The sequence below is a fragment of the Miniopterus natalensis genome, chromosome 17, assembly GCF_054644295.1.
Source record: "Miniopterus natalensis isolate mMinNat1 chromosome 17, mMinNat1.hap1, whole genome shotgun sequence".
NCBI lineage: Eukaryota > Metazoa > Chordata > Mammalia > Chiroptera > Miniopteridae > Miniopterus > Miniopterus natalensis.
Genome location: NC_142097.1, coordinates 13,296,257 through 13,367,688, shown reverse-complemented (window position 1 = coordinate 13,367,688; position 71,432 = coordinate 13,296,257). Strand labels below are relative to the sequence as shown.

At 44.3% G+C, this 71,432-nt stretch overlaps 6 protein-coding genes across 6 annotated transcripts; 3 read left to right on the top strand and 3 right to left on the bottom strand.

Annotated features, from left to right (window-relative positions):
* Positions 1-6,931: 6,931 nt before the first annotated feature.
* Positions 6,932-8,337, top strand: OR1G1 (olfactory receptor family 1 subfamily G member 1). Its single transcript, XM_016222747.2, has 2 exons — positions 6,932-6,952; positions 7,402-8,337. Exons 1-2 carry the CDS (start codon positions 6,932-6,934, stop codon positions 8,335-8,337), a joined length of 957 nt encoding a protein of 318 aa, XP_016078233.2.
* A 10,220-nt stretch (positions 8,338-18,557) lies between these two features.
* Positions 18,558-19,494, top strand: LOC107544820 (olfactory receptor 1D2-like). Its single transcript, XM_087826546.1, is given in 2 exon segments — positions 18,558-19,012; positions 19,014-19,494. Coding segments are annotated over 2 exon segments (936 nt in total).
* A 17,327-nt stretch (positions 19,495-36,821) lies between these two features.
* On the bottom strand, positions 36,822-37,769 carry LOC107544821 (olfactory receptor 3A2). Its single transcript, XM_016222752.2, has one exon. The coding sequence runs from the start codon at positions 37,767-37,769 to the stop codon at positions 36,822-36,824; it is 948 nt and encodes a 315-aa protein (XP_016078238.2).
* Positions 37,770-45,972: 8,203 nt separating this feature from the next.
* Positions 45,973-46,920, bottom strand: LOC107527970 (olfactory receptor 3A1). Its single transcript, XM_087826544.1, has one exon. It carries the CDS (start codon positions 46,918-46,920, stop codon positions 45,973-45,975), a length of 948 nt encoding a protein of 315 aa, XP_087682670.1.
* Positions 46,921-55,836: 8,916 nt separating this feature from the next.
* Positions 55,837-56,790, bottom strand: LOC107527994 (olfactory receptor 3A1-like). Its single transcript, XM_087826543.1, has one exon. The coding sequence runs from the start codon at positions 56,782-56,784 to the stop codon at positions 55,837-55,839; it is 948 nt and encodes a 315-aa protein (XP_087682669.1). The 5' UTR covers positions 56,785-56,790.
* Positions 56,791-67,715: 10,925 nt separating this feature from the next.
* Positions 67,716-68,663, top strand: LOC107527971 (putative olfactory receptor 3A4). Its single transcript, XM_016200876.2, has one exon. It carries the CDS (start codon positions 67,716-67,718, stop codon positions 68,661-68,663), a length of 948 nt encoding a protein of 315 aa, XP_016056362.1.
* Positions 68,664-71,432: the final 2,769 nt, after the last annotated feature.

The following is a 71,432-nucleotide window of genomic DNA, read 5'->3' as shown; positions in this document are numbered from 1 at the left end:
TTCCCGAGGGATCTGAGTACTCAATAGTACTTCTCCCTTTTTTTTGGTGTGGGGGGAATACTGTAGTTGCTGTTAACCTCTGTCAGCCTGGGGAGGGGGGGAGGATGTGTTGGGGGTCAAGGTGGGGAAGGGGCACATCTGTAATACTTTCAGCCATAAAGATAAATTTTATTTTAAAAAAGAAGAATTTAAAAAAGGCATCCCAGACATAGTTTCGGACGGGGTCCTCCTTGGCCCCCTTCATTGTGTATCAGCAGCACAATGCCCTCGGTAACTGGGTCAGTCCCTCCAGCCAGTAGAGAAATCTCTCTTTTTCTGAATGACCCACAGAGACGTGTTACAATTTGACTGAATATCAGCAACATCATAGTAATATTTTAAAATGTAAATACCAAAAGATTATTATTGATACCCTTTTATAAGGTTATAAACAGCTAAACGAAAATTTCTAGGAATAGATATAAAAGAAAAAATGCTTTAAAAACAAAGGCAAGGCAAGATGAACATAGGATTCAGAACAAAGAAATTCAAGAGGGGAGAGTTAGGAGAACGCAACTGAGGCCACAATGCAGTTAGCTGTAAGTTATTACCAAAGACCTAGCTTTCAGGTTGCATGGTGGGTCTAGGGGTGCTATCATTCAGATAGATAAATAGAGAGGTAGACAGGTGATAGAGAGCTAGGTTGACACATACATACATATATGATGATAAAAGCTCTGCAGGAAGCACTGATGAGAGTTTGCCTTGAAGTAAGATTGGATAGAGCGAGGAAAGTAAGGGAGCAGGAAGGGGTGGTGAGGTCAGGAGCTTAACTAGGCAGCTCTAAAGAACGTAAAGAGCTCTGAAGAATTTAGAGTAATGTAAACAAGCAGTGAACATTTACATAAAGGATCTAGAAGCCAAGGTAATGCGGAAAGAGAAACAACAGAATGTGGCAGTTTGTCTGAAAGTAGCAAGAGGGTGTCCTCTAGGTTTTGAGGTTGAGCCTTTAATGAAAATAGTGAACAAGAGAGTCATTTAAGAAAAATTTGTTCCTTTTGGCTATGTTTTCAAGAGATATCCAAATAAATAATAGAATGAGAGATATAACAGAGCATGGATCAGAGTGGAGTTGATAAGGGAAGTTATGGAAATAGATGATACCATCTAGGGGTATGAGACTCAAGCCTGAGACTCTCATAGGATGACTAAATTTTGACATAGAATGAGGATTCTAGTGGGGAGAGAATGACACTTGCACAATCTAGAATTGTGCAAGTTATATGTTTGTCTCCTTTTTGTATCAGCCAAAGAGCACAGCAGAGTGTATTGTTACAGTAATTTGGAGTGGGTATGCAATTGACCTATAAGATATGAATTATACAATATAAAACGTGTGTTAAAATATAATATATGCATATGCAATACAAAAATATAAATAAGAAGGAGCTTTATTGTATCTTTCTATTTTTTAAAAATTTATCTTTATTGTTGAAAGTATTACAGATGTCCCCTTTTTCCACCCACATTGATCCCCTGCGCCCCACACCCACCCCACACCCGGGCCTTCCCCATATCTTTCTATTTTTATATGTTTGAAATATTGTATAATAATAATTTTTTTAAATATTAAAATTAAGGGGAAAAATGATGGTATTCCATAGTAACCAATAAAATTACTTTTGGACTTTAGGTATCACCCTTGACACTAAAGCAGTAGATTTTATATATACATAAAAAAATTGTGGATACAAACATCATCTGTTTTCTAGAAAAAAAAGTAAAGATAACTTAATATGCCAAAATTACTAGGTGTCTAGTTTTGCTTTATAAAAAATGCCCTCAGGTTTAAATGTAATTCCCATGTAGCAATAAAGTACACATCTCTGGATTATCTATTACTTGCATTACGGATGCCAAGAAACCATTTTCACTGCCTAGAATAGTGACTCTTGCCTTAACAGTGCATTCGTGAAAGGTTTGTTTTGATGCAAACCTTATAATTTAAAATTTAAATTTAAATTAAGCAGGTTAGCATTTTTAACACCACCGAAATACATTGACCCAATATAGGAAGCTGGATCAATGTTAGAAATAAAAGAGTCACAGCTTAGCTTTCCAAACTTGTCCTTAGCATTTCACATTTATGCACTTAGCTCTCTGTTGGTGTGCCTCACAGACGAATTCAAATTCAAGCATAGTTCCACTAGAGTGTTAATGTTAATTAGGCAGTTTCCCAAATCTGAGAACATCAGCGCTAATCTAGTTGGATTTGAGCTCTCTACGTTTTACCTCTCCAGATTGTAAGAAAAAAGGAAGTGGTATAGAAAAGGAATCAGCACAGATAATATTTCTAGTTCCAACACCTGCATTGCTCTCTTCCCAATTTCTGTCCCTTCAGCTGTGCCAGTTGCCATTCCACTTTGGTCAGTGAATTCTGAGTACCAAGTACCAATGTTCCAAGTCCTGGTACATGTTCTTCTTGTACGACCAGTTCACTCTTTTTGTTTTGCTCATGGTAGAAAAAAGATTAAACTAGATTTTTTAAAACATGGAATTATGTGGTTATTTTGTTTAATAAAATGGAATAATATATTTAAATCATTAGATTACTGGTTTAAGGGTCTATCATGGCAGCACTTCTAGAAGACACAAGAAATTGGCCACTGTCCCAAGGAGACTCAAGAATAACCCACATTCCCAAGTCACCCACATTCTGTGCTTTTTATTCTCTGCATGCTTGATTAGATGACCTTGGAGCAGAGGGGCAATTATGTGACCATTTCTCCAGGAGAAAGAAGAGATTTCATTTGCTGGTGTCATTTTGGCTTCCCCTTGCCCCATAGATCTGGTCATTAAACATCTGCAAGGATAGGATTCAGGTTGCTGGCACCTGCCATAATAAGGAATGCCCAATTTCACACCCCTGGTCTCCCCAGCCCAAAGACACACACACACACACACACACACACACACACACACACACACAGTACAAGTGGGGCTGTATGAACAAAGCTTCAACCTGGACTAAGCTGATTATGTTGAGAAGTAGACAAGATGGTAAGATACTCTCTGAGCCAACAGTGGCTCACCTCAGCTGGCCCTTTTCATGTGCTGAAGGCCTCTATCTATGTCTCCCTGAAAAGCCCCAGGTAACTATCACAAGGCTAAAAGAATTGACCAAAACAATTTAGATTTTTTTCTGGTGAATGGATTGCTAGGATCCCACGGGGACCACAGAGGTATCTTAGGTCCCTAATGCATTAGGCTCTCTTGGACTAGCTCACAGTAGGGACATCACACTGTGCTCTCAATCCTCTTGGGTTTTGGGTACTTCACAGAATTATTATCTTCAATTTAACAAGTCTTGAGATTGCCCCACCCTACAGCTAAGAATAGCAGAACCTTAATTCCCAGGGTGTGGATGGAATTACAGGAACGCACTTCTCATGGGTTCTATGAACAAGTGAAAGGGGCAGACATTGGCAGCAAGTCCTGAAATAAATAGGAAAGGACTGAGATGGGGGTGTTGTTAGGCTCTGGGTGGTGTTCTGTCAATGTAGCTTCCCAGATGACATAGACTCGGAGTAACATGGTCATAATATTAACTCAGAGCTCTTGTCTTTTTTTTCTCAGAATAGACACAAATAAGACGTCTTCTAATACTGTGGGGCAAACAGGTGAAGTGATGGCCGAATTATTATTCAACACATTCAGAGCATGACGCAAGCTTCCTTTGGGTGCCTTTAAATGGTGTTCCTGTCACCTTCTCCTGACCATCCACAGTGGGGGAGCTGCATGTGGAGCAGACAGAAGCCTTCCAGTAACACCCTCAGCGATTAGCAAGCACAACTAGGTAAGGACCAGGACAGAAGACACGCGACTCCACTTGGCTGCCTTTTTTCTCCCTCTCTTTCCTTTGCCAGTCCCACCCTGTGGTCAGTTGGGAGCCCATCTTTCACAAACAGTCCTGTACCAGCAGCGATGCCGCTGTGTTGCTGTAGTCACCCAAAGAGGCAAAGGCCCTTGTCCACAAAATCTTACAGGCCGTGAGAGTCATGTGCTATAAGAACAGAGCACGGGAATCAACAGTGATTTCTCTTCAAAAAGCTCCATGCTGATCCCTTTCACTCGGTCCCCAGAATTGCAGGAGACACACGGACTCTCGCACACTCACACACATGCATGAACAAGAGAACAGACACGCTCAGGCCCCCACACTGCAGGAAGAAGTTAAAAGGATGCGGCTCCAACCAGCCAAATTTCTCTGCTCTTTATGGACTCTCCAGAAAAGAGGGGTTGCACTGTTCTGCATTGTCTTTTGTTTTATGCATCCTATGAGCCCATGGCTTGTTTGGGGGGAATGGTTTCCTTAATTTATTTTTCAAGAAGTAGTACATTCACATGCTTAAACTTCTCCTCTATTGTACACCTAAAACTAATGTAACCAATATAAGATTGTATATCAACTTATTTAAAAAAAAAAAATCCACCAATGATAGAAAAAATATCTACAGAAAGGTATACATGAAAATCTTCCTCCCTCTCCTGTGTCTCATCCACCCAGTCCCCAGATTTCTAACAAGTAATCACTGCTACTGGCTTCCTCTTTATTCTTCCAGAGGTTTTTAATAAACACACTAGTCAACAAAATATACATTGTTTTGGGAGGCGGGATTAAAATGTTTATATTTGGAATGGTTATGGGAATAGAAGTTTGAGACATGCCCTGCTCACTCAGTCCCTCCTTCCCCACCTTATTCACTCTGTTTTTAACCTTATAACTTTTACTTCTTCCCTCTGGATGTTTCTCTCTTCATCGGTGGGAAACACAAGTTCTCTAAATTTCATTTCTATTTTCAAACTTGAACCTCAGTCCAGAAAGCATCCTAGTCAGGTTCATGGAAAATTATGATCAACCACAGGAAATTTGTGTGTTAAAACAGCACACAGCTAATGTAAAATGTAAGAACAAATTTGCTTTGAATTGTAGGAGTTATAGTTTATAACAGGCCTGGAAAATGCCCACTGACATATGAAAAGGGAGGACAATGCATTGAATGGGTTTTATGTTTCGATAAAGTAATTTTATTCATGAGGCAAGAGGTGGCCTAGTAGTTGGGACTAAAAGTTAGCAAATGGAGAAAGAAAAGAAGAAGTAAAGTCTCTGGTCTTTGACCGGGGAGCTAAGAGGAAAGTTGGTGGGGGAATAGGGCTGAGGTTTCTGTGTTTGCTGAGCCAGAAATAGTCAAGAGACAAGATTAAGGAGAGTAGAGATTCTGAGGCCTTTTGGTCTGCCTTAGTCAATAGGCTTTCTGTCCTGAGTGAGGGAGAGGTGAGGGGCAGCCCTGGGCAGTGGAAAAGGCAACAGCTATTGAGGCCAGGACACTACAGAAGTGATTATCTCCCAAGGGGCGTTGGGAGAGGTCAACCAATGCAGCCATATACTGAACCCCACTCACCCACCCACTGCATCTAGAGCTACATCTATGGGGTATGGAAAATGCAAAGTCTAGGAAACACAGGCCCCGAGCAGTGTGGAGACTCTTGGGAGAAAGTGGGGGAAACACCATAAGTTATAATCACATTTTGGCCAGTGGAGCACACACAGGCGATCCTGGGGATTTTAGCTGCTAGCAGATGAGGTATGGTGATTATGGAGACCAAGTGGAGGGTGGAGAGCACTGTTCTTGGAATTAAACGATTGAGACTAGATCCAGTTCCGCCCCTGCTAGAGGTGGCTTAAGGTTACTGATTATTTATTCATTTTTTTCTATTCTAGGGGATGTCCTTCACTTGTAAATTAAAATTATTAATTAATTACTCTTTTAAGAATATTCTTTCTATAATGTATGTTGACAACAGTTACTCACTTTTTTGCTTGCCTTTTACTCTGTGTATGATTTTTCCCTTTAAAAGGATAAAAGTCTAATTTAATTTGATGAAACCAATTTTTCCCCCTTATTGTTGTATCCATTTTTTTTTCTTAGTTAGAAAAGGCAACCTTGTCCTGAGATCAAATAACTATTGTGCTATATTTTCTTCTGGTTGCTGTGGAGTTATATCTGTAGATACAATGCTTTAGCCACCTGAGATTTATTCAGTAAACACTGTGAGGGATGAATCTAAATGAATTTCCCCCAGAGTTAACCAGCTCGTCCCAGCACCATTCTTCCAATCCCTCTTCCCTTTCCTACCAACGGGCGATGCCACCTTCAGGGGACCCAAACCTGCCGCATATTGTGCTCTTTCTCTGGGCTTCCTATTTCTGCCCTCGGTGGGTTTCTAACGAGAAGGGAGCGGCATGCACATGCCCTGGGGTATGGTGTGGAAGAGGAAGCGGGCGTGGTGAGAGATGCCCCTGGCCAGTGAGCCAGTGCGACTGTCTACGGGTAGTCATGTCAGTGGGTAGGACTAAGGCTGCCAGGCTCCTAGGCCGTGCTCTACTTTGGAGGGATGCAAACAGTATGGGGGAAACTGATCCTGTGGGTTAGTTCCTCAGCTGAAACACGGCTTCGATGCCAGCGTTTTACTTAGAGATGCTGCATGTGCTTCGTTGGCCTGTCATGCCTGTGGAACCAGGTTTTCTGCGTTTTTCTGTGGCCGGGACTCCCTGAACTGGACGCTATGTGTGACACCAGTAAGGGAAAGGCTCGGGCTGTTTCCCTGCCCGGGACTCCCTCCACCCAATTTTACATTCTATTCTTTCTGTTCTTGAGTCACATGCTTACTGAGTGTCCGTGTTGTACCAGGCTCCGGGCTCAGGCGACATTCCAACGATGCTCGAGATGGGCACTTTCTCGGCCGACTCTCAGCGGTGCTCACGCGGTGAGAGTGTGGATGACACGGACGAATGACACATGCTCTGATGGGCCAGGCACAGGGGCAGGAGGGGCATGAACCTGAGTGTGTTGTAAGAGGATAAGTCAGGGAAGGCTTCCTAGAAGAAGTGATGTCTACGCTGAGATATGAAGTTTAGCTGGAGAGGTGAGGGAGAGAGGGGAGACTGTTCCAGCCCAAGGAAATCAGATCAGCAAAGTTTTAGGATGGATTAATGTCAAAATGTCCACATGAATTCCACAAGAGTTATACCAACAAACACCTCCAGACTAGCCCCAAAATATAGGTATTGGATTAATGCTTATATAATAAAACAAACAAACAAACAGCCTCTCTCCCATTAGAAACAAATCTTTGGTTTCCCACGGCACCAAACACAGGCCTTTGCAAATATTTCGTTGAACTACGTGAAACTGCCATTTTTGTAGGTCCTAGCCAGTTAAATATTGGAAATTTCATATGATTCCACCTCACATTACAAGATCCACATTGGCATGTTGCATAATTTTCAGAGTTCACAATGCAGGACTTAACCTCATTCAGTTATCCCAACTCTTTGCTTACAGGCAAATGGGATGGGAGAACCTGACGAGCGTCTCCGAATTTTTCCTCCTGGGGCTGCCTTTACAGCCAGAACAACAGGAGGTCGTCTTGGGGCTGTTCCTGTCCATGTACCTGGTCACAGTGGCGGGCAACCTCCTCATCATCCTGGCCATCACCGCAGACGCTCAACTCCACACTCCTATGTACTTCTTCCTGGCCAACCTCTCCCTCACCGACGCCTGCTTTGCATCCACCACGGTCCCCAAGATGCTGGCAAACATGTGGATCCAGAATCAGGTCATCTCCTACGCAGGGTGTCTCTCACAACTATATTTTTTTATGCTGTTTGGGGTGCTCGAGGCGTTCCTCTTAGCAGCCATGGCCTATGACCGCTACGTGGCCATATGCCACCCACTCCATTACATCATGGTCATGAGCCCTGGGCTCTGTGTCTTCCTCGTGTCTGCCTCCTGGGTCACGACCGCCCTCAGCTCCCTCCTGCACACACTCTTGATGAACAGCCTGTCCTTCTGCGGGGACCATGAGATCCCACACTTCTTTTGTGACATCAACCCCCTTCTGAGTCTGTCCTGCACAGACCCCTTCATCAATGAGGTGGTGATCTTCACCGCCGGGGGTCTCACAGGCCTGGTTTGCATGCTTTGCCTGATGATCTCTTACACGTACATTTTCTCAACCATCCTGAAGATCCCCTCAGCTCAGGGGAAGCGGAAAGCCTTTTCTACCTGCAGCTCTCATCTCTCTGTAGTCTTTCTATTCTTTGGGACTTCCTTTTGTGTTTATTTCAGTCCCCCCTCAACCCGCTCGGCACAGAAGGGCGCAGTCGCTTCAGTGATGTACGCAGTGGTAACCCCGCTGCTGAATCCCTTTATCTACAGTCTGAGGAACAGAGACATCAAGTCTTCCCTGAGAAAGATAATTTGGGTTAGGAAAATTCATTCTCCTCGGGGATAGTGACTTCACATCCAATATGGTGATCTCCACCCAACTGCACTTTCCACAAGCTAGCAGTGAGGAGCAAGGGAGGGAGAGAAGGTGGAGACCTCACTTCTAGGATGTGTGATCTGAACCTGAAATACTCATGCCTAAGCTATAGAAGTGCATCAGAACAAACCCATTATCAGGTCAATATCTTTAGCTTAAGTTCTTAAAATCATGATGTCCTAAAATCATAGCCACCCAGGTTTGTAATATAATAAACAATGTGCTTGAATACTTTGAAACAACATGAGATGGCTCATGACCAAAATAAGGGAATATCTGGTTGCCCTGTTGTATGAGGCCAAGAATAAACTCGGGGAAAAATAACTTCCCCCACCATCACTGTGACCTTGATGACTTGGATCCCCACCAATAGTGTTTTTGACACTGGGACTCCCTGTGTCTGTGCAGCCCCCATGCTGAAAGAAGAGAAACCGGGACTGGGAAGGACTTGATGACATATTTAGGTAGACCTAGTGCAAAGCACCCAAGACCCCCACTCCTCTTAACATCTGAATTTTCATGTGAAAATTTCATTTTTATTTTTGGGAAAACTTTTCCAAGTTAATTTCATCTTTGCAGCCCCAGTGCTTACCACTTGGCATGAGGCCTGGCATCTTTGCTATACACCACGGGCATGATTGTAATAAAAAAGCTAGGGCCAGGAAAGAATGATTTTATGGACAATTTCTTACCTGAATGATTGACATCTCCTCCTATAAGTTTCCCAGTCCCCATTCCATCTATTGTGCACACCACAATCAGATTAATTTTCAAAGAATATCATTGGTTATATCACCATGACTCCCACCCTGCTAGAAGTCTCGAGTGGCTCTATACTGCTGGCGGAATAAAGTTCAAAGTATTGTTCCTAACATTCAGGTTTACTGTCACCAGTTCACAACTTATATGGTCTCCTGTTAACCAGCTCTGTCCTATATTTCTCCCAAGATCAGCTCAGGCCAGTACTTTTACAATACACTGATTATTGTTGGTTACCAAAAAGTGATGTCGGCAAAAGTTGTTGGAAAGATGAGTCAGTAAAAGTTGGGGAAAAGATATGTCGAGTAAGGTGCACCATACCCAGTTAGATTCTGTAATAAAATAAAAAGCTGCTACTGGGTGCTATTTTTCACTCTTGTCTGTTTCCCTTTCAGTATCTGGCTGCCTGCGGCAGTGACATAGGCTGTGATCATTGCAGGGAATATCTCTCCCGTGGAAGTCATTGCTGATAGCCAGCTCACCTGCCCCCTACTTGCCTTAATGTAAGCTCACAGGATACCTCCTGACAACAGCAGGTAGTGTAGCAAAGTGGGAGATAGAGTTAGACTGAAGCAAGTTCAGATCCTGGCTTTGCCACTTGTGAGCTACATGGCCCCAGGCACTTACTTAACCTTTCAAAGCAAGCATAGCCCACCTTATGGTGTCAGGAAGTTTGAGGAGTGTATGTAGAGCATTCTGGGTGATGAATTAGATATGTATGTAAGCACGGAAAGGGTTAATTACTAGTGGATAGTATATATTTAATCAATGTTATCTATTGCGGCGGTAGTCCTCGTTAAAATGAAAGCTCAGCAGCAGCAGCAGATAATGGGAATTCACTTGCAAAACTGCTCATAAGGAATTGCCTATAACCTGCACTGTGAAACTGGAAGGGATCCTGTGCTTAAATCAGTCTTTTGGAGAACTTTGCAGGGTTTAACGCAGGATGGTCCACTTACCAGGATTCATATGCTGGGAAGAGGTCCATCTGCCTTTGAAACCATGCTTACTGGGTACTTAAATTTAAAGTAAAAATGTACCTACTTCACTTAAAATACACAGGTTTGCGCCATCCCATATTTCCTCCTAATTAATTGACAGATGTGTATCTTTCACTGTTTAAATTAATACTCAGCAATATTTTTAGCTATACCTTTTAACTTAAATTATGTGTTACTCTCCTAAAAAATATTTATATTTTGTATATGAATGTCCTGTAACAACACAGTTTACACATTTGTCATAATTATACTTTTTGAGGTGTGCCAATACATCCTTACACCATAGTTTTGTGAAAGATTGCCCTATGTACTGCTTGAGGATTAATTCAGAATTTTTAATATTAAAAAATAACATTTTGACAAGCATTACTTTTGCATGTGATTTATTCTCCTAGTCTACATTTTAAAAATAAATACATTGCCCTGGCTGGTGTGGCTCAGTTGGTTGAGGGTCGTCCCATGCATCCAGAGGTCACTGGTTTGATTCTGGCCAAGGCCACATACCCAGGTTGCAGGCTCGATCCCCGGCCCTAACCAATCAGTGTGTCTCTCTCACATCAATGTTTTTCTCTCTCCCTTCCACTCTCTCTGACAAGCAATGGAAAAAACATCCTCAAGTGAGGATTAAAAAAAAATTATGTATACAGGGTGTCCCCCCCGAAATGTATACGCACTTTAACAGTTGATAGCTCAATTTTGAAAATTAAATGTATTTTAATAAACACTGCCTATATAATTATTCAAAGCATGTGATTACATTTTTGGGGAACACCATATATTTAAGGTGTAAACTGTGATAATTTAGATATTTATATATTCATAATAAAATCATTACACAGTCAAATTAATTAGCACATCAACTTTCTCACATAATTACATTTTTTTCTGGGGAGAGCACATGAAATCTAGCAAATTATCAGTATTCAACACAGCATTATTAACAGCAGCCGTTGTGCTGTATGTCAGCTCTCTATAACTTGTTTATCCTATATAATTGGAATTTTGAAACTTTTGAGCCACATCTCTCTATTTCCCTCACCTCCCTGCACTGGCACCCACCATTCCACTCCCTGCTTCTATGAGTTTAACTTTTTCAGATCCCACATATAAATAAGATCCTGCAGGCTGGCTTATTTTACTTAGCATAGTATCCTTAAGATTCATCCATATTGTCACAAGTGGCAGAATTTCCTTCTTTTTTAAGGCTGAAAATATTCTAATGTACATGTACACTACAGTTTCTCTATCCATTCGTGCCCTGAGAAACACAGGTTCTTTCCCCATCTTGGCTGTTGTGAGCAACGCTGCAATGAACATGGGAGTGCAGCCATGTCTTGAGGTGCTGATTTTATTTCCTTTGGATATATACCCAGAGAGGGATTGCTGGATCATATGGTAATCCTATTTTTAATTTTTTTAGAAACCCCCCATACTATTTTTCATAATGATTGTACCAGTTTACATACTGTTTTCCATAATGGCTATACCACCAACAGTAAATGAGGGTTTCTTTTCTTCCACATTCTTGCCAACATTTGTTATTTTTTGTTTTTTTGATAATAGCCATCCTAGTAGGTGTAAAGTGATATCTCATAGTGGTTTTTATTTGCATTTCCCTGATATTCGTGATTTGAGCACCTTCTATGTACCGAATGTCTGTTTGTATATTTTCTTTGGAAAAATGGCTGTTCAGGTCATTTACCTATTTTTAAATTGGGTTGTTTATTTCTTACTATTGATGAGGTTTTCCTGTGGTCCATGGACAGGCTGTCTGATGGAGCTTCCGATGCAGTTAGTAAGATCCGAATCCCTTCAATGCCCTCCAAGAGTCCTGCCTGCTGCTCTCCCAACCGCTTCCCAGCCCCAAGTCATGCAGTTCATGACTCAGTACTCTGGGGGGGGGGTGACAGAGAAATGGACCCGTGTGGCAGCCTCCCACAGAGCTGAGGAAGCCAGCCACTCATTCCTGCACTCTCCCCCCCCCCACTCCCTGACACCCCAGGAGAAATCAGGGGCCAAGAAGGTCTCTCTCATCACTGAGCTGTGCTGCTTTGAAGAAGGGTCGATGTGGCTGAAGTTAGACGGTTCCTGTTACCCTCTCCAATGCATCCAAAGACATATTTTTGTTCCAATGGTGTGCTAGAACTTTTCCACTGAAATCTGTGCTTCCAAAAATGATTTCTCCTCTATGGGTGACTGTCCAAGACAGTGTTCTCCAAGGGCACCTAGACCATGGCTGAGAGAGGCCACAGCTGAAAGGGGTTTATAGGCCGCTGCATGGTCCACAACCAAGACCAAGGCCTGTATGCCTATTACCTGGTGCAAGGACGGGCATTGGCCTGTGATGCTGGGTCCCACAGCTCCCACAAAGGTCTTTTGTTTGTGGATGGATGCCAAATCGTGTTGTTGAGGAGGGTATGAGCAAAGGATGTCCTTTTGGGCCATTTTGTTGAAGTCACCCGATCGAAAAATGGGGAAAATAGTTAAAGGTATATTACATAAGAGGATATACTTATGCAGAATAACTATCTGAAAAGATGGTTGGTTCATTGTCATCATGGAAATGACTAGTAAGACCACGATAAGATGTCCTATACACCCAATAAAGAGCTCAGATGAAAAGAATGAAAAAATTCCAAACCATGGTGAGCATGTGGAGCAACTGGAATTCTTATAAAATGCTAGAGGTTGGGCAAGTAAGTATCTCTTTTACAGAAATAATTAGGTATAATTCTTTATGCATATATGTGTGTGTGTATTATGAAAACATTGCTTAGTAGTATCTACTAAACCTAGACATAGACCTTCCCTGTCATCCAGAAGTTCCCCTCCTATAGACAGCTGCCCAATAGCAATGTGTAGCTACACTGTTCACAGCAGCCAAAGAATGGAAACTAAACATGACTTTCCGTGGTATACACACAACAGAGCCCTATGCAGCCATGACAGTGAACAGTCCACAACCACATACAACAATATAGCTGAACCTCGAATATAAGACAGTGAGTGAAAGATGCAGACCAAAGGGAGTGTGAAAGGTAAACCCTCATTTAATAAGGCACAAGGTGGGTAAAGCTAACTGATGCTATTAGGAGTCAGGGGAGCGATCGCCCTGCAGGAGCAGTGTCTAGAAGACAACACAGAGGATCTTTGCAGGGCTGGTGGTGCGTTTTTTATCGACTGCTGGTTACCCATGTTTGTTTAGTTTGTAGAAAGTCCTGCCAAAATTTTCTGGCTTGGCTCTATATCCAAAGACATCGTAAGCATCATTGGTTTTCTATCTGTGTCTGATTATTGCATCATCTGGAGTCCCTGTGTGCTTTCTTTAATCTGCTGTGTTTGCCTTTTCGATCCTATTTCCTGTGTGTCTGCTTCTTTGGGTTTGGGCTGAATATTGTATTTAAAAAACTACTAAGAGAAATAATTGGAGGTCTAAGATGACATTATTTCCCTCCAAATATGATTTTTTTTCAGTTGCTTTTACTTGGTTCTCAGGGCTACTTGCAATCTGGAATTATCCTAATCCAAATTCAGTGCTTGAGATTTCTCCAGCCCCCACACTCTCAAAGCCAGGAAGCAGCAGTTCTGTGAAGTCCGCATTATTTCTGGCTTACTCACTCCTCGGGCACCCGTTAGGACCGCTGGCTGATGTGGAACTGGTTGCCTCCTCAGAAGTGACTCATTTCCCAAGATTTGGCCTTCCGGTGCTAACAGTGGAGCAATTACCCAGGTTCATCTCAACAAGGCCCCCTGGGATTGCCTCCCTGAGGCCTCTCGAAAACACAAATAGGCTTGATGTGGCTCCAGCTCAGCCCCTTTCTTCATGAGCCTGGTATCAAGGGCTGGGCTCCCAGATTCCCGGGGATCCTCAGAGCGTCCGCAGCCTTCCCCTTCCCTGCAGGCACTGGAGATCCAGGCACGGATCCCTCCTTCCCAGCCTCAGCCACAGGCTGAGTCACCAGATCCCAGCCAGAAACAGTGCCTCGAAATCCTTTAGGTCCTGACAACTTTTCACCCTGTACAGGAGGAAAGGGGAGCAGCAGAACCAGGTAACTTTGAGACCAGCACAGGGCGGGTAAGTCAGACATTCTCCCCCCCTTCCCCTGCACTCCCTTCCCTCCCATGTCTCTCCCTCTCCCCGTTTCTTATCTTCTCTCAACTCCGTTTTCTCTGTCTCACAAAGATTCCTATTTTGAAAATCTTCATATCATCTCGCTGTAGTGTTGAAAGTAGCGTACAGTCCCTCCAGTCTTTCCATCTTCTGTAGTTCTCAGCCTGCTGTCAAACACGCCGTTGCGGGCAATTCTCAGGCTCGCAAGAAAGGCTTTATGGGGGAGTGAGGAGGCCCCAGGAGGCCCTGTGCCCTCCTCAAGGTCACGCACTGGGAGCACCACAGGAGGGACGAAAGGAAAGCTGCCTAATGCTGCGTGTGGAGCCCTTTTCCACCCCACCCAGCTGTCCCGGCTCAGCCTCGTTGCAGAGCTTTGTGTCTCTAGAGACAACTGATCACACGGATGCTCAGAGCCCTCTGACTCTTACAGGCTAGGAGCAGTGTTTCCCAAAGTGTACCGTCAGAATCCCCTGGTGATTAAAACAACAACAACAACAACAACAACCCACCCTTGCTTCTCAAAACTGAAGTAAGGGGACCAGAAAATACACTTTTTTATTTTAAAGCATCACAGGCAATTCTGATGTGCACCGGAGGGTGGGAGGTGCCTGGCTTGAGGACAAGAACACAGAGATGATTCCTCCAGACGTCCTCTGAGTTTTCTCAGACCCCTCACCTGCCTCCCACCTTCTCTCCTGTCAGGCAGGTGTCCCCCAGGGCCCTGCATCCAGGCTGTGGAAGGAAGTCATTTCTGTTGTGGCCCGAGGGGTGGAGATCTCTGTCTCCAAGGCAGAAGCAGAGGAGGGGCTGGCTGTGCTCAAGGGTGGGGTCACCCCGGGAGTCACATGGTGCTCTTTGCATCCTCAGGTCAACTTGGGGTTCTTGGAGTGGTCTCCGGAATGAGCCCATCAGTCCCCCTTTTTCACTGAAACTCTGCTTTTCTAAGAGACCGCTTTATCCCAGAGCCTCACTTAAGTACTGTGAGAAATCAATGAGCCCATTCGTGGTGTAGCCCAGGGGAAAATTACGTGAGTGACAAAACCAGAGTCGGGAAACTACGTACAAAAAGTCTCTAGAGCCTGTCCAAAGGGTTCCTTCCAATATTAACGCAAATGCCAAAGGACCACCACATGGTTACTCTGTCATTTGGAATCTTAATGTTAAAAGAAAATTAAGCAACACCTACCTCTCTAAATACTTGATTCAAGTCTGCAATCATCGCTCAGACTGCTATTTCATCCCGCCTGTTCTAATGCCCTCTGGATGGGGCACTCTCTTCCCCCGCCAGCCCTTCACTGGCACAGCACTTATGTCTTCGGGGAAGTACCGTGGCTCCTCTTTCTGTCTCTCCTGTATTTTCCAGCTCCTGCCCTGGCCAGTCCGTATCTCTCTGTGGGGAGCCTGCAACGATACACCCCTCAGTCTCCTCTCTCTCACAGACAGCACCAGGGCCCAGCCCCCCGCAGTGTCCTCCTCGCATCCTGCCCCATTCCCTGCACACAGGTGGGCTGAGGCTGCTTCTGTCTGAGTGGGAGGCAGAGCCAGGCCCGGGATGGAGCAAGACTGGGCCCCCTGACCCCTCTCTGTCCTCAAAGCAGGGTTTCCTACCTGAGGGGTATGGGAGATAGGAACTTGGAGAAATGATAAATCACAGGACTCCTTTGGCTCCCATCACAGCACCTCCCACCTACGCAGGTCAGTGGAGTTGCTCACACTGTTACGTCAAGAGTCAGTCTCTGATTCCACCATATTTTTTTATTTCATGATCTTATTTTTCACCCAAATGCAAAATTTCATGATAGTAGACCACTCTCTTTTCACAAACGTGATATCCTCCTGCCATGAATATCATGAGTTAATTTTTTAAGTTTTCCTCTTTTTCATAAAATCTTTTGCATAAAAGGGTTATTCATCTGAATATTAGGAATGAAACCCTTCTTTTAGATTGTTGAGTCTGTTCAAACACTATTTTAATCTGTTCATTTATCTTCAAAGAGGCAGGTTGAATTTACTACCAGTTTTTTAGGGGAGATGCAGTAGTCACCAAAATGAAATGCTAATTGATATCCAGTATAGTAATAGTAGAAATTCTAAGACATATAACAGAAATAAAGAGCGAAAGAAGATTCACCTAAAATGAGAGGAAGCATAATTTTATTTTACTTTATTTTGAGGAGGTATAATTTTTAGATTGGAAAAGACATTCTAAGTCAGATAAATCGATGAAAGAGAAACACTACTGAATAGACCTTGGTAAATTTTTGAATTTTAAAATTAAAGAAAAATTATTCAGGCAGAAATATAAGGTTATTCAAGAAGAAATAATGGGTAATAAATGACTATATTGACTTGGAGAATGTTCCCCATCACGTTGCTGGGTGAATGAAGATGACTGAAAGGAAAAATGGAATGAATGTTCAAAATGTTGACAGTGTTCGCATAATCTTCGGGAGATTTTAGAAAAGTCCTCCACAGGAGCCCAGGCTGGCTGCCTGTATGGATTAGCCTCTGAAAGAGGTTCAGGCCTGGCAGGTGAATTGCCTGGGGTGGAGTCTCAGAAAATCACCATAATGGGTACCGAGCAGTTTTAGCCAAGTGGATGGAGGCTCAGATTTGGTGCCGGCCTTTGCCTGCTGGCTGGGTAAGGGAAGAGCTCAACAAGGGAGCAATGGCACCTGCTAGCATTTCCGCCTGCATGTAGAGGCTGTGTTGGAAGAGGTTCAACAAAGAAACAATGGCTCCTGATGGCACCTTAGCCCCAGAGAGAGCTGCTCCTCAAGCCCTTCCCTGAAGCCAGACAATTCAGTTCCTCCCCCTATGTACCTGGTGCTTTTGAGCTCCTGTCCCTTTTCTGGAGTTTAAGGCGAGTGAGTCTGTGCTTGGGCTCCTGAAGAGGAGCCTAGGTTTTCAGTAGCAATTTGTCTCACCTGACTGAGCCCCTGCGGACTTTCACAGCCAGATATTTTGGGGACTTCTCCGCCCAGCACTGGTGCTCTGGGTTTGGGTAGCCCAGTGTGGGGCTGGCACCCTTTGCTCCTCAGAGGAAACCTCCACAGCCAAGATATCTATCCCAACTCTTAACCACCAAGCATGGATGTAGGACCAGCGTATGTCACGTCTCTGCCCCTCCTACCAGTCTCAGCATGGCTTCTTTTTTATATCATTATGTATATAAGTTCTGTTCAGCTAGCCTTCAGGTGGTTTTCAAGTGTGGTTGTTCTATAACTTAGTTGTAATTTTGATATGGTTGTGGGAGGACGCAAACACAGTGTTCACCTACTCCACCGTCTTGACCAGAAGTACTCATGCTTATTTTTAGATAAAATTTAGACGAGCTTTCCTTTAAAAAAGCAACAACAAACTCTGTTAGAATTTTCACTTTGAATAGGTTAAAATTTACATTTATTTGGTAGACCATGGACTTTTGCAATAGTTCATCTTCCTATCTGGAATCTTGGGATGTGTATCTATTTATTAAGATTTTACTTTATGCCTCTCTGAAGAATATCAAGACCCTACTTGATTCTTGTTAACATCTTAATGTATAGTTTTGTTTGTTGATAATGTGGAAGGAACTGCTGTGCATTGTGTTTTAATCTTATTATTGTTTATATATAATAATAATGATGATGAATATTTCTTGAATACTCACTGAAGGTTAGCTCCTTATGTTAAGCACTTTATATCTTAATTATATTTTCACCTTGACCCATTTTCATTTGAAGAAGTGGGGTCAAAGAGTTCATGCAACTTGCCTAAGGTTTCACAACTAGAAAATGTCAGAGCTCACACTTGATTTCAAGTGTTCTGAAATTTCTTTTTATTTCTAATGACATTTCAGCTGATTGTCTTAGGTTTCCCAGATAGATCATCCTATCAGCAAATAATGATAACTTTTCCATTTTCTTTTAAATATTTTTACTTTTTCCTTTTGTCCAATTCTATACCATCAATTTCTTATACTGCATACACCTGTTTTAAACATCACATAAGTGTATACAATAGCATAACAAACTAATCTTTAAGCACTTCTAAAATAATTGTAAGATGACATTATTTAAAATAATATCATTTATGTTATTCTTATTATATTGAGTATGCCAGATTACATGTGGCTGGAATTATAAAACTGCATAAAGATTTTTCATGTCCTGTTTTGTGTCTATTATTACATTGTTTCTTATGCTAAAAAGGTAAAATTTAGCCTAAGATACTTTTAATGCTGAAAAAACAGTTGGTTTTAATTATTTGAATGTCCTATTTTTTTGAGGGCATATCGTAAATGTCTGTTGATGCTGATATTGCAGAAAGTTGTGGAAATGAGTGGAGGCAACCAGAGTGGAACCTCTGAGTTCCTTCTCCTGGGGATCTCCCAGCGTCCAGAAGACCAGCAGGTCCTGTTTGGGATGTTCCTGTCCATGTACCTGGTCACGGTGGTGGGAAATTTGCTCATAATTCTGGCCATCGGCTCTGATTACCATCTGCACACTCCAATGTACTTCTTTCTGGCCAACCTCTCCTTCACTGATCTCTTCTTTGTCACCAACACAGTCCCCAAGACACTGGTGATCCTTCAATCCCAGAACAAAGCCATCTCCTATGCAGGATGCCTGACACAGTTCTACTTCTTGGTCTCCTTGGTGACCCTGGACAACTGCATCCTGGCCACAATGGCATATGACCGCTATGTGGCCATCTGCCGTCCACTTCACTATGTCACAGTCATGAGCCCTGGGCTCTGTATTTTGCTCCTCTCTTCCTGTTGGCTGATCTCTCCTCTATGGTCTCTTCCTCACCCTCCTCATGACCAGAGTAACCTGTGGCTCCCGAAAGATCCACCACATCTTCTGTGAGATGTATGTCTTGCTGAGGCTCGCGTGTTCCAACACCCAAGTCAATCACATGGTGCTGATTGCCACGGGATCTTTCATCTTCCTCACCCCCTTTGGGTTCATGATCTTGTCCTATGTCTGGATTTTCAGAGCCATCCTCCGAATACCCTCAGCCACTGGGAAGTACAAAGCCTTCTCCACCTGTGCCTCCCATTTGGCTGTGGTCTCCCTCTTCTATGGGACACTTTGTATGGTCTATCTGAAGCCCCTGGACACCTACTCCATAAAGGACTCAGCGGCCACAGTGATGTACGCTGTGGTCACCCCCATGATGAACCCTTTCATCTACAGCCTGAGGAACAAGGACATGCATGGGGCTCTAGGAAGACTCCTCCTAGGGAAAGCCTTCCAGAGGTTCACATGAGGGTAATTTTGGACAAGACATTACTGTGAAGACTGGGACTATCCTCTACCATGTGCAGGGCATATCCTATCAGGGTGACAGGAGTGATTAGGCATAGTTCCAGCTCAGAATGATCTCATATATGTGATGAAAGAAAAGACATGTATGTGTAACCCAAAGCCGCCCAGACCTCACCAGCATTGGTAATAAGTCAAGTCACACTAACACTAATACTAGAAGTCTGCAGGCTCAAATCCTTTAACTTGCCTGAGCACAGGACCACAGTCCCAGACTTATCCAGATATATCCAGTTAGAGCTAGGGAGGTCACTTGTGTCCTCTGACACCCATACGCTCATGTTCCTGAGCTCTGGCCTTTTCTAAGGAGTCTGCCACATAGAAGCCGTTTCTAGAAGACACTGTGTGCTACCCCTCTGCAGGCGTCCCGGGTGAGGCTGCCCCTTGCCTGCGGCGGGGCCAGGTCAGCTCCCTGCTTTAGGACTCACCCACAGGCCCTCTGGACACAGCCCCTGTATTCCAGGCAAATATAAGGGGTAAACCTGCCAGTATCCAGAGCATTTTCTCAATCCCTTGAGATTTTGCTTCCCAGCAATTGCCATCCGTTTGGCTTAAATAAACTCATGAAAGTTCACTACGGGTTTGAACATTTCTCATGTTGAAAGAGGTTTCCCAGTGGTGTGCCCAATGCCTTTTTCTCCTGTACACAATGCACAGGAATATTTTGCAGTTTTGGTACAATATCTGCAAATAATTCTAAGACAATTGAACCAACTTGTTTGCCTTGGATGTCCACGTCAAAGACGACTTGGGGGTTACTGGGGTTGGAGAGCTTGGTTTGGGGGAATGGGTGTAACATTTTAACTTGCAGATGAGTTTGGAAGTGGATTTGTTGCCAGAGAAATCAGTGGGTCCTATTTCCCCAAATTTAGTGGGAGTGGGTGGCTCTTGCAATACCTTTAGAAAAGGAATTTTCTAAAACTCGGAAGGGAGAGTGAATGGTTTTTATTGGCGTGGAATTCTATGTCTCGGGTTGCAAAGCCCCTTAACACAGTCCTGGAAAAGGTGCCGCTGGGGCTCCAGCAGAGCCAAAAGCAGGGCCAGTGTTCAAAGGGTCATTTCCACATTGGAGCTGGGGCCGATGGAGCATTAGGCTAGTTAAAGTCCGTTAGTCCACTGCGTGGAGTCCACGTGGCTGTGGGCCCTGTGGGCAGGTGCAGGGCCCCCCAAGTCAGGAGTCGGGGCGGGCAGCCAGAGAGGGAGATAGGGGCTCATTTGTTCAGCAGCTTAAATATCAAACCTCCCCACCCTTGCAGTGGCCTCGCCTCCCTGGCCACGGACTTGCTCCCAGGTACCACTGACAGGTGGCCCTGTCCGGGTCCCCCAGGCTCGCTGGGCGCGCCTCTACTGTCCAGGCCCTTCCCCCAGCTGCTTGCGGGGACCGGACCTGAGGGTGTTCACTGCAGCTCCCTGGCCGAGCTGGGGGCTGGCAGGCTACACCATTCCGTCTGCCCTCACCCCCTCCTGTTATTGAATAACCAGGTTATTATAATGGGACCGGGCTCAGGGCACCTCATGGCCACCCGGTGGCCCTCAATGTGCTTAAAGCCCAGCCCTCCCCAGCCCGCAGGGCCACCTTCCGGGACCGAGCCCAGCCCCTCCTCCCTGTACAAATGTCCCCTGGAAGCCCATCTCCCACCCCTGCCCTGGGGTCTACACCTCAGCCTCTCCAGCTTTCTTCAGCCTTCTCTGCACCAGAAACCACGGCCAGCAGACCCAGCATGAGAAGCCCACCGCGGGCAGGGCCCCCACAGGGCCCCGGGGCTCCCACTCCAGCTTCCGCAGCATCTGTGTCCTGCTCCAGGGCAGCTTCTCTTTGAAAGAACAACTGACTGACAAACAATGGTTATTTAGACTTCAGTACTTGCCGGAGATTTTCTCAGAACCGAATGAAGTCAGCCTATCCCTGTTAGGAAAACAACCAGCAGGATCTGCTGCCCATAACATTTGAGCTTTCAAGCAAAGAGGAAAATTTTGGAAGACTTGTGTCTGCCATGGTGAGCTCAGCAGCTTCCCAAAGGCAAGACAGACCAGTGAGCTTTAATGTCACAGGGGAGGAAAAGTTCACTGACGTGGCGTCAGATTGCACGTGGCTACTGACCTCTGAGAAACTGCCAGGTGCCCGGGTGCGATGCAGTGGCAAAGAGGAGCAGCCACAGTTACCCGCGAGACTGTCACAACCCCCCCTTTCCGGTCATGTTGGCACAAGGCCCTGTGTCCTCACGCCCTTCAACCAAAATCCGCCGTCGCCGCGGAACGCAGAGGCATCTTGGCGCCCCCGACCTGCTAGCAAACCAGACGCTTCATAGATTTGAAAACATGTTAAACAGTGCGGCTCTTCACACTGAGTTTTTGTTTTAAAATCTGTATTACTTTCCATTGAAATTTCCACCATGTTCACATGGGATGGGCACATCATTATTTTTTAAGTGAATAAATAAATAAATATCTAAATGTCCTTCTAATATGGCAATATTGATAGATACAACCCAGGTTAAAAATAAAGCTCTGTGGGTTTTGAGGTCCTCAAAATTTTTGACACTGTAAATGTACCCTGAGACTAAAAGTTTGAGAAGTGTCTCCTAAACTACAAACATGCTGAAAATGATTCACATCAAATTCAGGAAAGTGGTTTCTTTGAGAAAGAAGACTGAATGGGGGAAAGGAATTTGGAAAATGCTTTAGTAGTATTGACTCAATAAGGTAACAAGTCAATATCATTTAATTTTTTAGCGAGTACCTATATACTCCAAATTCCCATATTTTATTATATGTTTAAATTTATTCATTTTATTTTTATTTTAAATGATGTGAAAGTGTGAGTTGCCATTGGGTTTGACTTGTGAATGGGAGGAATGATCAGATCTGGGAAACACATTCCTTTCTCTTCAAATCACATAGAAAATCTGCATAATATACTTTTAATTTTAAAAATAATCAGGTTCAAAATCCTAGATGGAAAAATGACCAGATTCCAGAAGTGGAAAGGGAACCGTTAACAGTATGGAGGTGAATCAGTGGTCTCTGGGAGTGCTTTGGGGGTGGAATTTTAACTCCTATAGAGATAGGGGGATCTGGAGCTGGACTCCCTGTGTATTAAAAATAAAAGAGCTGAGGAAACTCTGTCCACTCATGAATAAATCCTGGAAAGTTTCCATCCTCTGACCCAGGATCATAGCTGGAAGTGAACAGCTTGCCCTCAAACAATTCATATTTCACACAACTTTATCCCCATGTGTCAAGCCTTAGGAAAGGTCATCACCTTGATCTGTCACTTCACTCTTTTTTATACTATCAGGAAGGCAAATGAAAAAAAATTCCCTTTCACAATTGCATCAAAAAAATAACAAATACCTACAAATAAATTTAACCAGGGAGGTAAATTATCTGTACTCAGAAAATCATAAGACACTGAAGAGAGAAACTGAAAAAGAGACAAAAATAAATAAAAATAAAATGGAAGCAGACACCATGTTCTTGGACAGGAAGAATTCACAATGTTAAATGTCCATACTACCCAACGCAGTCTCTAGATTCAATGCAGTTCCCATCAGAATACCAAGGGTGTATTTCACAAAACTAAAACAAATAATCCAAAATTTTATATGGATCAGCCAAAGACCCCAAATAGTCACAGCAACCTGGGAAAAGAGGAACAGAGCTGGAGGAAACACAGTAGCTGGTATGAACCGATATGACGAGGCCATAGCAGTCACAGCAGGGGACTGGCATAAAAAGGAATATAGATCCGGGGGACAGAACAGAGAGCCCAGAAACAACCCACTTAGATGGTCCATTAATACGGGACAGAGGAAGCAGGAGCCTCCAGTGGGGTGAAGGCTGTTACATCAGTGACGCTGGGAAATGGGACAGACAGGTACGAATGAGTGACAGCAGCCACCGTCCCGCACCACATAGGAGAAAAACTAGAAATGGGCCGAACAATTAAATGTAAGACTCGGTACCATAAAAATCCCAGAAGAAACACAGGCAATAAATTCTTGGGCATTTCTCTTAGTAATATTTTTTCTGCTATATCTTCTGGGGCACGGGAAACAAAGGAAAAAAATAAACAAATGGGACTACATCTAACTAAACAGTCTTTGCACAGCAAAGGAAACCACCAATGAAATGAAAGACAATCTGATGAATGGGAGAAGATATTCCCCAATGATACTCACATCTGATAAGGGGTTAACATCCAAATTATATAAAGAACTCACACAACTCAATAGCAAAAAAAGCAAACAATCCCATTTAAAAATGGGCAAAGGACCTAAAAGGGCACTTCTCTAAGAGGACATCCTGATGGCCAAGAGACCTAGGAAAAGATGCTCAATGTCACTAACTGCAGAGAGATGCAAATTAAATTGCCCCCTATCATGTTCCTGCATAAAGCATCTCAAGAACTTACTACTACAATTAGGAAAAAAATGAACACCAGCCTATGAGGTCTACTGTCTCGCTCCTGCATATTTGTACAGCTTCAACCAGCATTATTCTGTGTTTTCTGGCCCCAGAACTTCAGCCGGGCTGGCTTTCGTTCAGCTTGTTGAAGTCACAGAGCTCTTTCATCCCCAAGCCTCCCCGCCCCACCCCGGCCCCTGGAGTGAGTGTCTCTCAGTCTTCACGTCTCTACCTCACTGTGGGAATTGGAACAACCGCTGTGGAGAGACTTTGGCGATATTAGTGATCTGGGCCCAGGTTCCCTGGAAGCAGAGTGGCCTGTGGGAACTGGGAAAGCGGTTACTGAAGCAGAGGCCTCAGAAGACGATGGAGCTGAGCAGAGATGTGGACTCAGCTCATTACATCGAGCCTGGTCTTGAGAGGAGACCTGGGACCCGAACTGTACCCAGGGAATCACTCCCACTTGGAGGTAAGGAGCCAGCCTTGTCTACCCAGTGCCACTCAGTTATTGCCCACGGGCCGTGCCCCTACATCCCAGGGCAGGGAGGGGGAGCACCTAAGCCCTCTGGCCAGGGAAAGGGCGGCTATGAGCCTGAGCAGGCAACATTCAGAGCAGCTGGGATGTGGGGGTGGCTGAAGCAGCCACTGAAACAGCACCCACCAGGGGAGTTAGGGTGCAGGGCCTTCCTCCCAGAAAGGCACGCTCAGCAACACACTCTAGAGAACCTCCATTCCAGTGCCCAAAACGGAGGGCCCAAGAAAGTCCACTTGAGCATTGTTGATAATGGTGAAAACTAGAAATATCCTAAATGTCCTTCAACAGCAGAACCAACCAGTTATAGCAAAGACCTATTACAGCTGGGACACTAAGGGGCTGGAGTATGTGTAAGGACACGGACAAATCCCACAGCGTGATGTGAGTGAAAGAGCCAGTTTCAGAATACATCCTGGGTGATGCCATGGAAATAAAAATTTTCAATATGCAAAACAATGCTAAATATTTCTGTGGATGCACAACTTTTGTGTAAAATCATAAAAACATACATAAGAATGACAAACACAGAATAGATGATAGTCATTACCTAGGGGAGGGAAAAACCAGGAGGGAACCAGGAGTTCAACGGTCTCAACTGTCACTCTAATGTTCTCATTAACACACACCCATGCAAAGGCCACACTTTAAGATTTAGTACAAACACAGGTGATTATATTTTATTCTATATACTAGTCTGTGTAGTTGTAACATGCACTTTTTAGAAATTACCAAAGATATTCATGTGGCTTTATGTACACCTAGAGTGGAACTTCATTTTTGCTTTTCCTGTGTTACCGTTTTACTGACAAATGACAACAGAAGACAGTAAACAGAGAACTATTTTCTTATTTTAGGCTCCACCACAGCACTTGTGCAACATTTCATCTTGTCACATGAATATAATAGCTATTCTGTTAATATACGATACAACTAACATCACATGGGGATGTTCTTGTCAGTGGAAAAAGACTCATAAAAAGGGTAATGTCTTTGAGATGGAATTGACGTCAGGCCTTGTAACCCACTTATTCCAGTTGTTTCTTTAGTATCTATTCTAGCAAATATTTCCAGTGGTCCATTTCCACCCAGTGATGCTGACCTGAAGAGCTGGGTTCATGCTCCTAAACGCTTAGGTGCAAAGTTCACTTCAAGTTCAGAAAAGTGTTCTTTGGCCGGAGCCCTGGGGTGTGATGAGGCTGCCAGCACTGGAGGGGATGCCTCTGGGCTTGGGATACGGGGAAGTGTGGGGTGAACGTTTAGACAAGTCCTCTGCATACCCTTGTGTACAGACCTAAGCCATGGCTATCACTGCCTGTCACAGCCCCCAGCGCAAACCTCCCCGGTGCACCCTGGAGGTGGGCCTGTCAGCGACGACCATGGAGCAGCTCAGCCATGAGCTTGAAAAGGCAGAGACTGTGATGGTCACTGAGACTGGGTGAGGGTACAAGACTGACTGTGCTATGTCCACCTTCGGGGACATCAAGTCCCAGAGGAGCAGAGCCCTGACACCCTCCCCCACACTCCCCCCCAGTGCCCACTGCAGCCCTGACACGGAAAGGCGGAAACATGGAAACTCGGCATGGCAAGGAGTTCTTGCTAGAAGGAGTGAGTGTATCTTCTTTTGGTTCATATTTTTTAAAAGTACATATATATATATAACTATTGATTTCAGAGAGAGTAAGGGAGAGGGAGACAGAGCAATGGAAACATCAATGTAAGTCATCACTGATGGGCTGTCTCCGTGCAGGACTGACTGGGGACAACGCCTGCAACCCGGGCAGGTGCCACCCCCGGGAACCCAACTGCGACCTCCTGGATCCCAGGTCTGTGCTCAGCCACTGGGCCCCGTCCCGCCAGGCTGGTTCCTATTTAATCCTTACTGAACTAATAAACAATTTTTCTAAAGGCTTAAAAGCTAAATGTTTTATTACAAACTTCTGACTTTCCTGTCTCTATACTGCGCACAGCAGGAAAGCTGAAAGTCCGCCCGTCCAGGAGAAGGGAGATTTTACAGGCTCCTTGGAGGCCCCGGTGTCTCCGCACCATTTCCAGTCTCACGTCCTGATTCTCAGAGGGGCCCACCCCCCAAGTTAACGCAGGTATTTAATACGGGGGCTTCTTTGTTGCACATAACCTGTGCCTCTCAGGGATTTTCCCTCTTAATAAAAACTGTGTTTGTTGAAACCACATCACAACCAGTCTTCTCATCTCCTCCATTTCGTAGTCAGACACCAAAGGCCACACATGCCAGGATCACTCCCATGAAAATCCGTAATAGGTGAGTCCCAGGGGACACATGAACACCAGGGACCGTCAGGGACTGAGTGGGGAGGGTGGGCAGTAACGGGCGACCAGGCCTGGGGTTCTCTGGATGAAAATGCTCTGGAGCCAGAGGGTTCTTGTGAGGGGATGGGACGGCTAGGAAAATTGTGAATCCACTTAATGATGTTGGAATTTAGACTTTGAAAGATCATGGAGTTCAATCTTGTGAGAGTTAACTTAAATTTATTTCTTATAGTATCTTATTAAATATTATTTAAAAGACATTTTGTTTTACTCAATACTATAAGAAAAAAACACAGTAAAATTCTAAGTATATGTAAGATAAACACAAAAATTTTACAAAGTACAATTAGCAGGGAGGGGAAGCTCTTTCTGCCGTGGCCGCTGACACATGCTGTGGCCCAGGACCAGGGACCACAGGCCTCACAGGAGCTGAGGCTAGTAGCTCAGATGCTGCAGGTGGTTCTACATCTTGAAGTTCAGTGAAAGCTGAGCCTAGAGTCTGCTCTGTCTCTGGAGAGGGCCCTGGAGTTGGCGTTTCCTCTCTAGGTGTTCCTTCATCCTGCTCTGGAGCTGGTTCGGAAGGTCCAAGACGAGAACATGTTATCACGATGACTGCCTTTTATGTGCCTCCCACAGGAAGGAGACCTGTCATCTCCATCACTGAAGTCTCAGTTCCAGACCCCATCCCAGGAAGTCCTCCAGACTGCAGGCCATGGGACAGTGATGTGAGCGACTCTTGGATCCTGCCTAACCCCGGCTTCTGGAAGCTCTTCTCTGTGTGGCCCAGCCCCATGCCCTCCCAACTCACCCACACCACCCACCCTGAGTCCTCCCCATCCCCTGTGTCTGCCTCAGTGGGCTCCAGGTGCTCCAGGTGTGAATGGTGAAGCTGGGCCTGGTTTTCCATGTCCGAGCCTGGAAAGTGGAGCTCTAGGTAGGCCAACAGCGTCACCAGGCAGGGAAATTCTGGGGGCTGATGAAAATCAGGATGCCCAGGATGGAGGAGATGGGCAGCCGAGTCTGAAGCCTGGCCTTTCCTTCCACACTTCCCACTCCCCCACCCCCAAGAGCACCACTCAGAGAGCCTGGGGTCCTGTGCCTCCTGCTCCTGCCCATCCAGGAGCCAGAACTACTCTTTGTCCATCTTCAGTCTCAAATCTTGGAGCCCTGCATCTTCCCGGCAATCGTGATGGACATAAGGTCATTCTCCAGCTCCTGGAAGACCGCCAGCTTCTCTAAGGTCAGGGTGCACAGCCTGGGCACACAGGTGGGGCTGGAGAAGTCCACCTCCCGGGGACTGAGCTGCTGCAAGGGCACTGCTGTCTGGAGGGTGGTGGGCGCACTGGCCAGGCCCGTGGGTGGTGGTGAAGCTGCAGCTGCTTGCGCCTTCAGGGCTGATGCTTTCTCCTGTGGTGGGACAGAGGAGGGACATGCTGTCAGAGGCAGCTCGTGAACTGCCAGGCGGGTTGGGGACTGCAGCTCACACCCAACCCCAAACACTTAGTCATTGGTGGAGGAGGTGGGATAGACGTGATCTCAGGAGTGTGTGAACAAAAGGTCAAGGAAGGCCTGCATGGCGGCCTTGCAAACTCAGAGACCTAAAGTAACCACAAAGGATGGTCTGAACTGAAAACTTTTTAAGTAAAAGTAATTGATGATGAGTAGGCACATCTTATGCCAGCATCTTCCCTGACAAAGGTCAGTCTTTGCCTTCACTGAGCCTGTCTATAGTCCTTTTGCGCCATGAAAACATGCATTTGGACTATCTAAATAATTTTCCTTTTTCTAGACCCCTCAAAGCACAGGCGCTGCTCTGCAGAGACTACTAATCTCCTCGTTGGTATGGTTTCCCAGCTTTGCTTCCTCCCACCTCCCTAACCCATCAGCAGTGGATTTCATTGAACCCTCATACGTCTCCTCTTTTGATTGTAAACTATAAAATAAGCTGTAAAACTTCCATTTTCCAGAACATTATCTCAAAGCGTTGATATTTTGCCTCCCGGTAATTGTCGACACTTTGGCTCAAATAAACTCACAAAAATTCTTCACAGGTTTGAATGTTTCTTACGTTGACATTTACTTGGTGTAGTGCGGCAGGAATCCAAAGAAGTTCTCCCAGGACCACCCTGCTGACCAAGACCCAGTGCCTGGATCCAGCAAAGGGCCCATTAAGCCCACGGGTTCCCCACCCATCATGTGAACGTGGGTGAATTTTCCCTTGGATCCAGGACCTTCCCTTGCTTATGGTAGAGGGCCTGACTTTATTTGAGCTGTGATTTCAACCCTTAAGGTGGAACTAAGGTTAATGGTGAACAGAACCCAAGCTAAGGCAAGACAGGAGGAAAAATGGGTGACTGGTCTTTAACTGTATCTTTTCTATTGGAATTACGTTCTGAGGGTCTGAGCCAAAAACATTCACCCTATAAATGAGAGCTGAACTGCTTGAGCTCCGAAGATAAAGGGAAACATCCTCCCTGCAAAGCAAATATTGGGTGTTCATAGGCGACTGAGAATCTTAGTGGAGGTGTCAGAGGTGACTCCTCATGATGAACGAGGGGGCCCTTAGGGAAAGTCCAGCTCGACTCTAATTAAACTGACTGGCTCGTCCTGGGAGCACCCATATGGTGGGTCAGTCAACACCCGAGCCCTTCAGGCTGCTTTAGACAGTCTAGAGGGAAACCAAGGCACGTAGGAGGGTTGAATGGGACTCCAGGGGTGAGAGCTTTGTGGGGCTCCACCCATAAGCAGCACACTTTCACCCACTACATAACATCCCTAGAAAATTTGCTCAGACTCTGCACATATTTAAAACAGCCAACAAAAAATCCACACTTAAGTTAACATCGGAATTTGTGCCTCCAAGGCTGCTACCTTTTAGATCCCAGCCCTCATTAATAGTTCTGGTAAGAAACAGAAATGGGAAGATTTAACTAGAAACTATTAACATATAAATGGCCAAAGTGCAGCTGTGTTTGGGTGCCTAGGTAATTTTTTCTTGAAAATATTACAAAAGTGTTGGTTTAAAATTGGATGAATGATTGCAAAGCGTGTCTTGCATTGGAAATTAGAAGCTTTAAGGAGAAAGCATCCCTACTAATCACGATGATGTGTGAGACTGGGAGGTGTGGGAGGGTTGACAGGCCAACATGGACACTAGGGGACCAGCGTTAAAAGGGAAAGTCTGTAGAAAATACAAAAATACTCCTAACCGAGGCAAGCATGAAGTGAAATGGTACCAAAGGCTCTCTTCTGATATTCCTAAAACTTTGTGGACAGTGACTTTACATTTGGTCTGAAGGAGGCAGGACCATGGGAATGAGTGGGGCCGGAGGGGGGGGGGGGGGGGGACAAGGACCTAGATTCCTCTGGAAACTGAACTCTAGGAGGAATCTCAGGGGAGTAGCAGGGCGGCTTCTGGAACCTGGGCCCCTGTGACTGCAGGGGGTCCTGGAGTTTGGGTGAACTCGGCGCCTGCACTCACCCTGGGCCTGTGCTGCGCTCCTGTGGACGTGGGGGGCACCTGGGCCTCCTGCAGGGGGATGGAGCTGAGGTCGCATCTGTCAGCTCCTGTCGGCTGTCCTGTGTGGAGCTCTGAAGAGACAGTTCCCAGTCACCAGGCAGAAAGCCTCAGAGCCCTGTTTTTGCTGGTTCCAGACCCCTGTGACCCTCCACTCCCAAGACACACACACACACACACACACACACACACACACACACCGCGATCTGCTCAGACCTCCCCTGGAAAGGCAAAGGAGTGACAGCCTGAGGGCCCAAGATTCCCGCCGGCACAGATCAGAGGCCCTTGGGAAGCCCCTCCCACCTGCCTGCCCTGTCCTGGGGTGTGACCGTGACAGGCCCTCTGGGTTATCCAGCGCCCAGCAACCTGTCCCTGCCCCAGCGGGAATGTGGGCTGCACAGGGATGGCTCCCAGAGGCGGCCCGGCCTGGATCGGTCCCAGCCAGGCTGCCCTGTGTTACCTCCGGCGATCTTCTGGAAAACGGCAGCGACGTCGGGGCTGAGGGTGAACCAGCGTCGGCAGACACTAGAAGAACTGTCTCTGCGGGGTCTCCTGAGGCAGGAGCCCCGATCCCTGGGCAGACGGCAAGGGAACATCTCGCACTCTCAGGTGTCTCTCGCCAAGTGAGGGGGCGGTTGGGCTCTTGCTACAAATTGGGTGCCTGGTAACGGGGGTTCCAAGTTCTACTGGGAAGTGACCTCACTTCCTGGGGTCAACTTCCCTGGGTCCCCTCAGACAGTCCTGGGGCCGCCGACCGCTCAACCCCCTTCTGCACGGAAAACCATACTGTGCCCAGTGACACCAGCACACCCCTCCCCACAGCCCCCTGGGAGGTCTGGGTGCAGCCAGGGCCCCAGACTTGAGGAGGGAGCCCTGGTCTCAGACTCGGGCTCATTCCTCCCTCTTCTGGGTCCTGGGTCAGTCACTGGGCCCCCAGGGCCTGTCTGCCTCCCGCCTGCAGGGGATTGTTCAGCAGGTGCCCCCTAGGGCTCTCAGGGGTCTGCGGGGTGACTGCTCTAGAGCTGGGGGAGGCAGGCACGGGGAGGAGGTAAATGGGGGACCCGGTCTCTACTCAGGGGCAACCTGCCCTGGGCAATGCAAGGGCCAGAGAGGGAAGGGGAGCTGATGGGGAGGTGAGTCATCGGGTGGGGACAGTGTGAAGGGAGAGCAATCCTTTACAGGGGAGTCGGGGAGCCAGCCCTGACCTCGACTTCCACAGACACGGCTGAAATGACCTTGGGGTCCCTTCATTCCGTGGATGATGGGGACTGCCCGTCAGGGCCTGGAATTGGGTTCCGAACATGACCAGGAGCTCACAATGCGCGGGGGTGGAGGCCACGCTAACACCACGTCTGAAGGGTCATGGTCTGGACACAAAGCGGGAGAGCCTAGGCTGGCGTGTCGGTGATGGGGACTCGGGGAGGCTTCCTTAAGGTGCCAGCAGCTGCACAAAGATGAAGGAAGGCGAAGGGTCACCCAGGAAAGGGGGCAGGGAAGATAAGATGCTCCCGGGGAGGAGGCCTGGGGCGGAGGGGAGCGTTGCATTGGGGCAGGCAGCTCTCCCCATCCCTAGGGTGTCTGTGGAAGTCTCCCCACCATTTCTAAGCATCGTTTTCTCCTCCGTAAATTGAGAAAAAGCCCTTGACTTGGGGGTAGCTGTGAGGGCATTAAGAGAGGGAAGAGCCAAAGCCCTCGGCAGGGGCCGGGCGCATCCAGCGCAGTTGGCGCTCAGCCGGGGGAGCTGGGCACAGGCAGAGAGGAAACAGGCCGACGCGGGCGGGGACTGTCCCAGCTGAGTGTGACCGGTGAGCAAGCCCGGAAGCTGCAGGGGACACAGTGGGGCCACCAAGGCCTCGTTGGAGAGCTTGGAATATATTCTGTAGGTAATGAGAGACCACTGAGTGTTTACTATTGTTCACTTTTATTGTTTTCATTAAACAAACAATATACATTATTGTCGAAATATTAAAGTAAAAATAAGCCAAAATCGGTACTTAAATTTTACACTTCGATCTCTGCTGAGTATGTATTTTTCAGAATGAATTCAAATTGTTTTGAAACTTGTTTTCTTACATCATAATATCTATGTTAGTAAATATTCGCTATATTACTACCTAATGCCTATGCAGTATTTCAGTGTGCAAGTCAATAAATATATCAGAATTCACTTAACTCCCTTCCCATTACTCAATATTCAGTTGCGGACAGCTTTCCCCATCTTTGCAACACGGCCATGACTGTCTTCCCTTGTTCCCTTGCCTGGTTGTTTCCTTAGGCGAAATTGGTCAAGTGGACTTGCTGAGCCAAAAGTTTTCCTTGTTCAGAGCGTTGACACATTTTCCGAAAAGGTCCCCTAAAATCCACCCCTGCACTTCCACCAGGAGGGGACCCAGCTGTTGCTTTGTTTGGGTTTCTTTGCCTGTGAGGTTTCAGAAAGGAGAAGAAGCTTCAGGAACCCTTACGGGCACCAGGAAAAAGCGACATTGTGCTTCTTTAGCGACACTGTGCCAGTTAACATTCTACTAAAACCAGGGGGGCTTCTTTCTCTCTTTCAGACAATCACAGAAACAGCCACCTGGAAGTGAATTCTAAGTCCCCACCTGCCCTCAGAAAGCTGAGCAGCCCCTGTGAGCTGCCCCAGCTATCCACAGGCCGACCGCTCTGTCTCCTTCAGGCTCCGGCTGCTAGAATTTAATTCAGAACATCCAGAAGTTTTTTCCTGTCGCTAGTGTAAAGAATCTCATTACACTAACTGAAGGCACGTGTCCTCATAGAAAAACATCATCACTGTGGCCGGGCCAGTGAGCTGTGCCGATCCCCCCCCTCGGGAGCCCTGCCCCACGCTCCCCGCACCCCCCGGATGCCAGGCGGAGACTGGCAGCGGCTGGAAAGGGGGACAGAAGTCAGCGCAGTCAGGCCGTTGTCAGAGAGGAGGCCGACTCCTGCTCCCACTCGGACACATGGGGGCTCGGGGGCCGTTCCTCTCACCCTTAGAATCGGGAGAGATGAGCAGCCTGAAAAACAACAACCCTTCAGATCCATCAGGTCATTGAGGTCACACGAATATTAAATGGCTCTTTGCTGTGCCAAACCTCTGAGATTTTAGGGGCTTTGTTAGCACAATACAGCCGAGCCGAGCCTGCCCGATAGAGGTGGAAAAAATGTTTTATGCTCAAAGTGAGACACGAAACCAAAAACATGATAATAAAAGAGATTTGACCATATGGAAAGGTAACACAACTATTTGGCAAAACACACATGGAATTGAGACAAATGGGAAGCAAGAGAAAATATCTGCAAGTCACGTGACAAAAAGCTGCTATCAATAAGGATTAAGATTTCCTAACGAACAAACAATCCAATGGAAAAGAGGGCAAAGGCTCTCAAACTGCAATTCCAAACGAAGGAATTGGCCAACAAATATGTGAAAAGAGACCCAGCTGCAGTTTTAACTATAATTAAAAATTCATTTAAAATTATTTCCATTTGCCCACCTTCCGATTGTAAAAATTAAAAACATTTATTTATAACAATCCTTGATGGGTAAAGAGGCATCACAACCTGGTGGTTGTGCAAATTAGTGGGAAAGTGTTGGACAGTAGGAGGCCAGTATATGTGTGTGCATGTGCATCTCAAACTTTACATTTGCATTTTTTTAAATCTCAGTTATTCATAAGAACTAATCCTAATTAATAATTACAGAAATTTGGAAAGATTTCTCCATAAAGATACTCATCACAGCGCTGTTTGTACCTGCAAAACAGTGGGAAAGACCCACATCACTTCAACAGAAGGTGGATTAGGGGAACACGGTTTACGTGCACAGTGCTGTACCTGCAACCATTCAACAGAAAAAGGGAGACTTCAGTGCTGGTCATCAGAAAGATTATATTGCATAACGTGCAAGAAAAATAAAAAGCAGATCACAGCACAGGAATGGTTCTCAGGATGTGAAATATCCTGTCACATATGAGTAAAAACTCTGGAGCAAGAAACATAAAAGTCTTAAAGGAGTTAACTGTGAATAATGGTCTTTGTGGTGCAGTGACACTTGGATCCAGATGTCAAAGGACACTTGTATTTTTACTTCCTACTTGACCAAATAATATAGTCTGAATGTTTCCGCTGTCAGATGCAGCATTTCCAAATAATTTTTAACAAAAGGTATTTACATTTGTGGACACAAGGAAATCCCAAAGGAAAAACACCTCCCACTTGTTAGGGAACCTCTCTGGTCTTGGAGGGGAGGCAGAGTGTAGAAAACAATTTCCAAGGAAAACACCCTTAAGAGTTTCGAATGAACGTTCAGGAGGAAGCATGCCAAGGCCTGGGGGCCTAGATTCCCCTTTGGGGTAACAGAGGAGAGGAGTTGGGACAGTGCTAGATGCTCAGAGGCTACGTGGAGTGGTGACAATTGTGGAAATATTTTCTGGATTCAGCCGTAGGAAGTAATTCATCCAGACTATTATAACCAAAGGGAGTTAAGTGTGAAGAACCGTGGAGAGGTGACCTGGTCCCGGGTCCTTGGGGGACAGGTAGAAACCAGGCCAACCACAGGAGGGAGGTGTCTAAGGTCACAGAGCAGTGGTGACCGCCCGCATGCCTGGTTTTCCTTGACAAGAATTTTACCCTTTGAGAGAAGCTCATTCTCTTTAATCCCAAAGTGTCTGGAGAACCAAGAGTATCGCGACAGAGACATACGTCGCCTCTGCCCCTGAGACTGTATTGGCAGGCCCTGCCCGCGGAGCAGGAGCTGAGGGCTCTGGCGCCCGGGGGCTGTGGACTCCAGCCCTCAGCGCCGCATCTTCCCTCCCGCTGCCCACCCGTCTGTCCTACCCTGACCTCTGACACTGCCTGCTGGCCAGAGGAAGGCCGGAGGGGTTCCCGGAGGACTTTGCCTCACTCTGCCTTTGGCAACGGTGCGGCCTAACAGGAACAGCAGTGGTGCCATTTATTATGTGCCCGCCGCTGACGGGGGCCATTCCATAGCGGGCATCTTGTCATCTCCATCCCTGTTCATGCCGCATTTTCTGCACACCCGTCCTCGGCCTCAACATTCCCTAGTCATTTTGGTTAATTCTCCCCTTGCTCCCACCCTTTCTCACCCCCTATTCTCACGTCCTTCCCCTGCTTTCTGTTCTTTCCTGCCCCGCTGCTCACCGCCCCGCCCCGTCCCTCCCGCACCCTCACCCCTTCAGTCCTGCGCTCCCAGTGGCATCCTCCTGGCCGCTCTCATTTCTTCTTTCCCACCCTCATTTCAGCTCTTTCTTCCAGTTCCCTGGCTCTAAGGAGAGATCAGGGAGAAGCCAGGATCCAGGGGTAGCCAGGGGACAGTTTCGGGAGTGATCCAGCTGAGAGGCCGCAGAGCAGAGCTGCCAGGACAGGGTGAGCAGCCCCCGCAGGCTGGAGGGGAAGAGGCCAGGGGCGGCGGAGCTGAAGCCTGGACGACCCTCAAGGGGAGGGAATTCTCTGGGTGGAGCTGCACAGATGTACTAACAAAGCAAATTCACAGAGAAGCACCACTGCCAGGGACTGCATTACGGATATTTTCTGAACGAGGGGGTTTGGGAGAGAAAAGCAAGGCTTTGGAGGAGGGTATATTGGACATTCTAGGGTGAAAATTCTAAGGACCTGGTTGGAGTATAAGTGCTACTGCTCCAAAGGCTTCTCATGTAGGACAGAAAGTTGACTCAGTGAGACAGAAAGAAAGACATAGCAGAGGATGCAGATGAAACTGCCCATTTTGACCTGAAGATATATCATGTATGAGCTAATTCAGCTTCTGTTTAATGGGCTATTTCCCTCTCCTGTCCCCTAAGCATCCTATGGGATTTTGTGTTTGTAAAGAGAAGGAACTGATTTTCTTGGAGGTGAAAGGTGAACAGTAGAATAATCCTTGGCACTGGTTTAAAACAGCCTCCTGTACTCTAATCTACAAGGAATCGCAGACTTCCCATGAGAAGAAAACTTCACAGTGATAGTCTTGCTTATTAAGGCTGTCATTAAGCAAATAATCCTTCCTTGCTGCCCAGAACTACCTGGCTTGCAAAGCTTCAACTCAACCTGGAACGTGAGCATAGCCAGAAACAAGGGAACAACTTCCCAGGGGGACTAGCTGGGCACATCATAACCTCATAGCCCCTTTTCTACTGCTCTCCCTCTATAGCACATATCACTAGGTGGTCTATCATATGTGATGCTTATTTATTTCATTTACTTTCTAGTTTCATTAGAATGGGAGTTGCATGAGTGCAGAGACATTTGTCTATTTTGTTCACCAGGAGAGTACCCTAGGAGAGTGTTTGGATCATAGTAGCAATTCAATAAATATTTATTTTATTAATAAATGAGTAAATCATGTAGGGTTTCTTTGCAAGATGAACATATCACACAAAATTTTCCAACATCAGGACTTGTAAGTGAATGAATGGTTCATAATCATTTCTCTAGGTACCTGCCTTGTTGGAAATTTTTCCTCAAACCCCCCCCCAAAAAAAAGGGAGGAAAAGGGAGATCTTACCACCCCTCAGGTCAGTAAACGCCTCCCCACAAGGACCCGCCACAGGGCACCCTGCACATCAGGGTTTCTAAGGCTGTAGATAAGTGGGTTCAGCATGGGGTTGATAACTGTGTTGAAAACCCCAACTCCTTTATCTTTGTCTGAAGCCGCCTCTGAACCCAGACGCATGTAGTTGAAGATACCAGTTCCATAGAAGAGGCAAACCACAGTGAGATGGGAGCTGCATGTGAAAAAGGCTTTCTTCCTGCCCTCCGCTGAACGGATTTGTAGCACAGCAGCCGCCACGTAGATGTAGGAGGTGATGATGAGAACCGTGGGTGCCCCTGCCATCAGGAAACCCACAGCGAAGAGCAGCAGCTCATTGAGCTGGGTGCTGGAGCAAGAGAGCTGGAGGAGCTGTGGGAGGTCACAGTAGAAGTGATTGACCTCATTGGGACCACAGAAGTTGAGTGTAGTTAGGGCAATAACGTGGGTCAGTGCGTTGGTGAGGGCACAGGCCCAGGACGCAGCCACCAATATCCTCTGGACTGTGTGGCTCATGCGGATGCTGTAGGTGAGGGGCCGGCAGATGGCCAGGAATCGGTCATAGGCCATGGCTGTCAACAGGAAGCAGTCTGTCCCAAGCAGAAGGTAGAAGAGGAAGAGTTGGGAGACGCAGGCATTGTAGGAAATTGTACGCTTGTGGGACAGGATCCGACCCAACATTGCAGGAACAGTGACACTGACACATCCAACATCCAGAACTGATAAGTTCCCCAGAAAGAAGTACATGGGGGTGTGGAGTTTGGGCTCCACCAAGATAGCAGTCAGGATGCTGAGGTTGCCCCCGAATGTGGCCAGGTAGGCAAAGAGGAAAAGCACAAACACCACGGGCTGCAGCTGTTCTGTTTCAACCAGGCCCAGTAGAATGAACTCGGTCACAGCAGTCCCATTGGTCCCAGCTTCTGGATCCATGAGTCCTGTAAGGAAATGTCCCAGGTGTGGAAGCATTGGTCTACTTAATGTATTTATTCAACACAAATGTTTTAATGTTTTGAACCACCTATGTTCAAAACTCCCTGATGAGTTGCCAGCTTTCCAGGTGATGATTTCCCCATTCCCCACCACCTCACTCACTGACCTCCCACCACCTCAAAGCCTCTGCCCTCCTCTCAGCTGAGATGCCCCAAGCCACCATCACCTCGTCCCTCCCACACTCTCCTTATTGAAAGGGTCAGAATACTTGGGAAAATAAATTAAGATAAAAGCAGACTTCTTCTTTGAATTGAGTAAGATTCAGATGGAATTTCCCTGTTTTACTTTGAGGGATTAGCTCAAGCCAATAAGCAGATTTCAAAATAAAAAATTAATGATATTTCCAGAAAAACTAGATGGCATTTTAAAACATAACTGGGGTTTCAAGGCTCTTAGAAATATTGAAGCTGAAGCAAAGATATAGCAAGAATCAGGGAACCATCCCCATGACTGTGGACATCAGACACTCTAGCCAAAGTCCATTTCTCCAAGGTGAGGCACATACTCTGAAATATAAATTCAAAATCCCTCAGTCAATCAATTGCCAGTGTTCTTACTGTTAATTAGGCCCTTACACTAGACTTTGAATAACAGCTTCATTTAAAGTGATTTGTGCTCTTTATAGTATCTGCTATCTGGAATAAAAATTGCAACATGACCTACAGGGTGGTTGCCTCCACGGACAGTGAGTTTTCTGCGTTGTAAAGCCTCTAGACTTCCAGTTGCCCTTGACCTGGGCCTGATAGATTGACCAGTAGCTCTAACGGGAGGTCCTCAAATGAAGCGAGCACATCGTAGAGCCAGACTGAGCTAAGTTTCTCAGCTCTTATAATAAACTCCTGGCCAAAAACTATTCATGTGTCTTTAATGCCCATGGGATAAGCAGAGCTAGACCTCCCTTTGCACAGAATACACTAGGATCAGAGTATGGAGCCTGGTGACTGTAGCAAAAGGGGAAGGGTGATGAGGGCCTGAGCTCACAGGGATAAGAAGGTGGACGTGTGGTGACATCTAGAATAGCCTTAAAAGTCTGAGAGAACCTGATTGGTGAAGGGGAATCATTCTCAGGTGTGATCATTATTGATAAAACTAGTAACTGAGAAATGCTTTGCCAATTGACAGATCAGTGGATGGATAACAGCTCTTTACTTATACTTACATTAAAGAGCAATTAACCACTTTCTGTTTTTCCCTTTGGATTCATTTTAACACAAGCATTAGATTTGGACCCTGCCCACTTTTTACCTCTTTGCTCTTGCTGTGTTCTCTACCTGCAACGGCTTCCTTCCAACTCCACATGGCCAAGGGTATCAAGATTTGACTCAAATACTGGCTGCTGAGTGAATTCTTTGCAAAAACGTCCCCATCCCAAAGGAAGACTCTCTCTCCTCCACTAAACCTTATTTCAGGGAGCTTATTACTGTTTACCTTCTAGCCAAGTCACTTCTCTAAAAAGCACGTCTCCCCTGCTTCCCTGTAAGCCGGATTCAGTTTCCCAGTCGCAGTACTTACCATAATACTTCACACATAGTAGGTACTCAATATTTCTTAAATAAATGATGGTTCAAGTGTTAGAGGGTGTCAGAGGAGAGCTCTAGTATGAGCTGGAGTTGTCATGGAGGACCTTGTGGACATACTGACTTTGGGCGAGACTTTTATGAATCAGTAGGATGTAGGGGAGGGGGAGAGGCAAGTGCAGGGTGCAAGGCTGCTGCAGGGACGACTGCTTTCCTTGCCTGTGATGGGACAAGCAGGTAATGTAGCGATCCACACCCCAACATATTTCCTTTCATGTAAAGCACCCAAAGGAATAAGGCCCTTAGGAGGGGGATACCTTCCAGACAAGCAAGTTGTAACCAGGGAGAGAGGAGCAACCAAACAGCTGCTGCCAACCCTCAGATGGCCAGAGGTACAGCTTGGTTGAAATCAGAGGATTCTGTGATGACCTCAGATCATCCAGAGACATCTAGAGTGTCTGACAGGGTCACTATGAGCCCATCATGAGGAGCCCTCCCCTATGACCACTCTCGGGGCTTTGTAATGAGCCCCAGGTTCTCCTCATTGAGCTAAGACAGTTTCCTACTTTACTCTGGACCTGCACCCACTTCCTCCCTGCTCCCAGTGATGCAAAGGCTCAACAAGGCCTGTGACTGGAAAGAAAGTTCTAGGCGGCCTGATGAAGTCGGTCCTGGGCAGTGAACTAGACTTAGTGAATCCCTTCACACGCTCTCCTAAGAGTAACAGAGAGCAGGTGGCTTCATCCAGGAAAGGGGGCCATGGGCAAAGGGCCAGACAGGAACCAGGACCTCTGCGGTATCATCCTAGATCTTTCTCTAAAAGGCTTCCCTTTCTAGGGGCATCAGAGGCACCATGTGTCACGTTGGGTTCCAGCCGATGGCAACAGAAGAGCAGAGGAAGGAAGCCTGAGAGCACTCACCCTGGCGTGGGCATAGAGGCCGGTGAGTTCCTTCAGGGACCAAGGTGAGGAGCTGTGCAGACTCAGTTACCTCCTCAGAAGGTAGGGCGCTGCAGAAAAGAAAATGAGGAAAACCAGCTGATTCCTTCTCTATCCGAGGGCTATATTCACTGGGTGATATCCCCTGGGGGTCCAGAAATTAGCCCTCCCAGGAAAGAGGGCAGGTGGGGAGAGATACAAGCTGTTTTGAAAACAACTCAAGCCCTTCATAAGTATAGCAACAATGCCTTACACCTTCTGGCATTTAGACTTTCTTTTAAAAGGCCTCACCTCTGCCCTGGCTTTAGGGCAGGTCGTTAGGGCAGGTGATTTAAGCTCCACTTCATGGTGGGTTGCTGAGCCCAAGAGGACTTGTCCATCTCCTCCAAGTCACGCAGGAAGCTAGAGGTGTAATTGAGACTAGATGCGGGTTTCCTAAGGGAGGGGTTTTCTTTCTCAGAGGCCAGTCCCAAGCAGGGTGTTTGAGCAGAGACAAGCTAACTCCCAGGCTTGCCTTAGACCTGGGGATGGCGAGGAGGCCCCAGAAGAGAGGCAAGAGGGAGAAGCTTTCTCCAAACCAGTTTTCTAGTGAGATTTCAGAACTGTGGTGCTTTCCCCTCAGGGCCTTGTTAGTGGGGGCTACTGGGACTGTGTCTTGGGGTTCCTATAATAGTTTTGGGCATGGTGGTAAAGAGCTATACTGAGCTAAAGGGCCCCTGGGAAGCTGCTTACCAATATGATGGCCTAGGCCAGGCCCTTAGAAAAGGAAAGCCCTGGTGAAGGTCACAAATAAACAGAGATGTGGGAAGGTGGAGGAGTGTGATTTCCCGACTCCTATACCCACCAGTAATTACTCACCCAACACCCTGTCCCCCAAGAGAGAGTGCTCTGTCTTCTCCCACCAGAGAAGCCTGAGGAAAGTAAAGCACTGTAGATAGACCCGCTCCTCTGGTTATTAGTTGTTTTGACTTTGTACAAGCTGTTGCACCCTTCTGGGCCTCAGTTTCCTCATGTATGAAATCACTATATCTTCCATCACAGCATATTGCTGTGAAGATTATTAATAAGCTAAGATTAATTAAGCTGCTATTAGAGGTTTAATAATACATCAACATACCAATTGGTAAGACTTATGAGTGCTTGTTACAGACACAGGAATGTGCTAAGAACCTTACAAGCCTGGATCCCTATCTGTCCTCACAACAATTCTATGAATTGGATTTTAGCAGAGGAGCCCATTTTCTAATTCACATCTTTTTTTTTTAAATTAATTAACTTATTTTTTATTCTTAGAGTGATATCTTTTTTAAAAATTTATCTTTATGTTGAAAATATTACAGGTACCTTCTTTTTTCCCCCCATTTGTCCCCTCCACCCTGCTCTCACCCCTTCCCCAGGCCTTCACTGCACAATTGTCTGTGTCCATAGGTTATGCATATATGCATATATGTTCTTTGGTTAATCTCTTCCTGGCCACCTCGCTTCCCCAGCCATTCTTCTGATTTTGGTCGTGGCTGGGTTGGAGAGTTCCCTGCAGGCTTACCTGTGAAAGCGTGTCTTCCTCCAAGTCACTGGGTACCCATGCTTCAAAGGGTAGGAGCTGAGTTACTCCAAGATCTGCTGTTGGACTGAGGTCAGTGGGTCTACCTCTGGGGACACAGAAGAAGCATGTATCTTCTGACATGTCCCTGGACAAGCAGGATTATTCCTGGCCCATGACTGCAAGGTGCTGGAGCCAAGTTACAGGGCCATTTCAATGTCTACAGTTGTCCTGAGGTTGGAGGGCCTGTCTCAGGGGCATGGATGAGTGTGTCTTCTGCCTTGTCCCTGGGTGGGCAGGTCTGGTAGCTAGGAAGAGCTGGAGCTGGATCACAGCTACTTCAGCATGTACAACCAGGACCGTGGTTGGTTGGTAGACTTGCTAATGGGGCTGTAGCTAAGTCTACAGGAGGACAGGGCTGTTTTCACGTCTATGGCCAGGACTACTGTCAGCAAGTCTGCACCTGGGCACAGGCCTGCCTTCTCAACACTGCCCTTCTTGGTCTTGGGTTCCACCAAAGTCTCACAATCTTCTACCTAGATCCCAAAACCTGACAAAGGCACTTTGGTCTGAGTGTGGTTGCCAAGTATTGTTGCTGAGGGGACAATATGGGTGGAGACCTCCTTTTCTGCCATCTTATTGACTGATATTACATATATATATATATATATATATATATATATGCATATACATTACATATATGATCAAGTTTACATTTTATGGTGTTGGGTAATGTCAAGCTTACTATGGTGTTGGGCAATATCAACTGGGGAAAAGTTAAAACATACACAAAAATAATTTTTTTGTATTAAATATTAAATATTTGACTTAAAAAGAAATTTAAAAGTACTAGGAAAAAAATCACTGACAAATATTTATACAGCATTTAGATGGAAGTCATTTTTTCTAAACATGACACAAAACAAGATAAATCTGATAAAAATGTCAAACTTAATTTGGGCAAAAGACACCCTAAACCAAGTAAAAGACAGATGCGAAATTGAGTAATATATTTGCAACATGTATGGTAAAGAGATACTATCCTCAAACATGAAGTGTTTCTACCAATCACCAAGATAAAGTACCCCCAAAGTAGCAAAAATATAAAGAGGCAATTTTGAAAGAAGAAATACAAATAATAAATAAAAATATATAAACATCTATCCAACTACAATAAACAAAGAAATTAAAATTTAAAAATAATGCAATATTTAACCTAATTTTCAAAGTTTTATTTATAGCACTCAGTGTAGTCAGCAAGTGGAGTAACAAGCATTCTCTATCTGCCCTTACAAGTTGCCCTGGAAATTTCTCAAACTGCCGATCAAGACTTCAAATGGTGCACAATTTTTGGCAAATAGAAAGGCAGAATATTTACCAATTTTTAACTGCATTTCCTTAGAATGGGTGCTCTCCCCCCTACACACATAAATTACTTTTATGAATTTAACTAGTGAGGATAATTTCAAAAGTATGGAAAGATATATAAATAAGACTATTATTCCAGTATTATTAACAATTATAAGGCAAAGAAAAAGGGAAATAATTTGAATTACATCAATATAGGTTTGATTAAAAGGATATAGTTTATACATGAAATAGAATATTACGGATAAGATACATTTGTTGCTTGACATGTAAAGAATTATACTATGTAATGTGATCAGGGACAAAACCTACTACAAAATAGTGTGGTGTTTTGAATATACATTTGTGAGAGAGTGTGTGTGTGTTCATTTGTCTAAAAAGCTAAACACCAATATTACCAATAGCTACTTTTTTTTTTTTTTTTAATATATCTTTATTGATTTCAGAGAGAGGAAAGGAGAGGGAGAGAGAGAGATAGAAACATCAATGATGAGAGAGTCATTGATTGAGCCCACAGCCTGGGCATGTGCCCTGACCGGGAATCGAACTCTGATCGCCTGGATCCTAGGTCGATGCTCAACTGCTGAGCCACGCCCGGCAGGACCCAATAGCTACTTTTAATGACAGGATTATGGTGGGAATGGCATAAAACGACAATGATGACATTCTATACCATTTGAACTTTTACAACATGATATATTACATGCATGATTAAAGTTTTAAATAGCAAAGATTTCTAACTTGGAATTAAAAAGAAGAAACAAATTCCAAAAGAAAGAAGAGTCTCCAAATGGTTAAAGAAACCCTGTGACCCTGGAGGGTGGGCAGAGCGCTGGGAATCAGTGTCCTAGGTTATTCTCTATGATGCTGGTCCCATTGATTCATTCCACCCCGGTGGTGATGCCACACAAAATCCCCCCTTGAAGCTTTAGTAAGTGTTCATATGGCAGGAATACCAGAGGTATAGGGATCTCTGGAAGTAAACAAAAAACTCTTGTTTTGCAGCAGAGTTAAGTGCTGGTGGGCAGAAGTGAAGGAGCAGATATCGTAGCTCTTCAGTGTGAACAGAGTGAACTAGTCTTTCTGTTCGCTCAGACCAGCAGAATCGGAGAACATTAGAGATGGAAGAACCATGAGGATTACCTTGTTCCTCTGTCAACTACAGGCCCAGAGAAGGTAAAGAACTTACTCAAAGGCCAAGAGCATTGAGCATGAGAGGAAGTGAATAGGTGCCAACCATGTTGCAGGTCTTCCTCAACAGCTTCCTTGACCCTTGCAGGAAGCTTGCTTTTTGTATCCTTGAAGTTTGGCAACCAAAAGGGGATCAGGAAAGAGCCATCTTTCCCCCTGTGTTTTGAAAGTACTGGCATGCATGACCCAAAAGGCAGGGAGTAAATTCATAAGTTGAAAAGTTAGTCACAAACTTTGATGAGATTTTAGAGATGTAAGTGAATAAAATATCAGCATTCTTTTTCCATCTTTCCTCATCTGATAAACCTTCCCCCTGACATTCTAGGAGCACCTTCTGTTTAAAGAAACAGAAAACGAGTCCCCTACAGTACACTTTTTAGCACTTTGATAAAAACTTCAAATATTATTTTATTCTTGGTAGAGGAGATGGACTACAATGATGGCATTAGGGCTGCCAGAACCGGTTATTGCTGGACAGTGCAGAATACGAAGCTCCCATCTCCAGTCCCAGACCCACCGATTGTCTTACCCCACCTCCTTCCTCTGGTCTTTAAACAGTTTCAAGGCATCTTATCCAATCTCTCCATTCTTTCTCATCTCTCATTCTGTCTCTACCCTATTTGGACTACTCCAATACCTCTGCCCTTTCTACCAGACCCCTTTGCTTGCAATTCTGTCCTATTTTCCCCTGTTCCTCATCTTTCATTTCTATTTTTTCCACAAACTCCACATCTTCAATCCTGTCTTGCTTTCCTCTATCATGTCCTTTCTCTTCACCTCCAACTTACCTCACCCTTTCAATCCCTTTATCCCTGTAAAATATCACAGAGAAGCCAAGCCACAGGTGCAAGCCAAAGGGAAGTTATAGGGAAATTAATTGTGAAACATCAGTGGCACAGTAGAGATGCCAGGAATGGGTGCTTAGTCTCTCCTTTCCCCTCTCTCTAAAATCATTAAATATATCCTCAGGTGAAGATTTAAAAAAATTTGCACACAAAGATCACACTGTCCAGAGTTACTAGAGAATACATGACCATACAGCCCCCTTTTGTCTCCTCGGTATCCCAGGGCATCTTTGTGTGATAGGAAAGAGATGAGCTGCATTTTTAGACTTGAGAATCTTGATGAGAGAAATAAAATAATCCTGATGTCTAGGCTGATATTTCATGAACAGACCAATCATACCTGAACTTGAGGGAAGCACATGACCCCTTGGTGGGAAATTTCCTGGGATATTTTGGTGAATCCAGGCTATAACCAGCTGAAGAGTCATTCCCTGTGGGACATGAACCTGTAAGCATTCAGGGCTTCCTAAGTTCCACTTCTACCCAAAAAAGGGAGCACACAGTGACTGAAGTTGTAATTTGTCCAGGGAACTGACAAGGCATTCATTTACACACTCATTGCCTATAACTGGGAGGGCTTTTTTGGGAAAAAATAACGATTATCCCCTACCAAAAAAAAAAAAAAAAATCCTCATGATGAGAGAAATAGAAGCAGTTCCAAATCCTTTCTCCTAGCTACTGGCCCCAGAGGATTTCTCCTTTAGCCCAAAAAGAGAAAAGGAGGCAGTGACACTGGAGACCTTATCAAGCCGGTGACCGCTTCCCCGTGATCATCCTCCAGAGGGCACCCTGCACATCAGGGTTCCTGAGGCTGTAGATGATTGGATTCAACAAGGGGTTGATGACAGTGTTAAAAATTCCAACAGCTTTATCCTTACCTGAAAGCTTGGCTGAGCCTAGTCTCATGTAGTTGAAGATACCTGAACCATAGAAGATGCCAACCACAGTGAGGTGGGAGCCACACGTGGAGAAGGCCTTCTTCCTGCCCTCGGCGGAGCGGATTCGTAGAACTGCAGCTGCCACGTGGGCATAGGAGGTGACAATAAGAGCCATGGGTGCCCCTGCCATTATGAAACCCACAGCGAAGAGCAGCAGCTCATTGAGTTGGGTGCTGGAGCAAGAGAGCTGGAAGAGCTGCGGGAGGTCACAGTAGAAGTGATTGATCACATTGGGACCACAGAAGTTGAGCGTGGATATGGCCACAGTGTGGGTCAGTGCGTTGGTGAAGGCACAGGCCCAGGACGCAGCCACCAATATCCTCTGGACCATCTGGCTCATGCGGGTGCTGTAAGTGAGGGGCCGGCAGATGGCCAGGTAGCGGTCATAGGCCATGGCGGTCAACAGGAAGCAGTCCACCCCAACCAGGAGATGGAAGAAGAAAAGCTGTGTGAGGCAGGCCCCATAGGGAACGGCATGCCCGTGGGACAGGAGTCGGCCCAACATTGAGGGAACAGTGACAGTGACACATCCAACGTCCAGCACTGAGAGGTTCCCCAGGAAGAAGTACATGGGGGTGTGGAGTTTGGGCTCCACCAAGATGGCAGCCAGGATGCTGAGGTTGCCCCCGACTGTGACCAGGTAGGCAAAGAGGAAAAGCACAAAGACAAGTGGCCACAGCCCAGGTGTCTCCACCAGGCCCAGCAGGATGAACTCGGTAACGGCTGTTCCATTGGCCCCAGATTCTGACAGCATTAGTTCCTGCAGGGAAACATCCAAGGAGATAAAGAATCATTCGTCTCAATATATTTATTAACAAAAAGAAAGAAAGAATATAGACTCCTTTCTGTGTGCTGATCCCTTTACTAAGTTCCTCTCTCCAAGTAAGGACCTTCCTACTCCCGAGGACATACCACGCCTATTACCTCTCTCACTACATTTACCTCAATGGCTTTACTTCATTCTCAGGTGTATGGACAGGTGACATCACCACTCTGGACCTCCCTCTCTGTCTTAGCTGAAAGAATCTATTTGTAGAGATTATGAAGGACAAAATCTTTGGTAAAAATTAAGTAGAAAGTGTATTTCTGATTTAAACATAGTAGAGTAAATCTGGAACTTTCTCTTCTCAAATCTCATCTCTTCCCAACACAAACACAACAAAAATAAAAATGCAGATTCTATCTTCCAAGAAAAGAGTAAATATCTAAAATCCTAAAGCACAAACCAGATCAGAAAACTTTAAGGAGAGTGGAGATGAAACAGGAGAGTGGCCGAAAGAGAAAAATCCATGACCATAGAAAAAGCTAGACAACTCCAATTCTCCATGGAAAAGGCACACTCACTAGGGAATGTAACCAAAAGCCCTTCTTTGCAATCACGGGAGCAGGGTGCATAGTATGGCATCGTTACCTTCTGTGGCCCTGAGTTGGATTCGAGAAGCAGAGGAGAGCTAAATGAAGAATCTCACGGGCAAGCTGTATTTGCAGGCTGTAGACAAAGCACAAAGCTGGGGTGAGATATACAGAAAATACGCCATTAACAATTCTAGTTACCCATCTACATTAATTACAGACAAGGAAACGCTAAAATAACTCACCCCTAATAGTTACGCAAAGGATGCTCCAAATATGTGGTATCGAATCATACAGTGAAAAGTGCAGGATTTCAAGGGGAAATAGGCAGAAATAGGATAATAGCTCGTGGAATTTCATAAGAGGGTTAATTTGACAGAAAAGCAAAGCTATAAAAGACCTCAATATAATTAATTATTCAAGTGGTAGAACTGATATGTTCACCTTTTCCAAGTGCCCATGAAACATTCACACACACCCCAAAGAGTGTCTATAAACTGGAAATCCAGCAAACTCCAAGAGAATAAGTAATACAGAAAATAATATTTAATCGCATCCAATTTAAAGAAAAATTATTAAAAAAAATAAATCCCAATATTTTTTTAAATCTTTAAGAGACAGTTGGACCAAAGAAGGAATCCAAACTAAAACTAAATAATAGCTGGGGGAGAAGAGAAGGGAGATAATGACATCAGAGCACACTAGCACATAAGGATTATCATTAAATCAATGTTCAGAAGAAAATCCATAACCTTAAATAAATATATTAAAAACCAAAAAGGAAGAAAATTGATAAAATGATCAAATCAAGAAATTAGAAAAAAAAACTATAAGAAATGGGGAGAGGTTGGTAAAAGGGTGTCAACTTTTAGTTAAAAGAATAAAGTTTGAGGATCTAATGTATAACATGGTGGCTGTTAATAATACTGCATTGCATCATTGAAATTTGCTAAGAACTTAAGCATTCTCACCAAAAAAAGGTAACTATGTGAGGTGATGGATGTGTTAATTAACTCAGCTGCAGGAATCCTTTTACAGTGTAAATGTGTGTAATCGTCATGTTATACACTTCACACACATTACAATTTTATTTGTCAGTTATACTTTTAAAATGCTGAAAAAAATTAAAATAAAATAACATTTTACAAGCTTAAAACAATGACAAGTCCAGGAATAGACCTACGGTAGTATAGGAATTTAGTACATGATGTAAGTGGCATCTGAAATGAATGGAAAAGTATATTATTTGATGAACGCTATGTGTAGGGGCAATAACATAGCTATCTGGAAAAAAAGGAAGTTGAATACATACCTCATATATTTTGCAAAAATAAATTCTGAATAAACCAAATATTTAAATGCAAAAATTAAAATTATTGGGGGGAAATGGGGAATTTTAATAGGGTAAGGATGACTCAAAATATAGGAAAAAAACACTTTAAAATAACCAAAATTGATTAATCTATACAAATTTAAAAATTCCAGCAAATTAGCTAAGCTGGAACTACCTTTCCCAAATTCCATTCTCTGTATGGTCCCAGGTTAGGGTTGGCCTCAAAGGTACTTTGCATGGTAGTTGTAAGGTGGAATTGAAAAGGGAAAGGGGGGATTTGGCAACAGTTTTCAGAATTATGAATGTGCTTTTCCTTTTACCCAAAAATCCCACTTCTGGGAATTTAACCAACAGATATATGGTCACATGTAAAAAATGACATGTGTGAGGGTATTTGTTGCAGCACTGTTTGTAATAGCAAAGAATTGAAAATAACTTAAGTGTTTGTTCTTAGAAGACTGACTATGCAGTGGTAAAAACCATTCTGTCCATGCTAATTTGAAAGATATCCAAGTCATATTATTAAATGTAAAATACAACTTGCAGAATGAATATAGTAGGAAGAAAAGAACACACACATGCACACTAATATAGTATAAATATAATATAATATAATAATATTATAATATAAAATATACAACATAATGTGAATTTTTGTTTGTAAATATAGACCCAGAAGGATACTCAGGACACTGGAATTATTGGTCTTCTCTGGAGAATAGGATTCCATGAGTGGGAGACAGAGTGATAGAATGAATGAATAAATGCTATATTAAAGAAACAAAAGAAAAATAAACCCATTTAAATAATCCAATAGACTGACATCTGGGCAAGTGAAGTATAAGCAAGAAAGAAAAAGTGTAAATACAAATAATTACAAATTAGAAAGGATGACAGCCAGAGATACACAAGAAAAAAATAAATTTTAAGAGAATACTCCCTATAACTCTATATTGCTTAAATAAAAATTTAAGTAAAATAGGAAAGACCACAGGAAAATGTGAATTAAAAGATATTTTTAATAGTCTTAAAACCCAAATAAAACAAAGACAAAGAAGAAAATGGAAAAAAAAAATTGTCAAAGAAATAATTACCCTCGTAGCAATCTCTAGGCTCATAAAACTGTTGAAAGAGATTTTGTTTAAACTTTAATGCATAGAATATTCTCATGCTCTAAAAGCTTTCCTGCAACAGGAAAAAATTAAGCACCCCAATACTTTTTATGAAATTGGCATATATTTGACACTAAAGTCTAAAAGTTTTGGGAAGAAATATATCCAGTATCACTAGAAAGCAGCTTTAGTTATGACTTTAGAAAACAAATTCTAAATAAAACTACAAGGAATTAAAAAATCAAGACGCCCGTGCCGGATGAAATCACAAGAGCGATCAGTGCCAAGGAGCCCCTTCTAGGCCACCCGTGGGGCCCGGCAGCTCTGCCCTTCAGGCGTCCCACTGTGCGCGGCCGCTTCCTGCCCTGAGAGCCCAGTGGGTCCCTCATGCACCAGGCTTGGTCTCAGCCACCTGGTCAGGCTGCCCAGTGAGAACTGGGTTCTGAACGGGGAAGCTGAACACTGAATCCCATCCTGCTCTCCCCTAACAGAATTTAAAAACAACAAGCTTTCATCTAAAAGAGAGGAAATTGATAAAGATGCCTGGAGGAGGAACCCCAATCTCTGGGTCATAGTCCCAGCTCTTCCACTCACCTGGTATGTCATCTTGAGCAAGTCTCCTGTTTTTGCTTGTGAGGCCTTGGTTGTTCCATCTGTAAAACCGGGAGGTCTGACTACTCGGTAGCAACTAAAGTCCCTGTTACATGGGAGCAGAGCGAGGGCCATGAACGAACTCACCTTGTGTGGGCTCAGGGGCCAGTGAGGTTTCATGGAAAAGTCTGGAAAGGGAGTGAGAATCTGCCCAAGCTCGGTCAGCTACTCAGGAGGCAAGCAAGGACCATATATATAGAAGTGAAATAAAGAGGCTGAGAACATCTCTGACACTGACTTCTCCACCACAGTGTTATCCTCATGGGGCCTCAAAATTAGCCCAAGAAGGGGGAGGAGAGCATGGGAAGAGCTAAGGAGGTAGCTAATACGAGCCCTAACAAACACTACAGCGGTCAAGCACTGGGGCCTCATACGTCTGTGGTGATTTAGAATTTCTCCAAACATCATCTCTACTCCTCACATTAATCTGTGGGGATAAATAGGGCAGTTACAGTAATAACTCCATTAAACACCTAGGACATAGGGGAGTTGTTTATCACCCAGGGAACTAGAGGTGGAGCCAGGACTGAATCTGGGTCCCCAGGCTGAGGGTTTTGCTCTCCCAGATGTCCAGCCCAAAAAGGGCCCTGTCCTTTTGACAAACTAACTCCTAAACCCGAGGATGGGGGAAGAAACCCAAGAAAGAAGGCAAAAACTGGAGGAACCTTTTCAAATGTCAAATTCTTAATGAATCTTCAAGAATAAAGTACATTCTCACCAGGGGTGTTGTTAGTGAGGGCCACAGAGACCGTGCCAGGAGGGCCCCATGATGATTGTCAGGGGAGGCGGAAACACTGCTGCGCCAGGAGGGCCCAGGGGCCCTGGGAAGTAGTGCCCTATGCCAGGCTTCTGGGCCGGGGCCTTAGAAGATGCCAGTCTAGCGACAGAGATGGGGATGGGGAGATTGGAGCGGTTGGGTAGTGCAGCCCTTGGACTCTCACCTCCTCCTCAATTAATTGCTCCCACTGCCCATGTGCCAGCCTACGGTCTTCGGGAAGACTGCTGGACTTAGTAGCCGAATAGACCTGCTCTTCCTGTTAGTAGCAGCCACTGAACCCCCTTGGGCCCCAGTTTTCTTACCTGTGGAATAAAAGTGATGTCCCCTCTTCAGGTGGTTGGGAGGATTACAAGAAGTAATACACCAGATTCCTAGTAGGAGACCACCAATGTCCTTACTAACATAATAATCGATAATATTTATCGCGCGCTTGTTATGTATGTTATACCATACCATGAGCTTTATATACACTAAGTCCCAATCAACCCTTTCAACAATTCCATGAAGTAGACACCTTTATTATTCCCGTTTTACAGATAATGAAATTGAGGTTCAGAGTGATTCAGCGATTTGCCTAAGGCCACAGAGTTGGAACTCTGAGGAACTGGGGTGCAAACTTGTATTGGTCTGATTCCAAGGCACGTGATCTCAACAATTATGCGATGTGACTTACTCTCACCTCTTCCAATCAACCCCTCTCCCCCGAACAATGCACTGTTAGCTCCTGTTGTTTGCGACACTGTTTCAGATGTACCACAGACTGTGCTCTAGGGATGAGCCTAAAGCAGTCAATGCTCAGTAACAGCAGCCTCAGCTGCACCCCAGCAGCTCAGTCTGCAGCGCCGAGAGGGACGCCCAGCCGGTGTCCCCAGTGTAACTCCTGCTCTCCCGTTATGCCTGCTGCTGCTTCTCGCTGCGAAGAATTGAGGATTTGGTGGTCTTATTGGGAGTTGACCTCCAGTGTTAGGTTTGCATTGTTGGCTTAGGCGTGTAGCATATGAATGTGAAGGCTTTTCATCATTCAGTAACATTTTTCTAAACATAAAACTGTAACCAGGCTGGTGTTGCTCAGTGGTTGAGCATCAACCCCTGAACCTGGAAGTCCCGGTTCGACTCCCCATCAGGGCACATGCCCGGGTTGCGGGCTTGATCCCCGGCAGGAGGCAGCCGATTGATGATTCTCTCTCATCATTTGATGTTCCTATCTCTCTCTGAAATCAATTAAAACATATTTTTAAAAAACTATAAAAATTATGCATAAAAATTATAAATGATAGCAGGAACTTAAACATCAATAAAAATCCTCAAAGAAATTAAATATACTTTTAAAAATAATTCTCGGGTAAAAGTAGAAAACAACTTCTGCTGTATTATATTAATGCGAGGACCAACCTTCATATTAATTTCCAGCCTAGGGACACATTATCTTGGTGGTCAGAGATCTTTAAGCCTTGAACCAGCTTAAAGTTGTGTTGGACAGATAGTGCCACTGTTATGGGCTGAACCGTTGTGTCCCCACCAAAGTTCAAATGTTGAAAACCTAACCCCTGATGTGATGGCATTAAGAAGTGGGGGCTTTGGCAGGCGATTAGCTCATGGGGGTGGGTATCTCATGAATAGAATTAGTGCCCTTTAAAAGTGACCCCAGAGAACTTCCTCACCCCTCCTGCCATCCATCCCTTCTGTCCTGTGAAGACGCAATGAGAAGATGGCCAGCTCTGAAACGAAGCGGGAAGAGGGCCCTCGCCAAGCACTCTGGGCCTTGAATCTGCTGGCATCTTGATCTTGGACTCTCCAGCCTCCCAAACCGTGAGAAATACATTTCTGTTGTTTCTAAGCCATCCAGTCTATGATATTCTAACAGTCTGAACAGACTAAGACAGTCAGCTGCCTGGTGCCAACAGAAACAGAAACAAATCATCTTTGAAAGAAATGAACGATCTTTGGAAGAAGATACCTTCATCCGAGGTGTTATTAATATAAGTAACTTCACTGGAACCTAGTCTGACTAGCACACAGAGAAGGTCAGATATATTAGTTTTCTAGAGCTGCCGTAACAAAGTGCTACAGACTGGGTGGCTTACAACAATGGAAATTTATTGTCCACAGGTCTAAAGGCTAGAAGTCTGAAATCAAGGTATTGGAAGGGCTATGCTCTCTTTGAAACCTGTAAAGGAATCCTTCCGACTCTCTGACAGATGCCTGGATCAACAAAATGTGGTGTGTATATACAAAAAAGTATTATTCAGCACTAAAAAGATAGAATTATTGTCACTAAGACAACGTGGATGGAATTTGATGGCATTATGCTGAGTGAAATAAGACAGACAGAGAGATATTCTGTGTGGTATCACTTGTATGTGGAACCTTTTTTTTTTTTAAGACAATTTCATAGAAACAGAGAGTAGAATTTTGGTTGCAGGGCTGGGGGGAAAGGGGAAATGGGGATATCTAGGTCAAAGCGTACACCTTTCTGTTATAAGATGAATAAATTCTTAAAATCTAATGCACGGCATAGTGACTATAGTTAATAATACAGTGTTGGATACTTGAAATTTACTGAGAGTAAATCTTAAGCATTCTCACCACACACATCTAAAAAGTCAACTGTGTGAGGTGATGGATGTGTTAATTACCGTGATCTCGGTAATCATTCCACAATGTATATCAAATCATCGTGTTATACACTTTAAATATATAGTTATATTTATCCATTGTTCCTCAAAAAACTTGGGGGGGAAAATGATTTCCAGTGAGGAAGTGCTAATGAATTGTATTAGTCAGCTCAGACCTCTATAAAAAAATATCATAGACTGGGTAGTTTAAACAACAGAAGTTTATTTCATTACAGTTTTGGAAGCTGGGAGGCCGAGAGCAGGGAGCCAGTGTGGTCAGGCTCTGGTGAGGGCTCTGCATGGCTTACAGCGAGCCCCCGTCCCACTGTGTCCTCACAGGCAGGGACGAGAAATTGTTCTCTCTCTATTTCTTCCTCTCTTGTAATGCACAGTCCTGTAGGATTAGGGCCCCATCCTAATTTAACCTTAATTCCCTACTGAAGACCCTATCTCTACATACAGTCACAGTGGGATTAGAGTTTCGACATACGAATTTGGTGGGACACAATTCAGTCCCGGTCATGGATAACAAACATTTGAAGTATATGCAAACTTATGTGAACATCAAATACATGCGTGTTAAAATAATATTTTAATTTTCAACCATTATATTGTCAAAAATTAGAAGAATTTATTTATAGTAGCCACTGGTGACAGAGGTGCAGGCAACAAGCAGGTTCACTGACCAATGGACTACAAAAATAGTGCAATTTTTTTTGTAAGCTAAGAGAAAATATTTATCAAAAATCTAAATTTTTATTTTATTCCACTAGGGAAAATTATGAATTAGAACTTATTTTATGGAAATTCTTGCAAGATAAGAGAAACACATCATTAAAGAGTACTCTTTACATTATTGATCATAATTGCAGTAAATCTAGAAACAATCTAAAAATCAAAAGGAGCATGGTTAAGTAAATTATGGTTAATTCCTAAATTAACACTAGGCAGTCATTAAAATGGATAAGTTTTTAGGATTTGACAGGTAAAAAAGTCTACCATGTGAACAAAAAACATGACATAACACACTCCTATTGATATGAGATATACAATATGTTTATATTATATAAATGTGTTCATATTGATATAAAAATTTATAAACATGTCTATATATGTATAAAAATCAAGACAGCAAGCAGCAAATTCTTAACAGTGATTCTTCTGGAAAATTACATGATTAAGGATAAGAGCAGATGGGGTGAAGGTTTTGACTAATTTTCCATTGGTAAAATTTGTTTTGTTTTTGTTTTTATAAACATAATTTCTAATGAAAAATTTAAAATCAATAGATATTTTCATTTTAGAAAAAAAAAAAAAAAGAAGGTATCCAAAAGGAAATATAAAGTTTCCACTGTTCAATACCCTAGAATCTTGCAGTGTAGGCAGGGTACTGGAAATCAGCATCTCAAATTGTACTGACCTACGTCTGAATTCGTGTGTGGGATCCGTGTAAGAAGAGGTTGGGGGGGCTGTTTCAGGGGAAGCAGGACAGGAGGCTGTACTAATTCTTGGAACTAGGCTGTGACTGTCCATATTCCAGTTCAGAGAGAATTTTTGTTGGTGTATTTGGGGGGGGCCGGGCAGAAAATGAACAAAAGGCTGCCTGTAGGACCAGTCTCCCAGAGTTTCCTGGGTTCTACCTCCATGTGCAGTGGGAAGGACAAAGTGGCAATGAGCCAAGGGTTCTGGTCTACAGCACCTGCACACCCATTGTTATGGAGAGCCTCCTAGGGAACAAGAAGTCTCACTCCTAGCAAAAGTCATCAGGCTCAAGGATCTAAGAAAGGCAAAGACCAGTCGCTGTGGTTCTACCCTCCTGAGACACCTTTCATGCAAGAGATCGCTTCCCCATGAGCACTTTATGCAGGGCGCCCTGCACGTCAGGGTTCCGGAGGCTGTAGATGATGGGGTTCAGCATGGGGCTGATGACAGTGTTGAGGATCCCAATCCCCTTGTCCTTGTCTGAAGCCTCCACTGAGCCCATCCTCATGTAGCTGAAGACACCGGTCCCATAAAAGATGCCAACCACAGTGAGGTGGGAGCCACACGTGGAGAAGGCCTTCTTCCTGCCCTCAGCAGAGCGGATTCGTAGAACTGCAGCTGCCACATGGATGTATGAAGTGACAATAAGAATCACAGGTGCCCCTGCCATGAGGATACCCAGACCAAAGAGCAGCAGCTCATTGAGTTGGGTGCTGGAGCAAGAGAGCTGGAAGAGCTGTGGGAGGTCACAGTAGAAGTGATTGATCACATTGGGACCACAGAAGTTGAGCGTGGATATGGCCACAGTGTGGGTCAATGCGTTGGTGAAGGCACAGGCCCAGGACGCAGCCACCAATATCCTCTGGACCATCTGGCTCATGCGGGTGCTGTAAGTGAGGGGCCGGCAGATGGCCAGGTAGCGGTCATAGGCCATGGCGGTCAACAGGAAGCAGTCTGTCCCAGCCAACTGATGGAAGAAGAAAAGCTGTGTGAGGCAGGCCCCATAGGGAACGGCACGCTTGTGGGACAGGAGCCGACTCAACATTGAAGGAACAGTGACAGTGACACATCCAACGTCCAGCACTGAGAGGTTCCCCAGGAAGAAGTACATGGGGGTGTGGAGTTTGGGCTCCCCCAAGATGGCAGCCAGGATGCTGAGGTTGCCCCCGACTGTGGCCAGGTAGGCAAAGAGGAAAAGCACAAAGACAAGTGGCCACAGCTCCGGTGTCTCCACCAGGCCCAGCAGGATGAACTCGGTAACGGCTGTTCCATTGGCCCCAGATTCTGGCTCCATGAGTACCTGTAAGAAGGCATCTCATAGTGGAAAGGAGCAGTCTTCCCAATTTGGTAAATTCTCATGTGTCTTAGTGGTTATTTTCCCACACCTGAGGCCACACCTCACTCATTAACCGTCTCTCTGTCTTCACTTCAGTCTTTACCCAGCTTCTAGGGGAGCTGGCTGGTGCCGCAACTACCTTGGACTCCCCCCACCTTGTCATGAAAGGTGTATAAATTCTTATTTCCTTTGTTCCCTAGAATCAGGGAATCAGGTCCTCCCACCAACAACCTATATGAGGAGATTTGCGGGGGGAGGCGGGGGGCGAATAATGCTAAAAGTAAAAATGAACAGATAGTAAAATAAAAAGGAATTGAAGAATTGATCATAAGTTCTTTATTTTTCTTTCTTTTTTTTTTTAATCCTCACTGGAGGATTTTTTTTTTCCATTGCTTTTCAGAAAGAGTGGTAGGGAGAGAAGGAGAGAGAGAGAAACATTGATGGGAGAGAGACACATCGATTGGTTGCCTCCTGCGCAAGCTTCAACCAGGGCCGGGAATACAGCCTGCAACTGAGGTATGTCCCCTTGGCCAGAATCGAACCCGGGACCCTTCAGTCCGCAGGCTGATGGCTAACCACTGAGCCAAACTGGCTAGGGCAATTATAAGTCCTTTCAAAAATATTACAAAGGAATAAATACCTAGAAAATATCTGATCAAGAAAAATGTAAAAATAAGCAACACTAGGAATTGCAAAGGTGGTGTAACTACAGGCCAAAAATAAATCAAATAATAATGGAATGCTATTTGCTCCTATATTTGGACAATCAAGTCAAAGATAGTTCCCACACCACATGAGCTAGTTACAAGTGAAAAAAATAGAAAAAATAGTGTCAGTTATGTACTTCCGTGTATAGGCTCCAGGCTCACATACTTCTGATGCCAATTATGTTAAACTATCAATGGAAATAAAATTATCATGTACCAAACTTTATTTACTTAGAAAAAATGAAAGCTTTCCAACTCATTTTTTAAAGTTAGCAGAACTGAATACTAAAATGTAATAATAATAGCCGAAAAAGAAATCATTCTACATTACCCTCACTGATAATATGTACACAAAAATCTGAAGTACAATAAATGAAACCCACCATTATATAATAGATTTAATAGGAAAGAGGTGGTGATTTAATATTAGTAAATCTATTTTTTATATTATAGCATACTAATTGGCTTTAAAAGAGGACAATTTTCTAAAAGGCAATTCATAAATGTCTACACACATTTCTGATGTAGAGAAAAAAGAAAAAAGAAAGGAAAGCAAGAAGGAATGGTCTCTGTTACTTCAAGTATTTCCATTATTCTAAAGGTTTAACCGAAGAGAAATAAAATATTTAAATAATAGAAATGAGAATGAAAGGAGTAATTTGGAAACAATGCTCTACATAGAAAACGGAAGACAGGAAAAATAAAAAGGGGAAAACTCTTAGAATTATTAAGATATTAGCAAGTTCAATTTCTAAAATTACATACAAGTCAAGAGACACCTTCTATGCCAACAAGAATCAGCTATAAAACCCAAAAGTCCCAATTGTAAGGTAAATTTCATAATATAAAATTGAAGGTAAAGCTGGAAGTAAATTTATACCTGAATTATATATGCAGATTCCTAGAAAAAAATGGCCCAGTTCCACTGACTGGTAGGAATATGAGAGATTTTTAATTCCTTCCCCCCGCCCCCACTTTTCTTTTGCTTTCAAATGATCTAGAATGAATCAGATTACTTTATAATAATAAATATATACTGTAATGTTCTGTTTCTTCCAGATTACAGAGATCTTTAAAGGCTAGCAATAGTAGCTCAGTGGCTCGTCTCTGTCATGTTTCCAGCAAGTTCAAGGTGCTGCTAGCCAGCAGATTGAGTAAAGGTTTAGAGTGCTATATGAATCCCAATTTGCCTCACTGCTTAATGAAGAAATAACATTTGCTCCATTGTGCTTCCTTAAAAAAAAAATCTACTTGTAACAAAACAGCCAAATTACTTACCAGTTTCTGCCCAAATTAATGTATGCCCTATTTGTCAGTTGAAGCTTGTGGCCTGTTTTCTTCTCTATGTGCATGCTTTAGCAGAAGATGGGGTTTTAAGACTATGTGTACTTTTTACATATTAAATTGATTTCTTTGACTTTTTTCTCTCTTTTTGATGGATTTTTAAAAATATAGTGTGGTACATTTACACAATGGAATACTATGCGACCATAAAAGGGACGAAACTCTTACCTTTTACAACAGAGTGGATGGACCTGGAGACTTTTCTAACTGAGAAACCTATTCCCTGCTCTTTGTGGCTGTGCCTTGCAAACCGCACACTCTCTTGTTCACAGACAGACCTGTCGTAGTAGCTTGTGAACAAGCAGGCTCTTTGGATAGGTAGGTCACGGTTACAAACAGCACCTGCCTCACTTCATTCTGCTTTTCAGTCCACTCTGCGGCTCTCCTCTTTCACCTATCCTGTGAGAACCTTTCCTCTGATATGTCTGTTTGATTCAGTTTTTCTAAATCTGCCACCAAATATCAGAGAACTGTAGGTTCCTAAAGGTGTTTCTCAGGCACCAAAAGTCTGCCTTCCAGCCCTCTGATTTCATTTTCCCAAAGATTGCCCCACACAAATGAGCCTGCTTTCCATGCTTCTTCAATGTTGCATCTCATGGACTTCTGCTGTCGATGGCAGGCTACAGTCTCACCCACCCCTGCCTTTGTGACCTCCCCTCCACCATCATCACTCTTTCTTGCTATTCTCTCAAAACAGAACCTGGGTCTTTCTCATGTTACAAGTTTTTCTGAAAATTATAGATAGTGCATAAAAAATGACAAATATAGAAAAATATAAAAGTTTAGGGTACCTTGCAAAGTCCTTGTCATGAATATCCTCTAGCCCTGTCTGGACAGTCCCTGGACCACTCCAATGGCCTCTGGCTGCCTTCTTCCATCCCCTGATCTCCTGGCCAGCAACTGAATCCTCTAGACCCTAGAGATGTCCACTTTTCTATAAAGGTTGGTTTTACATATACAAATAAGGCAGAGAAGCCACTGCATACTTTCAGGGAGAGTTGGTGGAAGCCTCAATTCCAGAATCCAAATTAGATCCCCATGTTGCATGACTGTCAGTTTTAGGGGATGCTGCATAGAGGATTCCAGGGTGAGTGAGAAATTTGATGCCGTGTCTCCTAAAATCTCTGAAATCTATGATTCTTGTGTCACCCTCTGGGTCTAATTATGGATCTAGGCTCATTCAATAAATACTATGTTCATTGACATCAGTGAGAGCAAAACAGCTCCCACACATATTAAATAATTAAAGAATAATTAAACTACCTCCCAATTGCTCTCTCAAATCCATTTTAACTTGAGTTATAAGGTTTCACACTCTTTTGATTTCATACCTCCTTATCTTTGCTCCAACTGTTTATTTTATCTGGAATGTTCTTTCGCTAACTACAAGTGCTCAAATCCTTTAAGATTTAACTAAAATGTTTCTCTTCTATAAAAGTGGTCCTGGTCCTTCTCCCTATCAAACTCCTCTCCCTTAAACTGCAGGACTTTATTTGTATTTTTCATAGTACTATCTTTGCTAACCTCTCTAGAGCACCCCACTACTCTTTTACCCACTCTAAGTGGCTTCTGGACAGATTTATGCCTGACCCAACTCTGCATTCTCAAAGTTCATCATCACACTTTGTACATAGTAGGTGCTCAATATTTCTGAAATAAATAAATGGATGAACTTGGCAACTAAGACCATAGATGAACAAGTTTTCAGTGAAAGGGGGTATCAGATTGAGCTATAGGGGTTGGGAAAGGTTTTCTGGATGAGCTGGCATTTATGCAAGACAATGAAAGAGTGAAATGTTTTAAGGGAGGTGTAAGTCAGAGTAAAAGACACAGAAGTATTGCTGTAGGACTCTCTGCTCCCTTTGTCTAGATGGGGTATCAAGAATAACTAAGACAGTAGCTAAAACAATCCATTCACTGACGTATGTCGTTTCTTGAAACCAGCCCCCCAAAATTTGACAGCTAGGAAGGGATAGCCTCTATGAATAAATGAGGCTAGGCAAGAAGAGGACACCCACAGAGATGTCATGTAACCCCTATTCTGTCTTGGTGAAGCTTGCTTATCACCACCAAGACTCTAGGATGACCACTGGTCTATCATCTAAGAAGTCCATCTTAAACAAAATCACTGTGGTGACCTTAACTGAAGAGGTTCTCCTAGATTACCATTCAGGTGTCCAGAATGAGCTCCAGGCTGCCTTTACCGAGTGTTCATGGCTCCTCGATCTGACATTCTAATTAAATACTTCTGATGACAAAGAATCTATCAGGACCTCTGATGTAGGGTCTGGCCCAAGGTTGCTACCTAAGGAATGGGTTCAGCAGGAAGGTTGAATTTGATGAATGCCCTCATATGCACTCTGATAAAAACAGAAAGTATTCATCCAAGAATGAGAGGTGTTGGCAAAGTGGTCTGGCATAGGAAGGTCCCAGATCTTTCCCTCACTTGATATGTTACTCCAAGCAAGACCCCTTTTCCCTACTGAATCCTGTGTGAAATAAGAGGTTTGACTCACTTTGTAGCAACTCAAGTTCCTTCTCTATTATTAGGGAGCTGAAGGGAGACCTTGAAGATTACTCACCTTGTTACAGGTACAGAGCCAGAGAGGTTCCTGGTGAAGGAAGGGGAAAGGAGTGCGGTGCTGTGCTGTGTGGGCCCAAGCCCCAGGAAGCTAGGAAGGGCCATATGTAAGAAAATATGTGAAAGAGAGATGAGATCATCTCTGTTGTGAGGCTCTACCAACTGCAGTGCCATCACCTGGGGACCTCAAAAATTAGCTCTCCCAGGAAAGGTTGGGGGTTTGGGGAACCACAGACCTAGAAACTACCCAGCCCTTAATGAACCCAGTAATGATGCTTCACAACTTTGTGATACTTTTGATTTACTCAAAACGGCCTTACATCCAGCTTTATTCCACTTCTCATACTGGTTCCATGGGGGTGACTAGGGAGTGTTATTAATCTCATTTATCTCACAAGAACAGCACAGCCCAGACTGAGTATTTTGGTCTCCCAAATTCCTGGCCAAAAGAAGGGCTCTGAGCATACAGCAGTTGACCCCCTGCCTTGACGTGGAGATGAGAGGAGGCACTAGAAAGGAGGCAAAGGAAAGAAGCCTTTTCCAAACTCAGTTTCCTAATGAGTCCTCAGGAATGCAATACCTTCTGTCTCAGGACCTTGTTAGTGGGGGCCACTGGGGTTGCATCTTTGTAGGGTGGCATCCCATAGTGATTCTGGAAGTAACAGTGGAAGAACTGGATTGTGTTAGAAGGGGCCATGAGGTCCCCAGGGATATCATCCCCCACTCTGATTTTTTAGGCCAGGCCCTTAGAAGTTGAGGGTCCTAATGATGAGATTAGTTAACAGAGAATAGAGCGAGGTTATCTAGCACTCCCTCACTGTTCTACTCCTTGTTCAACCAGAGACTACTCACCAAATACAAACAGAGACTTTGCATTTCCTCAGCTGTAGGACCCCAACTCCTCATACTTTGCCGAGGCAGCCTGGTGTGATATGAAAAGCGTGGGCACCGTATATAGTCAGACTCACTTTTCAATTATTAAGGTGTGACTCAAGGCCAGATGCTGAACTCCTCTGGACTTCAGTTTCCTCATCTGTGAAATGAGAACATCTCTGACCACACAAGGTTGGTCTGAAAATTAAATATAAATATGCTTACAGTTCTTGGGAGGGGATCAACAAATATTTTTTCATTGATTGATTTTTTAAAGAGAAAGAAAGAGAGAAACATCAATATGTTGTCCCACTTATTTATGCATTCATTGGTTGATTCTTGTATGTGGGGGAGATTTAGTAACTGGCCTGATGTTATACATCTAGAACGTAGCAGAGCTGGAACTCAAACCTCATCAGGTGGTTTTAACAATTTTCTATACAACTTTCTGTCATCTTTTCTTCCAACTGCTTCAAAAAAAACCGTTACCACATCATACACCCCTGTGACTGTCTCTCCCGTGCTCTGATGTTGGTGCCAGTCCTTTCCAGCCCTTTCATGGTCAGTTGTAGGTGCCTATAAGATAAGCACCTATAAGATATTAGGCAACGGGGAGAGAGTTAGTGGGAACTTTTCCACCTTCAGATGCTTGCCGCCCATCTTACAATGTGCCCAGTGTCCGTCAAGCAGTGGATGAGCCTGGGGTTCCACGTCTAAGTCATGCTCATTCTGCTCATTCCCCAGGCACCCTCCACTGACCAACAGTTTTACTGTCTCACTAAGCTGCTCCATCAGGTGAGCTACTAAATCTCTCTGAGCCCCACAAGACATCATAACACATTTTAAAGGTATAGTAATTAAAAACATGTCATATTTTAGTGAAATTAGAGAAATAAACCAAAAGAACAAAGTAGAGGAAATAATATGTAGAAATTTGATATGTAACGTAGGTAGCCAACAGAACAGTAGGAAAAAGACAGGCCTTTCAGTAGCAATGCTGGGACAATCAGGTACCCACAGAGAAAAAAATAACCCTAAATGCCTTTCTCACTCCGTGCACAAAAATCAGTTTCAGGTGGATGAGATACTTACATTGAAGAGAAAAATTGTAAAATCTTTAAAATAGTCTATGGAATATCTTCACGATCTTCTAGGAGCTCAATCATTCTTAAGTCAAAAAAGCTGACTGAATAACTATTTGAACTTTACCATATGTTTGAAATTTTTTACAATAAAATGTTAGGGGGAAACAGTCTACTTTGCTATCACATATACCAGTCTTCATAATCTTTGAAACCACTTCTAGGAATCTGTTCTAAGTATAGAAAAGCTCTACGCCTAAGGGGAAATTTTAAGTAACTTACCAATAAGGGAATTATCAAGATAACTTTATATTCACCATCTCTTTATTAAATCTCTCTCTTCTTTGAAATCAGTGTGAATTGGAGGTGGGACTACCGGGGAATGGCACCAGAAGATAAGCTTCTCTCTGATATTCTATGCATTGTCTTTAGACTTGGGCGTATCAACTCTCTCCACCCTCTTCCAGGAGGCTCTACCATCCCTCGTGGAAGCTGACTTCATCAGGACTCTCCAATCACTGCCATATTTGTTTCAGTTCTAGGTGAGGTAACTTTCATTCTCAAGCTGAGAACCACCACATGTGCAGCATTTATTTTGTTATATACTGTCTTTATGTATTTGTTAGATGTATATATTGTTAGTGTTTTATGTATTAAATGCACTCAGAATAAAACTAATAGGGGAAAGTATTATTCATCAAAGATAAAATAATTTTTTAAAAAGAGATTTTTTTTCAGTTCTGAGCCTTGTAGTAAGGTCATCCTGTTGAGTAAAATCTGTATCACAATCATCTGTAAGTAAATGACATAACCGTCATTGTCGTCAGCATCTTCCTCCTCGCAAGTCCTAATATAAATTAAATGGTAAAAACTCAAGCAGTTGCTTCCTTTCCACTAGTTGATCTTGATTACATGAGAGCTTTGAATTGCCATGTGTTTCTATAATAGATCTTTCTTCTTTCCCTTCACAGTTAACTGAGTTAAAATACCTCTGTTAACAAGCAAGTCACCAGACCTTGAAGCCAGTTAAAACTCACATCAAAATAAAGATATAGTCAAAGGATATGGAGAATATAGGTGGAGATATGAAGAGTACATGTTTCCTCTGCCCCCGAAAAAGATAAATAATTAAGTAGTTTGCACTTTCGTCATGATGTAAGAATCTAGTCTTGAGAATGTAGAGGACTGATGGCTGAGACAAGACCCTTGCACAAATTGGGGGTAAAAACTACTCAGCACATAGGACAAGAATCAGAGATGCAGAGACTTGGTTGCATTATTATTTATAATAGTGAAAAACTGGAAACTAAATACCCAATGGTTAAGTAAATTTTGGCATAGGCAAATGATAGAATGTTAGAAAGTCATTATCAAATTTTGAAGACTAATATAACCACATGGAGCTCAAAATATACAGATAGTTTTTAAAAGCTGGAAATAAAAATTGAGTATCACCAGCATGCATTGCCCTTCGACCGCTATGGGAGTATAGAGGAAGAACACCCAGACGGAGGGGCTCATGGACAGTCTCCTGGGAGAGAGAAGACCTGAGATGGATCTTCAAGGATGGAGTTTCCTGGGTTAACAGGGTGTGAGAAAAGGAGGCTTTCCAGGGAGGGAACACAACCTTTTTTTATGTCAGGAGGGGAATGTGCAATAATGGGTTCCATTTGGGCTCTGTGACCTAGAGGTTCCCTTCCATGGACAGCTGTCAACAGTGATCCCAATTCATCTTAATTCTCTGCCAACTCCTCCTTGGCCTATGAGAGCCTTGAGCCACTATGAGCCTCCTCAATTGATCCTGCAAGGACCTTCTCCTTAACTTGCTAATGAGAGCCAGTGGGAAATTGTTAAAGGTTGTATTTGATGCCCAAAGCTGATTTCAGGAGTTAGAAAAGTAGAGTGGACCCTGGTCTAGAAGGTATTTCAGACCTTGACCTTCCTTTATGGTGTTAGGGCATGAGGCTGGAAGACATTTAGGGTCAGGATGCTAAAGGGCCTGGGTTACACGGTGGGAGCAGAGAAAAGGCTAAGCATTTGTTTGAGACTAGAAGAGAAGTTGGGTTCAAGGACGGTTCAAGTAAGCCGTGATGGAAGATGTGAGGGGACCCTGTGAGGTGATGGATAGGACACTGCTCCAGGAATGAGACAGGAGCAGATCCTACCCCAGGGTCCACCCTCCTTTCAGCCCCACGCTGCAGGCAAGGCTAGCAAGTCATGAGTCCCTACTCTTCCCCTCCCATAATAATAGGCTGGACTAGGCCAGAAACCCAAAGTCCCAACTTCATCCCCAGCACTGTGCGACCTTTTCTGCACTTGAAGACTTCCTGAGATTCATCTTAACTCTGTGAAATGCTGATAAGAGTGCAGGTTCATAGTAAGTGCTCAAAAACATTTTTGCCAAATAACTGAATGTTGCCATATTCATGAGGAACGGCAACACTTTGGAAACACTTTGAAAAAGTCCAAAACATGTTAAAGGTATTTGACAGACATCATTATGTCTGCGACAAAAGCAGGTGTTCATCAGGCTCTGGCTCCCCCTGGAAGGTGCTAATTTCTGAGGCCTCTCGGGGTAACAGTGAAACAGAGGAAAATCCCAATGTGAAAATGATGTCAGCTGAGTTGTTTGTCTCTTTGACTCTCTGCCCTTATAAGCTATCTCCTCTGAGGGGGAGGCCTCTGGGCTGCCAAAACTTTCTCTCCTCTTTGCCCAAGAAGTGCTCATCCTCTTGACTGGGTGAGTGCCATCTCACTGCACGTGCTCAACCTGGTTTCCTTACAAGTGAAGTTCATCCTCTGAGCTCTGGAATGGCTTCTCTCTTGTCCTGAAAAGATCCAGTGAGACATCGGGGCTTGAATGTCAGGGTTAGAGAGGGGAAGGAGTCAGTGATGACTCAAGTTTTAAACTTTACTAACTGGGAGGGTAGCAAGGCTGTTACCCAATAGTTACGTCAAGAGTAGATTGAGAATGAAGGCCAGTTTGGTCTGGAGAGACTGAGTTTGGAGTGGTGGTCAGAACAACATGTCCCTACAGAACAAGCCGGACCATTAGATGGTGGTTGACCTGTTATGGACTTGAGGACTTTATTCTCAACATTAATCATCAGGAAATGTCTTCCTCTGCTCATGCCTCTGGCCCCTTGGAGAGCTCCAAGTGCAGCCTTTTTCTGTTCAGGGCAGATCCCATATGAGTGATTAAAATATCCATTTCTCAGGCAGAGGTTGAGGCAGATCACTATGTATTTAATCAGCGTGACCACTTCGGAGCTGGGGAAAGGAAAGCATTGTCTAAGTGACTGCGTGTGGGCAGGCCACGGCACTGTAACAGACTTCAGACTTACCTGGTCATCAGGTCCCTGATAGTGTGTGTGTTGATGATGTGCTGTTAGGACAAGGAGAGTGTGAGCAAGAAGGTAAGTGATGGTGCAACCGAAGGCACGAGGGGATTCAGAGTCTGGGCACCTGCTTATCCAGCTGTGAGAAGCTCAACTGTGCATCCACCACACACACCTGGGAGCTTAAGCCTGGAAACTCTCACCCTACTCAAAAGCTCTTTTAAAAATTTTTTTATTTAGTAAAGGGCCAGTATTTTTGGAACCCAAATTTCCCAGATGCTATATGGAGAAACACAGTGTAATCTTAGTATTTAGAAAATCTTACGAAGGTTGCTAGTCACCAGCTATGGAGATGCCCTCAATGATATCTCCTCACTTAATTTCACTGTTTTCATTTCATTGCATTTTACTTTTTTTTCTGAAAAGTCCAGAGCAAGTCTCATGGCTTCACAAGTTAATCTCTTAATAGTCTGGGCAATGGAACATCTCGGTGCTGCCGACCACATGTGTATGTGGAGACGGCAGGGGCACAGGTTGAGGGGAACATGCCTTCCCCTCCCCTTCCTCTGAATCCTCCATTTCATTCTCTGGATCTTGGGCACCCAAATTATGGCCACGCCACCATTTAAAGGCTTGGAATTCTCTTCTTGGAACTTCGGTGTCAGGAAAATAATCTTTCCCTTTACATTTCAGATGTTACATATGTTCCCCTTTAATGTCAGTCCATCTCTCTATCTCTGCTTGAGTCTGTTCAGTTCCACTGTTCTTACCGATTGTCATATTTATTGTCTTTTCTTACTATGTCTCAGTCTAACTTTTTCCCATTAAATTTTATGTGTCCTTACATCCTGGCCCTCTCCTGGACATGGCTACATGTGGTGGTTGCTATCAAGACCTCATTCTCTGCTTACCACCACTGGCACCTTTTCGCTTTCCTCAGTTCTACTGCTGGTGGAAGAGAGCCATGGATCTGGGAGCCTCAGGAAATGACTCAGTCGTCACTGAGTTTGTCCTGCTGGGCCTAACAGAGACTCCAGCTCTGCAGCTGATCCTCTTTGTCATCTTCCTTCTCGCTTATGTAGTTACTGTTGGTGGCAATTTCAGCATCCTGGCTGCCATCCTCATTGAACCCAAACTCCACACGCCCATGTACTTCTTCCTGGGAAACTTGTCCTTGCTGGATGTCGGGTGCATCAGTGTCACTGTCCCTGCCATGCTGAGGCGCTTCCTATCCAGTGAGAAAAGCATTCCCTATGGGGCCTGCCTCTCGCAGCTTTTCTTCTTCCACCTCCTGGCCGGGGTGGACTGCTTCCTGCTGACGGTCATGGCCTATGACCGCTACCTGGCCATCTGCCAGCCCCTCACCTACAGCACCCGCATGAGCTGGGGACTCCAGCAAGCCCTGGCAGGCATGTCATGTGCCTTTTCCTTCACCAACGCGCTGACCCAAACTGTTGCTTTATCTACTCTTAAGTTCTGTGGCCCCAATGTGATCAATCACTTCTACTGTGACCTCCCACAGCTCTTCCAGCTCTCCTGCTCCAGCACCCAGCTCAATGAACAATTGCTCTTTGTAGCAGCAGCCTTCATGGGTGTGGCCCCTTTGGTTCTCATCACGGTGTCCTATGCACACGTGGTAGCTGCAGTCCTGAGAATCCGCTCTGCCGAGGGCAGGAAGAAGGCCTTCTCCACATGTGGCTCCCACCTCACTGTGGTTGGCATCTTCTATGGGACAGGCGTCTTCAGCTACATGCGGCTGGGCTCAGTGGAAGCTTCGGACAAAGACAAGGGGATTGGGATCCTCAACACTGTCATCAGCCCCATGCTGAACCCCGTCATCTACAGCCTCCGGAACCCTGATGTGCAGGGAGCTCTTCGGCAGGTGCTCCTGAGGAGACCACCCCTCAAGTGACACCCCTTCCTTTGGCCTTAAATAATGTTATGGCTCCACTTACTGCTTCCATGAGGTACTGTGATTAGTGCAAGTGGATGTGGGTATGATGAAATGGGATCAGAGACTGGCTTAGGAAGGAAAGTTCAATAAAAATGGGCATAGCTATCACTTACATCATGATTACTACAGGCATTGTTCTAAGTGACTGACATCTGTCAACTCATTCGATCATCACAATAACCCTTTGAAGTACATGCAGATTTACAAATTACAGATTAGGAAATGGAATCTCATTGCTCAGAGAGGCTAGGTAACTTGCCCAGAGTCACACAGCTAATGAAGGTCAGAGGTGGGGTTTGAACCTAAGCAGGCTACCTCTTTAACCGCAGCCTCTCAAAAGAAGTAAATCATTTCCAGGAGGAAGGGGTACACGCAAGGTGGAATGAGGGGTATGGGCAAGGAAGAGAAAACAAAGGAAAAGGAGATCCTTGTAATAGGAAAATGAAGATTTAAGCCCTGGCCGGTGTTGCTCAGTGGTTAGAGCGCTGGCCCGTGCACTGAAGGGTTTTGGGTTAGATTCCTGGACAAGTGCATGTACCTGGGTTGCAGGTTCGATCCCTGGCCCCCATCAGGGCTCGTTCGGGAGGCGACCAATAGATGTGTTTCTCTGACATGGATGTTTCTCTCTCTCTCTCCCCTTCCCTCCCCCCTTCCTTCCACTCTCTGAAAATCAATGGAAAAAATATCCTTGGGTGAGAATTAACCAAAAAAACCAAAACTATTTAAATAAAATGAAATATGAATTAAAAAGTTTTTGTTCCTTTAACAAATTTAGAGTTTATTCCAAAGCAGCTGGTAGAGGTTGAGGGAATTGCTGGATGCCAATTTTCAACAAATACACCAACAGAAAAAAAAACAACTAATTTTAAAACCCAAGTCTGAGGGAATAGGCCTTGTTTAGAAAAATCATAGAGACAAGGTAGATAGAGCATTACCATATGGACCAACAATAACAAAAACTACATGTTATAAAGTTAATTAGAGAAAGAGATTCAGCTCATCTGGAAAAGTCTTCCTGGCTGAATGGAGACCTTTGCCATCTCTGTCTTATACCCGAAGCCAGCCCTCTCCCTCTGCTGTAGTCAATTTAGAGCTTTAAATGGCTTTTCCTATAATGCCATAAAGATGCATGCGTATTAAAAATTTAGAAAGTACAAAAGGAATAAAAATTAAGACTAGCCATTCATTCACCACTCAAAGATAATCATTATGGACATTAAGCCTATAATTGTTAAAAAATTTTCATACTTAATACAAATTTGCAAAAATAGAATTATTCTATACCTAAACTGTCACCCTCTTTTTTCACTTAATATAGGTGAACATCTTCCCATGACACTAAATGTAGGCCTTCCTCATCTTTTCCTATGATTGCATAGTAATCCTTTGAATGGATGGCACACAATGGATCCAACACCCTCCATCAGTGAATCTGCGTTGGTGCAGATACTTCTGTTGCACGCAGTGAGCATTCGTCTGTGCACACTCTTGTGCATGGACTTTCTGGGTCAAAGGATATGAACTTTCCAAGGCACTTGAGAACTTATTGCCAAAGTGATATTCAGAAAAGGTTGAGCAAATTAACACCTCCACAAGCAAGTCTATCTTTGCCAGTATGATAGGACAAATGTAATTCTAAGTTAATCACCAGGAAAGTGTGTATATATACATACACACACAAAGACAAACATCTTAGAAATATATATATTTCTAGAAATAGTTATTTCTAAATATACTATAATATATACTTATATATTATAAATATAGACATATATAAATATATAATAAATATATAGAGACATAAATATGTATGTCTCTTTCATAAATTTGGAAGTACTCTTATGAATGATACTGAATCTTTGTCTCATGAATATTGCACATGTGATCTTCTTTTTTGCCATACAGAAGTTTAAATTACACAATCTTTTCTTCTATAAAGTTTTTGTATCTGGTATTGGTTTTGCACCAACAAAGAACCTTTTAAAATTTTTGAATAGATAGATTCATTGATCCCCCCCTCCACTGATATGAAAGGATACCTTTGCCATCTGCTAAATATCTTTATAGTTATGGGCCTGTTGTTGGACGGTCTTTCCCAGCACTACACTTTTTCATCATTACAATGCAGAGCAATATGTAGTTGTTAGATCTTTCTTGTTACTCTTCTTTCCCTAGCATTGGCATGTCCCAGCCTACCTATTTCTGCAGCTGCTTACTCTCATATAATCTTCCTTCTAAGTTAATATTTTAAACCCACTTGTAAAGTTCTACCAAGATAGTCTCAATGTATAAATTTAAGAAGAATTGACACCTTTGAATTACTGGTTTTCCCATTCTGGAACGAGGTATAACTCTTCAATTATTCAAGTGTTTTTGTTCTGTCTTGTTTAGAATAAACAAATTAAGATCCTGTGAAACAGGGTGTTGCATTTCCCTTGTCAGGAGGCAGACAGAAGTTATTCAGAGTGTTTCGGGGGGTCAAGCAGGCAAGTTGCACAAGGAAGGGTGGCATTTGCCTGCTCTACAGCAGCTGGCTGCGGAGAAGCTCTGAGACGCCCACACACCACTTGGAACCCTGGGGAAAGAGTCCACACAAATTTACAATTCTGATAATTAGGAACATTTGCACTTAGGAAAACAATGAAAAAGAATAATTTCTCTGTGTCTTACAGAGTTCGCAAGCTAATAGACCCCTAGCTGTAACCAAAGCATAGAAACATAGTTTAC

What these genes read in the sequence shown, in the direction of transcription:
- OR1G1 (XM_016222747.2), top strand. Translation starts at nt 6,932, where the DNA reads ATGTCTACGCTGAGATATGAA. An exon ending in TGTCTACGCTGAGATATGAA is followed by an intron (nt 6,953 to 7,401) that starts GTTTAGCTGGAG and finishes ATGGGATGGGAG; the next exon opens with AACCTGACGAGCGTCTCCGA.
- LOC107527970 (XM_087826544.1), bottom strand. Translation starts at nt 46,920, where the DNA reads ATGCTGTCAGAATCTGGGGCCAATGGAACAGCCGTTACCGAGTTCATC.
- LOC107544821 (XM_016222752.2), bottom strand. Translation starts at nt 37,769, where the DNA reads ATGGATCCAGAAGCTGGGACCAATGGGACTGCTGTGACCGAGTTCATT.
- LOC107527971 (XM_016200876.2), top strand. Translation starts at nt 67,716, where the DNA reads ATGGATCTGGGAGCCTCAGGAAATGACTCAGTCGTCACTGAGTTTGTC.
- LOC107527994 (XM_087826543.1), bottom strand. Translation starts at nt 56,784, where the DNA reads ATGGAGCCAGAATCTGGGGCCAATGGAACAGCCGTTACCGAGTTCATC.